Source organism: Dermacentor andersoni, chromosome 6 (assembly GCF_023375885.2).
Source record: "Dermacentor andersoni chromosome 6, qqDerAnde1_hic_scaffold, whole genome shotgun sequence".
Classification (NCBI taxonomy): domain Eukaryota; kingdom Metazoa; phylum Arthropoda; class Arachnida; order Ixodida; family Ixodidae; genus Dermacentor; species Dermacentor andersoni.
Genome location: NC_092819.1, coordinates 77,175,116 through 77,247,204, shown reverse-complemented (window position 1 = coordinate 77,247,204; position 72,089 = coordinate 77,175,116). Strand labels below are relative to the sequence as shown.

General features: G+C 46.5%; 2 protein-coding genes across 4 annotated transcripts; one reads left to right on the top strand and one right to left on the bottom strand.

Annotated features, from left to right (window-relative positions):
* Nucleotides 1-13,318: 13,318 nt before the first annotated feature.
* LOC126522410 (26S proteasome non-ATPase regulatory subunit 6-like) lies at nt 13,319-25,745 on the bottom strand. Its single transcript, XM_050171161.3, has 8 exons — nt 25,170-25,745; nt 22,273-22,478; nt 21,245-21,390; nt 20,577-20,796; nt 18,838-18,946; nt 15,637-15,805; nt 14,379-14,484; nt 13,319-13,518 (listed from the first exon to the last, which is right to left on the bottom strand). Exons 1-8 carry the CDS (start codon nt 25,309-25,311, stop codon nt 13,450-13,452), a joined length of 1,167 nt encoding a protein of 388 aa, XP_050027118.1. The 5' UTR covers nt 25,312-25,745; the 3' UTR covers nt 13,319-13,449.
* Nucleotides 25,746-31,948: 6,203 nt separating this feature from the next.
* On the top strand, nt 31,949-63,827 carry LOC126522416 (uncharacterized). 3 transcript variants are annotated; one of them, XR_008610519.2, is made up of 9 exons: nt 31,949-32,404; nt 38,466-38,554; nt 39,660-39,891; nt 40,941-41,060; nt 42,000-42,088; nt 47,909-48,125; nt 53,687-53,730; nt 54,543-54,597; nt 63,739-63,827. XR_008610519.2 is itself a non-coding variant. In XM_050171168.3 (8 exons), exons 1-7 carry the CDS (start codon nt 32,210-32,212, stop codon nt 53,696-53,698), a joined length of 954 nt encoding a protein of 317 aa, XP_050027125.1. In that variant the 5' UTR covers nt 31,949-32,209; the 3' UTR covers nt 53,699-53,730; nt 63,739-63,827. The 3 variants fall into 3 exon arrangements, 1 of the variants encoding a protein (XP_050027125.1); XR_007597415.3 differs by lacking the exon at nt 54,543-54,597 and having other exon boundaries at nt 53,687-53,755; XM_050171168.3 differs by lacking the exon at nt 54,543-54,597.
* The last annotated feature ends 8,262 nt before the right edge of the window (nt 63,828-72,089 follow it).

Genomic DNA, 72,089 nt, shown 5'->3' with positions numbered 1-72,089 from the left:
GGTGTGAAGAAGTTTGGCGTAAACCGTGGTGAGGGGGGTGTCAGGGGGTAAGGTGGTGGTATGTATTTGTCTGTCAGTTTAAAGTTGCAGCCATTCCGAGATGCGCTCAATCTCGGTAGGTGCCGAGGATTGACGGGCCTCTCGGAACTTCTCCCAGTTAGTAAGGCTCAGCTAGGGGCTTGGGAGCAAAAGTGTGTGGTGGTTTGAATAACGTTGTGTTCACTGTCGAGGTTAATTTCGAGATTAGTCCACGTGACCCCTTTAATGCGATGGGTGAGCGTAAAGTAACGGGATGTGTCTTTGGCTACACTATTGCCTAATCTGGGGGGATATCTACATCGTTGTGTAAGGCGAGGCGGTGGTCCTGAATGTGGGCCCATGAGGCCCTATCCTTGGGTGTGGATACAGATTGGCCTCATATCAGATTTGGTGCAATGAAGTCGCCAATTATTAATATAGGGTGATGTTCTGCAGCGGCAATGGCGCGTGCAGCGAAAGTGTTGAAGCGATAATGTATCTTTCGCGTGGGGTCGGCTATAGATACGTTTAATACATATAAAGCTTACGCTTGAATTTTGGTTGGAAGAACTTCTAAATAGTCATGTTCCATGTCGATGCCGTCGAACGGGGAGTGAGTCGTCGTGAAATGTTTTTGTGTTAGCATTGTAGTGTCTGGTGGATTTGTGGATTTAGTTTGGGGTACATTATACCCTCGGAAGCGCATGGGCCCGTGGGCCTCCTGTAGTGCAATAACCGCAGGGGGATTGAGGCAGAATCCAGATATTGTAGTAGATTTTCTTTCTTTTTTCGGAACCCCCTGCAGTTGCATTGTCAGACCACAAAGTCAGAGCTTAGGTTTTACAGCCATCGTCTGGGGGTCTTGTGTTGTGGAGGGGGTGGGTACGCCTATATTTGGGAGGCTCGCGGTGACGGCTGCCATACAGCCTGTCGTCTGTTGAATATGTGCACTTGAAAAAGATCAAGAAATTTATGAAGTTGCTCATTCATTGCTGTTTGTCCATTCTCCAGAGCAGTGATTCTGCTATATGTGAGCAATCTTGCTCTCCAAGACAGCGAATCTTTTATGTGTTGTATTTTCGAGAGCTTTTATACTGTTTTTAAATGTTAAGACCAAGGCGTCTAGGTATTCTTCCTAGCGCGTTGTGTCAGCGGTTATGCGTTTGCTTAAGGGTGGGAGGGAGGTCTCGACAGATCGGGGCGTAGTGTCTATGGTGGGAGAGGGTGTTGCCGAGGGCGCGGAGTAGGTAGGAGGGGAGTTATTGGAAGTGGAGGTTATGTGTAGGGGCTGCTGGGAAGCTGTGGTAAGTGTAGTTCGGGATTGAAGCTGGAGCTTCAGCCTGTGAATTTCCGCATTGAGATGCCGTTTTCAGCTAGGAGGAATTTCTCTAAGCTGCTCTTTTGAGATGAGGAGCAGTTAGAGGCCTTCGCCAAGCTTTTCTGGGTGGGTCGTGCGGAGTGCTGATGGGAGTGCTGATGCTGATAGTTGCTCAGTGGCTATGGTGTTAGGCTGCTGAGCACGAGGTCGCGGGATCGAATCCCGGCCACGGCGGCCGCATTTCGGTGGGGGCGAAATGCGAAAACACCCGTGTACTTAGATTTAGGTGTACGTTAAGGAACCCCAGGTGGTCGAAATTTCTGGAGTCCTCCACTACGGCGTGCCTCATAATCAGAAAGTGGTTTTGGCACGTAAAACCCCATAATTTAATTTTTTTTATGGGAGGGGGGTTCGTTGGCAGGGCTGGTCTAGCAACTTTTTGGGAGTCGAGTTTGCACTCAGTTTCTTGCTCTTGCTGCGACTACACTACTGGCCAGGGTACTGCTGTCAATGAAGGCTGGGTGTCCGAGATGAGGAAACTTGCGTGGGCTTGGGAAGTGTCCGGGATTCAGGAGAAGTCTTGGTCTTCAAGCGCCGTTGGCACAGCGATAAACCAGTGAGGTGAGCCCCGCCACATAGACGACAGATGAGGGCGACACAGACGGCGCCGCACTCACGGTCCATTGGAGGGTCCTTGAGCCCACACTTTGGCCTGGTAGTATCGGTCATGGACGGAGAGACGTCCTGCCGATGTCCGATTCGGCGGCAGTAGGTGCAGGCCTTCTGGAAAGGAAGGCAGCGAAGCGCACAACCTTCGTACTTGATGTAAAAAGGGACGCTGGAGTCAGCGTGCAGGCTCCATGGTCATGGTTTGATTGCACCTTCGGAGTGTGGGGAGGATTTCATCTTCGGGGTAGTCCAGAGAGAGACTAAAAGCGCCACGGCAGGAGATTGCAGAATCGGCGAGATGGGTGGCGACTTCGTTGGGGATTCCATCGAATGTTAAGGTCCGGAGGTTTTAGTGGGGGTGAGTTCGATCCATGCTTGATGTACTCACGAGGACTGTGTGATTGGTTGGCTTAACCCAGCGCAATTGAGGCCCTTACGAATCCTCAGAATTACCTTGTAGTCAGCATCGGGCAGTGTCGGGGGCCTCGGCAACCACGTAGATGGTTTCTTTAGATTTAGATTATGTGTAGTGATATATAGGAGAAAGTGACGCTTAATACTGCAATCCTCGGCGGACGGTGCAAATTTTTTTAGCGCTGGCGCGCAGTTGTCAGCTGGTGAGACGTGGTGGGTGGAAAGAAGGGCTGCGTGTACTGCACGCCATGAGTACGCGGCGCCGTTGCCAGCTGCGAAGAGGCCGCTGTCGTCGGATGGGTGCCGGGTGAGTTTTCCGATGAGTGCCTGGTCCACTCAAAGGTGGTGTGATGTGCGATACACTTCCCAAGAGCCCGTGGAGGCGGCCATAACATGGAAAGTCTGCTGAGCCTAAGGAATCCATGTCTGCTCAGACGCTCCGTCACCGAGTGTTCCTTTTTATTTTTCCTGCCGCAGAACTTCTATCGAGTGATGTTCGGGTTCGTGATGCGAATATAACGCGTTTGCTAAATTCTACGCTCGAACGCAATTGCTACCGCGTACGGAGCCATATTCGAAGACACGCATTCGGACATGGCATTGCTGTGTTCGACTATGCTCCGGGTGCTCCCTTTTCAATAACTGTGCTAGAAAGTATGGCGTACGACGCCTTTCTCGGCGACAATGACAAATACGTCAGCAGTGGCGAATAAATTATTCATGCATTCGCCCTTTCAATATATACTACACGACGGCAGTTCGCAATAACGAAGAACAAAGCACCCTACGGGCATCCGCTTTTGTACGTCGTTACTTCGCGTTATAATCGTAATGTGTATATTTTTCATTTAATGCGTTAGCATTCTTGTAGTACTTTGCACACTTTTTGGGGACTATCTACGTATCTATCTATCTTTGTATCTGACCGTTTTCCCGTCTACCTGGTTGACTGGGTTGTCAGGGATCGAATGTGTGGCGCATCGGGCTGCCGTGCTGAGGTAGCAGGGTTCGAAACCAACCATCGGGTCAACTTCGGTCACTGAGTACGTGGCAATGTGAACATACGTGTCACTCGTCAACGAACCTCTTTCACCCTGACATGGGTCACTGTAGACGCGGGACTGGGTAGGTGTTGCTGTTCGAAGTAACTCTTTGACGCCAACTTGAAGCACGCGGTATGTGCCACTCGGTCTGTCGTCGTCTCGAATAAACCTCTTTGATGCCAACTTAGGTCAGTGGGTATGTAGCAGTAGGCGTGTGGGGCCGCTCTTCAAGGAAGGTCTTTGACGCCAACTTGAGTAACTAGGTATGAACCACTGGGAATGTGCCGCTCTACACTTACGGAAGAAATCCGTTGAATTTCTTCGATACTGAGCGGAATCGAACTCGCGTCGCAAGGGTTCCTCTAGTACAGCAACCCGACGCGTTACCAGGCTGCGTCATGAATGTACTGGGTATGTGCCGCTTTTCAATGAACTTCTCGCCAACTCGGGTCACTGAGTACGTGCCACTGAGTGTGCGACCAAACGAGTGAACAATTCGCAGCGTTCGCAGGCACCGGCGCAACACGCTTCCCGTCTCGGAGGCCACGCGCGGACTTCTCGGCAGTGCCACTAGATGGCGCAGCGTGTGCAGAAAGGATCGCGAGAGAGGAGTCCGGTTGCAGTATGACGTGTTCCTCAGCGTTCGCACACATTGGCGCGCCACGCATTTCGGAGGCCATGCGCAGGCTTCACGGTGGCAGCTCTAGATGACAGTGAGAAGCAGGAAAGAGGAGTCCCCCTGAAGTACACGCCTCACGCATAATTCGTTACGACGTGGCAACAGTTGGGTCGCAATATGGTACAGTGCTAACGCATTGCCGTCGACACTCACCGTGAGATGGGGTCTGCAGCAGTTTTTTTATGACGAACCAAAATGAGATCTCTACTGGTGTTATATTCGTCGTTCCTTTAATCACGTTCAAACACCGTATATCTTCGCTTATTCATTGCCCCAGTAAACGCCGTACTTTGTAAATAATAATGTCGGAATATTTGCCCCTATTGCATCAATAATAACCATTAACTTCTCCAGCTCATTCATAAGAATTGACATCAGTAATCAGAATGTAACAAGTTCTCGATTGGAAAAGTTTCTCCCAAAAGTTTAAAGTAAGTATGGCATTGAAGGAACTGGTTTTTTTTAAAATTAACCTTCGATGAGGGCGAAATGCGAGAGCACCCGTGTGCTTAGATTTAAGTGCACGATAAAAAACCCTAGGTGGTCGAAACTTCCGGAGAGTCACACTACGGCGTGCCTCATAATTACATCGTGGCTTTGGCACGTAAAACCCGTAATTTTTTTTTAATGAAGATGCGGAATACGTTATCTTATTAGATTAAGTCTAGGGTACTGCTTTCACCATTCATATAAACTCTCAGTTCATACATTTCTTCGTCTGCAGCTGACAGTTTGTCGCCACATTACATAATCACGCATAGTTTCATGAGTTTAGCTTGTACTTACGTTCCTGGTGCATCCTGAATAATCAGCATAGTGATGTTTCGGCTACGCGTTTGTAATGACCATGTTATCTAATTTCTAATACTATTGTGGTTACATAGGGATATGTTTTATGCTACCGCTTATTACAAATACTTCCGTCTTATACTAGCATCGCTTTGCTATCGCTTTTGTTTGTTTGTTTTTACTTACATGCTTACGCTTTACCGTAATATTCCTTTGTGCGCTTGGTATGAGAGGTCTCACCGCAGTGATTTAACTTTGGAAGCTATTCCTGTATACAGTTTGCTTTCACCTAATTAGTTGAATAAATTTCACTTCAAAGCACTACAATCTTCAAAGACCGCAGCAGAGAGACAGTGTGCAATTTCAGCAGAATAACGTTCAACGGCGCACCGAAAGACACGATGGTAAAGTACACTAATGGCATGCATTCGACTGGTTCTTCCGGCGCTCTGACAAGCTTCGTAAAAGTGTGAAGTCACGTAGAGATTGGGGTTGCCAACTATTGAGTAGATGAAGTCGAGACGGGTGGGAGGGGGAGTCTAGTTTCAGGAGGGGTCTGGAAACTACCGACTCTGTCAGTTCCAGGAGCCGCCAGTCTACGCGTGCAACAAAGTTGAAGACATGTTTTTAACCCTACCGTGCGGCGATTTTCAACAAGAAAGATGCAGTCTGGTTGCCTGACTATCACGACTAGCAGTACGGAGAGGACTGTGAACGGTTATAAAGCCTGCAACAGAACTAGAACCACGACAGAAGCGAAAACACCTTTATGTTTATAATAATATAACAGCACACAAAAAATTACTGCGTAAATTAGCTGTCAAGCATAATGTGCTCTATTCACTGTTAGCCAGTAGAAAAAAAAGCAAAAGTCTAGAAATTTGGCTGTTCCGACTTGGTGAAGTCGGGACATACTTGTTGAGGTCGGGACAGCGAACATTTACTCAAAAGTCAGAACTGTCCCGCTAAACTCGGGACGATTGGAAACCCTATAGTAGAGATTGGAGCAAGGGAAAGCCTGCCCAGCCCGATACGTTTAGAAACTGCCAGAGCAATCGCAGGAGCCACTCGATCGATTGCCGAACTCGAAGGAGAGCGCACTCCGAGTTAAAGCACAGCACTCTGCATGGACCGGGCGAATCTGCTCCGAGCGCTCGAAAACGACCTGCCAAATATAAATTTTGGAAACTTACCTGCACCGTAATGGGCGTTCTGCGCGTCCGATCGGGCGCTTGCGATTGCGCGACGCTTATGCACCCCTTCTCAAAATGTTGCGCGTAAGGGGATGCGGGTGCCGATGCTGGCTTGTTCGTATTTTTCTTGCCCGGCGCGAAGACACTCGAGTCCTTCCCGCTGCCAGATTCCCAGTTGGTGCCCGCGGAAAGAGCTGTAGTATAGGCTACGGCCATGCTCCTGGACAAATGACCTGCGCGTCAACCTACTTGTGTCGTGCACAACATACCACCAAGCTAGCGGCGTTTTTTATGGCCCGTCATAAGGTCACCTGCGGGCTTGCCCCCTATTATGGAAATACTTCGTAAAAATCAGAGCAGATTTACCCTTCTGAATCCCCATCGTCATTCAAAAATAATTTTCTTCTCTTTCCATTAAAAAGACAAAATAAATGTAGCATGTTGGAACATAGCACAGCGTGTCTTCCGTAAATTCACCTAAATGTTCTTGGCAAAGTTTGGCATAGTTATTGTCACATTTGAAGAGCAGGTTGTATGAAATATATGAGCATGATTATTTCAAGTCTACTGCTATAGAGCAGGTGCTGTAATTCTTGACCGGTTGACCATGATTACCTGTAAGTTTTTTTAAACCGGAAAAATGAAACCGCGCCTTCGATAGACTACGACGTCAACTTCAACCTACGGTTGAAATGCCAGACGATAGCAATGTACTTATTTGATAACGAATTTCTTAACTTCGTAAATGGTCAGCTTTTTTACTGCCAGATTTGAAAAAGTCTGGCATTACTATATATATTTCACCAAATTTAGTTTGATTTGCGTTTGTTTATGTTGGGATTTTGTCCTTCATACACATTAATACACCACAGTCGTGTTTCTTTTGATTCTATAACCTACCTATCTTCCGTAGTGGTTAATTCTGTTACACTTTTTTCATGCCACTTTTCAAGCGAAAGCGTCAAGTGTCCCATTGTGCGAAAAAGCACGCCTCTGTCATCTGTAGCAGAGAAATGACACCTAAGCTCACATTGCCACTGGCTGCGACGTCACGGCACGAGCGCGCCTCTACGGAGCAGAGCGGCCAAAAGCGAGCATATCCTGCCCTGTTGGTTCGTGGGGTGTTACGTGAGGGGGGAGGGCACAGCCGCGACGCCACGTCATCCTCGCTCTCGGCCCCAGCGCCCTTCGACGGAGCAGAGGCAGAAGAGCAAAACGGAGCTTCCGCTGCAGCTGTATCGCGCAGGTGTTGCGTAAAGGGAGAGCGCATCGCCGCGTCAGTGGCATGTGGCGCTGGCACGGCAGACTGCAGTGCTGCTGCATGCTGGCTCGGGAAGCACGCAACTCGCAGCGCAAAACTCTAAGAACGGCTCAGCGCCATTCTATTGGAAATGAATGCTTTCGAATTCACAATTCATAAAAAAGTGCTTAGGTGTCCTCATATTTTTTTCACATTAACTTCTTTAGGCTTGACGGAATTTGCCCAACGCTTTAGCAGCTCGCTAAACCACTTCATGATTATTGTGAAACTTGCTGGTCGAGACGCTGCTGCACCGCAGCTATGACCTCAAAGTCACTGGGATTTTCTTTCCCTTTCAAATTCTTTTTCATGTTTCGAAGCAGTAATAATTGTCACGTGGAGTAAGATTCGATGAGTAAAGTGGACGGTAGATGTATATAAATCCTAGTGGTCTCAAAAAGAACAGAACAATTGCTGTTGCAGGTTCGTGGGCAGGGGCATTGTCTTGCAAAAAGAGAACACATTTCTGCAATCTCCCTCTTCATTTGCTCTTTAAAATCTTCTTTAATTGGAACAGTAAGTCGTATTAGTACTCTGCATTCACTGTACGAATCTTCTAGACATGTTCGTTCAGTAATAGCATCTCTTCTTTAGCCTTCCAAAAATTGTATCTATAATCTTCCCAGCGGATATCTGGGCCCTGATTTCTTTTGGTCGCAAATAACCCGAATGCCGGCACTGCAGAGACTACTGTGCAATTTCAAAATCACGATGATGCAACTGCGTTTGCTCAGCAGTTGCCAAAACGGTCCAGGAAGTCGTCGCTAGATCGCTGGAAATGCTCCAAAATAAGCTTTGATGCTTCCGAAACCCGATGTGGCATTTCATCGGCGTTCACACATTTGGGCACCCGTTTCGTGGACAGCTCCTTTATTGACAACTCCTAGAGATTTATGGTTGTGACTCATTCCCTGGATATCCTTGGTATTTCAGTATTAAACTGTCTCCGAGCGTCAGGTTGTTGACACGATAAATAATTTCAGGAGCTGAAGCCGTCGAACGCCTCACAGATCTTGCTGCACCTTCGGTGACACATACGCCCCGTTCATGTTGTGCTCAATAATTCTTAACGGTGGAGTACGACAGGTATTTGTCGCCAGGAGTTTCGCTTGCATTTTCATAAATCTCCCTTGGAGTCTGCTTTTGGAAGAAAAATCGGCGGATCTCACGTACTGTGGGCATCGATATGAACGAAGCTTTTTATGGTGTTTGCTCTGATTGACGATAACTAGCGGTGACGTTGCCGGAAAATGTGTAATTTCTTCAGCGTTTAGTCCAATACTAGAGTGGTGAGTTGATGTTACACGTTAACTTGCTTGTGCCACTGCTGCTTGTCTGCATAGTCCACAGAACACACAGGAAGACGTGTTTGCTTGAGGCGTTGTTGTGCGTCATCGTTAATAATGCCTGAGAGGGTTGAGTGTTATCATTGATTCATATGGCACATCATATCGTGACATTTTTCCCTGGATATTTCAATACACTGAGTGAGGACAAATAAGTTATCATCCAGACGCCTACCTATTCTGAAGCCATTCTGAAGTTTTGCCAAAACGCCATTATTCTCTCACTGGGCTTGCAGCTATAATTTAATTGTCTGCATTGCTAACCTGCATATTACCGATGTAATGATCAACGGTCAATATGATTGTTTTTTCCCTATAGCCTTATAAATTAAATTCATTCTACTTTATCGCCAACTGTCTGGCATTCGTCTATCTTTTAAAGTTCCTTCTGCTGCTTTCAACAGAAATTCCTTACTTTTTGGTCCTAGTTCATTAATAAGCCTAACGGGAAACTCGTCAAGTCCTGTGGCTGTGAGCTTAGAAATTTCTCTTTGGCTTTCTTCCACTTGAAATTTGTCTGCACCAGCTCCTTTTCCGTCTGGATCTCTTTGTGCTCTTTTTTTTTCCTCGAATACCTCGTCATTGCCTTGGAAATATTCTGCTGTTGTTTATCGGATCTAATTTAATGCCGCGTCCCTTCCAGTATGTTTCCATTGTCGTCTACGGCATTGTTCCAGACTTCCTGCCTAATAAGTTTGTGGTGGTGGTAACAACTTTATTGACAATCCGGCAAATTCGTGGCCTGGGCCTAGGCCCCCCCCGAGGAGGTCCGGAGATCCTGTCTCCTCGCCGCTGCACGGGCTTGCTGGATGGCCCATAGTTGATTTTGGAGGTTTGAACTGCGCAACGCGGCCCTCCATCGCATGGCAGCTTCATCTGGGGAAACTGAATTTTCTTTGCATATAACCTCACATTCCCAGAGAATCTGTCTAAGAGATGCGTGAGCCCTGCCGCATAGTTTGGAGTTATCGTCTGAGTAGATGTCTGGATATATCCTCCTGAGATGGACGGGGTTGGGGAAGGTCTTGGTTTGTAACGGCCTCCAGTCTACCGCTTGGGACCTGCCGAGTTTGGGGTTAGGGGGTGGATAAACACGCCTGGAGTTTTGATCAAATTTTGTAATATCACAGTACCTGGTCATTCTCTCCCTCTCTGTCCGTGCCTCGGTTGGATTTCCAACCCCAAGAGAGGATCCTTCTACGTGGGCGCGGAATGTGAGACCTCGCGCTACGCGGTGGACCTCCTCGTTGAGGTTTGGTACGGGGGTGTCGGGGGACGTGTGAGCCGGGAACCATACAAAGTGTCTTGGCTAGGGCTATCGCCACCTCTTCGGCTACCTCGGGGTTGTTGCCACATATACTACAAGAACTGACCAATTGTTTGGCGGTATTGAGGACTTCCACTCCGAAAGCACGTCGATCCTCATATTCTGCAGCGTCTACAAACAGCGCTTCCTTGTCCTTACCGAAAGCTTGTAGTAAAGCCTTGGCTCCACTCTCTCTTCGACCTTGTTTGAATTCGGGGTTAATGTTCTTGGCTAGATTAGCCACCTGCAGCTTTTCCCTGATCGCGCTTGGAAGTGATGTCTTGTCGCCGTGCTGCTTGTGATAACTTATCCCGAGTTTGTCCAGGATGTTACTGCCCGTTCGTATTTTTACTAGTCCCTCGAGTTGCGAGATTTGGTGTGCCTCAATGAACTCTTCGAGCGTGTTGTGGACGCCCAGTTGTAGCAGAAGTTCCGTGTTTGTGCTGTCTGGAAGGCCCAGTGCCATCTTGGGTGTTCTTCTAATAAGCGTGTTCAGTTTGGCATGTTCGGCCGCGTACCAGTTGTGGTAGGCGGCCACATAGGTAATGTGGCTAATAACGAAGGAGTGTATAAGTCTGACGACGCTGGCCTCCCTCACACCCTGATGTTTCTTGGTGATTCTTCTGATGAGCCTCATGGTGTACGTGATCTAAGTCTCCAAAATGCTTGACCGTTTCTCCGTTGGTGCCGTTCGATTCTGAGTCCGAGCACCCTAATCTGCTTCACCCTGTGGCTCCAAAATATTCTAAGTGTGGCCTTCCCTTTCTCGCGTATTTTGACAACCAACGTTCACTTTCACCTTTTATTTTTGCTTGAACCAGTATTTGAACCATAGATTTTTTCCCCGGTATATTTCCCATTGTCTGGCTACTTCATCCTGCAGCGACTGCGCTTTCTTTGCCTGCCTGTGCCCTCTAGATGCTTTCTGTCGTTCGGCGATCGCTTCTGGTATCTCTCTGTTCCACCAGCTTTTCGGTTTCTTTTTTCCTTTCCAAGGAACATGTTGCTTCTCTTTCCATATTTCTATCGTTATTACACTTAGAAGCCCACTATGTTCCCACTCTTTGCTTGGTCATTTGCCGTGCTCTTCCTCGACTCTTGCAATTATATTTGTTATTTGTTCAGAGTTCAAATTTGCACCGGCCATGTTACGCTCCTTGCTTTCTTTCCGAACTACATATCCCATTTTCAACATGATGCCTGTAAGGTCACTTCCTATGCTGTTATACACTTCCTAGTCAATGGCCATTTCTCTCAACTTATCATGAATTCTTTCTGTCATCAGACAGTAATAAACGGTCGATTGCCGATTTCCCACTTCCCACGTGGCCTGCCCGTCACACTTTGGCGATCTATTCATGATAAAGAGGTTACCTTGCTCCCAGATATCTAGCCCTGACTTCCCGTTGTTGTCGGTATAGCCATATAGATACTGTATGTGGGCATTCATGTCACCTAATAGGACAATTTCGGCATCATTTTCTAACCCCTTGATATCAGCATTTAGGCATTCGACTAACTCTTAATTCTTCTCTCTGTGATTATTTCCAGTCCGCGAATACGTTACGCTCAACCAAGCTATATTTGGCTTAGTTATACCAAGTTATATATAACCAAAGATACTCTTGACATTTTGAATTTACTCTTTTTCATTTGGCTCCCTGATGGATGAGCATTCCGACTCCAACTCCCTTTTTTCGATTTATTTCTGTTGCACCCTTCCCAAACATAATTCTCAATCACTGGCAGCTCTTCCGAGTCTCTAAGGTGCGTTTCTGTAACCGCATGCACCCCTATCCGTTCTCTATTTAACTACTACTCATTCTCTACCGAATTTTCCTTTTTTCTGTCGCCCTGCATGTTTATGCAGCCTATTGCCTGGCGAGCTCTCTTTCTTGCTTTACTCCTTTTTCTGTTATTGATGGCGATACTATTCTGAGGTGCCCCTAGGGGACGTTCTTCATTTACCTATACTGGCCTCCTGAGCGTTTGTGGACCTCCCCAAAAAAAGCAACCGCGCGACCACAAGACGCCAGCCCACTTCTCGTCCAAGCCTGTGATTGAAGTGGATTCCGTCTCGTTGGAAACCACCACACCTTTTCACTTCCCTGTTTACTCCTACAACCTCGAAACCTTTCTCTTGGCTCATTGTTCATATAGCCTCATTAGTAGCCACAACGGCGCTTTGTACGTTACTGTCACGAACAAGCACCTCCGGCACTGTGCACAAACCGATCTGCACCTGAGGGGGCAGCTCGCGCAAGTCGTCTGCCCCCTTCACCAAGCCCTGGGCTAGTCCTGTCCCTTTTCTGTTTAGCACGTCATTTAGCCCACATGCTACTACGCAAGGTTGTGTACGTGGGCATTTTCCGCGACCTTCGCTTTAGCTCGCTCCATGGCAGCGCCAAATGCCCGCCCTACAAATGTCCCTTCCACCACTCTTGTATTGCATTCCACCCTCTCCACAATTGCTTTGGAGCACCTAGCCAAGTTTGAGCCGCCGGCAATAATCATCCTTTCACTATCTCCTACTGCCGAGGTCTTTCCCTGCTCCTCTTCGTTTCCCTTAGCATGGATGGATGGATAGATGGATGGATGGTCGCTATGAGCGTTCCCTTTGGAACGAGGCGAGCCACCAGGAGGCGAGTGCCCCCTGGTGGTGTCGCAAGAAACTCGGTGGCACGTGCGGCGAGACCATCATAGCAGCAGCGCCCTAGAAGAGGCAAAGAAAGCTTCGGTTTAAAGAAACTTCATAGCAGCTTCCAGTGATTGACCAGATTGCACGCGCACACGTGCGCACGCACGCATGGCGCTTCATCACTTTGGCTTTTGATTCTAGATTGCCGCGTCATCTGATTACATTTGAAATGTACAACACATTCATTTCTCGTTCCCGGTGACGATATGTAAATTTTTATTTCATTCCACAGTGCTGTTACTGACGGCGTTACTAGTGCCACTCCTCCTCATAGTGCCGACATGTGTTGAGAGTATGCAAAATAAAGAAAATGAGAAAGCTACTTTAGGTTGTTCATGCAAGAATGTATGCGAGAGCGTAAATACTGGTGCGATAATCAACAGCAGCTGTATGGCTTCTTTATGCTTCTGCATGCATGCAAAAACACTAAATATGTTTTCTGCTGCTGTAAAGTAAAATGCTTAGTGCAGAGAAGAGTGGAAGTTGTCGTGGAAATGTACTCACGACAAGATCCGCAAATTGTTGTTAAAGAGAATAAGCGGAGGCACGCAAAAAAAAAGAACTTTAATGCTGTAGAAAAAAGAAAAGCCAGGGGGAGGACTGTGTGCGAGTGACCTTACGCTCCACAACATTGCGAAGGTGCCCGCGGCGAGTTCAAGCGACCCGGCGATGATGCTCAGATGTTGATGACACGACTCAGCTTCTGAATCCTGTTGAGGAGGATGTCTCCTTGCTTTATGCAGGCCTGCAGAATAAAGGTGATAATTTGTCACTCGTGTCTTCGTGATGGTTTTGCCGGTGTAGTAGAGGTTCTGTCAACGCTACCTAGACTGCACATGGAAGTGCCGCTTACAAGTCGTCCTATTATGAACGAACGCATGGTTCCTAATGTTTATACGTAAGGCCGGAATATTGCTAGAACTGAGTAACGCACATTTGCTGTTTTGTTTATAGCCACTTTGGTAATTCTTGTGACGAAACTTCTATGCGGACGCTTGGTATGTGGCACAAATTATCCGCAAAGTGGTGCAGCGTCGTTTAGGGGGCACTCAGTCATCAACTGGGAAAGGCAAACTTACATGCACATTTCAGCCCGCTGTGTAGCCTTTCCTAGAGCAGTGTTCTGAGAACGCAAAATAATCAGTCTCCTCTCAACCACGCTGCGGCACATCCGGGCTACTTTGGGCGGCATACATACTTATTCCCTTGAAGCTTGATGACAGGTTACCATTAACTACAGAGAAAACATTGGGAAGGCGGGAGATGGAAGGTCAAGACGATGAGCAACACGAGAACACAGTGAAAGCAGGAGCCAACGTTTCGACGAGAGGACTTGCCTTTTTCAAGGTGACATATGCTTTCCTTGGTCCCCGCCTTAGCGCTTCTCTCCTTTGGAGTAACCATACCTATATATACTATGCCGAGGAAAGCCCATGTCGCCTTGAAAAAACAAGTCTATTTATCGAAACGTTGGCTCCCACTTTCGCCGTGTTCTCGTTTTGCTCATCGTATTAACTGCAGAAGCACATGCTTTGCTACCCTGAGTCTAATTGATGTTGTGTTTGAGAAAAACTCGAGTTGTTCACGTTGAGTAAGCAGTCGCACCTGGTACTGGTAGTTCTTGCTGTCGGGCCGCATAGTCTCGACCACTCCGCCCACTTTGTCGATCTTGCAGTGAAGACGCCCATCCGCGATGAAGCGCGCCAGCTCCCTGCGTAAAGACAAGGTGTCATTGTTAGTGGCTATGAGCCAGCTAGCGCATAGCCGTTTCATCTTATAACCAAGTTTCATTTTATGCCAACCTAGTTTTGAAAGAAGGGCTGTTACTCACACCATCTTACGTTCTTAAGTTCTTGTTGCATGGAATCGTAGCAGTGCACATTTCAATAGCTTCATTCTCAGAAGTAGCCATGACTTGGAGCCACTTTCCCGCTTTCATCGCTGACAAAATTAGTACTTGTCTGTGCTTAGCTAAAAGTACAGAGAAGCGCTTTTGTTTGGGTTCAGTTTCTTGCTTCAACATGCTTCCTGAATTGCACTATAGGTGGTGTATTCTTGGCCTAATGAGCAAGATGAAATTAGATAATGAGATAATGAGTTGCACTGAAATGAAGTAGTGCATTGAAATTCGTGCCGCACATTTGAGCAAGGCGAAAATACCCAATAAAAAGACACAAAAAACACTGTGAAACAAAGGTAATAACGACAGACACAAAGTGGGTGCAAAATGACCCCCTGCGTTTTTTTCTAAAAACAAACATATCGCCTCTTGGAATCTTCTTCCCACATACGTCTACTTTAACATCCACGCATGCGACTAAGATTTGCTTCTTACATTAAACCTTTATTTATTACGAGTGGTTAGAGTATGTGTATGTTTATGTGCATGCTGCTCCACAGCATACACATTGATCGAACGGTAAAGATTTCGTTTTAACCGCGCCATTTTGAAAAATCATGCAGTTGTTCGGCGACAAAACTACAGAAGTCTTCTTTCCTTGAGCACTGCGCTTTCTGCATACCTAATTGTGCAGTACAAGGCATATCGCCAAAATTTTCTTTAATAACTTCCGTCTTACCTGCCAAAGCTATGATGCACTCAATACTAACAAAACTAAGATAGACTGCATATGTATCTCTTTTTTTTTGCTACAGTGTAGTATGAAGTTGCTTTCCTTGCCCGAAAAAAAGAAATTTCAAACCCTGGCACTTCTCAGTAGACGTTGGCGCAATTTTTGATTTTGCACCACCGAGCAAGCTGGTTAGAGGACCCGGTCCAAGTTATAACGAGGATAATCTTAAATCCGTATGCAATGGATAGCTAATGCACGGCGCACTTTAGGACACGGTGAAAGACACTCACTTGTCGATGAAGGATACGGTGACCCCGAAGGTGTCGGCCATGTACTGCAGCGTCAGGCTGCGGTAGGACTCGAGCAGCTGGGTGTAGGCCAGGATGCGCATTTCACGCACGTAGTAGCGCACGTGAGGAGCCCAGATGCGGTCGCGCTGAAGCTGGCGCTCGACGTATGCTGTGACGGACACAGAAGGACATCGACCACACCCGCGCCGTCGGGTTTCACTTAGGCGAAACAGGAAATACCTCAAAACGCTTCGTGAAAGTGCCCGAAAATAACGCAGCGATGACATCGTCGTTCATGTGTTTAGGAGCACGACATTACAGTTGCGGAAGGTTGACATCGGTACTTTTCGACTGCCTCAGCGGATGGAATCGTCAGTATTCACAAAAAACAATTCTGACGCTGAAGTTGTTCGTAAGAGCAGATGTTCGTAAGAGCAGAAGCTGTTCGTTCATGCTGGCGGACATATCGTAACCGAAGGTTGCCGGCCAATGGCAAATGTCACTTACGAACGATAAAGCTTTGTGAATTCGGCCTCAAGTTCACCGTCTTTAAAAGGGTTCACCTTCATGCACCACACACGTCTCGATTCTGTTTCCTTGCAATATTCGACATATTCGAAAGATCTCCCTGGCGCCTTCAAAATGTACGCGTCAGCACGCTTCCTGTCAGAGCTCTTTCTCTGCTTCAACTCGGCGCGGGGGACATGTTGAGATCTAACGAACGAAACAGACTCGTTTGGTTCATTTCACAACGCATAAAGCACTGTTGGCAGCGGAAGTAAATTTGGTTTGAGCTTTGATTCGCGTTACGTTTCCCCTGCATGGTGTCTTGTGATGCAGCGAAGATGCAGCATGGAAGGGTGCTGAAAGGTGGAGCAATCACCAGGGAGTATCAGTCTGCCGCGTCAGGACCCTTGACGCAATGGCACAGGTAACGACTGTTGCGAACGGACGACGAAACGGACACGTTCAGCCCGTCTTCTAGTTTTTAACTGCTGTTCACAGTAAAACGCTACATGCGTTTATGCTTCGAACGTATGCACCTTCGAGCGGCTGGTAAAACTCTATTACAGACCGGATGTTTAGGTACTAAAAATGCTGTTTTAGGTGCCTATGACAGGCGCTAAATCTGTAATTTAAGGCATATTTGGCGCCGAATACTGACCTCAAGGTGGGTAGAGGCACAAACAATAACTTCCGCTGTGCAACTGAAGATGAATTATGATCGTAATACGGCCCGGTAAAATCTTGTTTACTGTTGTTCACTTTATTTTCTCTATAAGACGGAATGAGGCAAGCTGCGTAGGTTGCAAGATTTATCCTATATTTAGAGTATCTAAACAACACGAGATAAGTGAAAGCAGTGAAAAACAAGCAGCCTCTCAAAATTTGCGGGTTTCATGTTGTGTATTTTTTCACTGTGTATTGGTTTGTATGCAGAAAAGGAACTCTCAACATCTACCAAAGTTAGGGGCGCATGCTTGTACTTCGGTAACTTCGGTGATCCAGCGCCCTGTGGAATTTTAGAATGATCACTCTTCAGATTTTTGTCCGAGGGAGATTGCACTTTCCAACTACTTCTATCAGTAACAGGTCCATTGGGGATGGTGCCTAACCTTTTCATGAACGTACAGAATGAGCCCCACATTCCTGGTCAGAGTTCCGCTCGAGCATTTAAATTTATCGATGATGCCGGCTAAAGACGTTAAATGAGCGCACAGGTACACTGAATCACCTTCAAGTGTATATTGTCGCGTATATCGCAGTTCAAGCCCTTGTCGCTGTGATGCTCTCGTCTGCTGCAAAGCTGTCAATAACAGCTTTTACACGAGCAAAATGTTTCTGATAATGATCGGCTGCCTCCAGCCAAGTTTTCCAGAAGCTAATATTATTAGAAACAAGATAAGGCTAGGAGAAAACAAAACATATTTTAGGCTCTAAAAATGCAAAATAAGCACCGACATCGACATAGGTATTTATAGGCAGAATAGAAGTGCCACTAATATGTGTGCAGACCCACAATTAGTGCTTATATGTCAAATAGCCATTATAAGGGCGTAAGGGAAAATAGACATTTTGCCAAATTATATTGCGTCCTTACAACGCGCGTTGCAAGCTTCACAAAAGCTACCGATGTGTCCTGGGTTGATGTTATGGCGAAGCTTATTGTGATGGTGTATGTGACAATTCGACAATAACTCAACAAAATAGTGAAAAGCTTCAATGAATGTATGAATTGAAGCATCAGTAAGCCAGTGAAGGCCTTTACGAAACAACTTCACCAATAGCTAAAAGTGATCATAATAATGGTTGTTCAGCACAAATTATTACACGGACACAAACGAACAAAGTGGGCCAGGATGGGCCCGACCTTATTTATTCTGCTCTTTTGTGTCCGTGTATTAATTTGCACTAAACTATCAGAATGCTCGACTAACTAGCCCAACAATCGGCCATCCTGGAGCTAAACGTGACTGCATGAACACTGAGCAACAAATTTTTTTTTTTCATGCGGCACGGGATGCAAGCAAAGACGCGTTCATAAATGGCATCCAAGTGCAGGCGTGTGAATGCATAGGGAATCTTTTAACATCGCATTTAAGTCTAGCCGGCGAAGGTAGGAAGCCTACTACATTGTCTTGCTCGACTATCTGAACTCTCAAGCTTTCCATTGACGATATTACCAATGAAACCTGGCTGATTATATGTAACCTACGTCAGCTTTGTTGGATCCTCCCATAGTGCGTTGACTTGGACTAGCTGGTACATATAAAACCTCTAAAACAACTTTATTCTTCACATTACGAAGCGCATCTTTCGGAACTCAACCTGCTTGGCATCTTCATCGTCCTACTCCTTTCACGTACACGCGAATTGTTCTTTTTAGCCCAAAACATTACCTATAGTTTTGCCTGAGACTTCTCTAAAAGCTTAAGGCAAAACAGTGACATAACGGAAGCTTAAACAATCCGATATATTATGACATTATCACTGCTTGTATAATTTCGCATTTTCGTATAACACTTGATTGCAAGATAGAGCAATGATATAACGGAAAACTTACAATGCAAACCATTATCATCCATAACCAATGAAATAACACGCCACCTCCTGTTTGTTTCTCTAAAACCCAGCGTCGGGTTCCATCAGAAATGAAGGAAGAGGAGCAGTTAATGCAAGCGAATAGATGAAGGTGCTCACCGAGTTTTCTGAAGAAGATCGCATAGCGGCACTTGTACAGAGAGAAGACGTACTCGCTAATGTCTGGTATGCCGTGCATCACTTCGAGGATCTCAGGTCCTTTGACAACCTTTACGGGAGAAAGCAGAACGACGAAAATGGAGCATCTGCTTAGCGCATCCACATGGAACGGTTGATTACTCATTATTTCAGTTTAAACAGCGCACTAAAATAAGACAGGGTCGTTCACAAAATAAGCACAGGCGCGAACCGCTTCGTATTTGACCTTAATTTTTGTCTTCGTTAACGCTCAAAGTGTTACATGCGCATTTTTACCAAAGACAAGGGACTCATTCAGTCTATAAATTAGAGTACATGACAGAAAGGCCCAACAACAATACTTCTGAAGGCTATAGGGCATCTGCTGTGCTAATGCGTTTTGTCCGACTCAGAAGTGTGCGGCTGGAATTGCTTGAAACTTCGAACACAGTAGTCTTGGCTCAGTACAACAATGATCAGGATGATGATACGATGATCGGTGAAGGCATTCACTGTGAAATAAATTCTAATATACAAGTAGGAGTCTTGGTTGAGCACAGTAATGACGACAATCTGATGATTGCTAATGGCATCTTCCTTAAATGAGGGTGGCTACAAATAGCCTTATCGCCTGCGTTAGCCAACCATGTGTTCGTACTTCTATTGTAATCTAGCATTCCGCATATCCCTACTTTATATTGTAAAGCTAGTTATGACTCTGCCGATATGGTTTTGATTGCTTCCTTGATTTTTTATTCCATCACTGCTCCAATCAAGCTTCTTTTCCTCAACTTCATTGCTGGACGTCTAGATCAACTTTTAACCCCAGTGCTTCTGAAAGGTGTGTGCTCCTTTAGTAGTTGCGTTTGGATTAATATATTTGCATTCCATTACAACGTACTCAGTCGTCTCTGGGAATTTTCTGCAGCAAGCACAGGTCTCGCGCTATTGCAAATATTTGTTCCTATATGTTCGCGGTGCGCTGCGTTAGCGACTAAGTGGTTTGAAATGACAGGAATTTCCGCGTATATGCACTGACATTTCAGTCACTAGAAATGATTATATTCCAAAAGATATTGAACACGATAAAACATACAATAGGAGATCCAACAGCTCAAGGCGACCTCGTAATTGGGAGTGGAAAATTAAAAGTTAACGAAGCAACAGAGATATTACCGTTAGGTTAGTAAACATGTGACAATAAGGTGGTAGAAAATATACTGAGTAACAACGCTAAATTTCTATTAGAAGCGATGCTGTTTTTGTAAAGGCACCAAACAATGCAGAAAGTTCTAAACTAAAAGGTTAGTTATTATGAAATGATATTGCTGTGAAATGGGCTGCACCTCTTCCATAGCGACTATAGGTAAAAGGGAGTTATTATTCAAGGCGAATTTTGTGTTATTGAAGTTTTAAGTAACTGATAGCAACATAATAGTTAGCCAAATAGGTATTTGAAATATGGCGATCTGCGGAGGAGGGCAAGGTGTTTCTCGGTGAGAAATAAAGAGTTCCCCACAAACGTTTTCTGATATGACTGTCCCTTAGGCTCCGCGGGACTCGACAAACGTGAGACAAAGTTCGGTTTACATTTGTTCGCGAGCAGTCAACGCTTTCCTTCCGTCGCGCGTGTGGTACTTTTATGTTCGGAAACGCCGTAAATATACATATTTCTTCAAGAAGTCCGAAGCACGACTGCAGCATCCGGTCGCAGCTCGTACCTTGTCGAGGAGCTCGACGCGCGACAGAGAGATCATGCAAGCGATGACCGTGTAGGTGACGAAGCGCTGGTAGTCCATCAGCTCGTAGCAGGTGAAGGTGGACACCGTGCTCAGGAACAGCTTGGCGGCCTTCTTGAAGTCCCGCACCGCTATGCAGTACAGTCCCTGGTACACTTTGAGCCGGTTCCTCCGGTCCCAGTCGCCGCGCAGTTCGATCAGACTGCAAGAACGCGTAAAAGATAGCACATAATCTTAGAGGAAGGTTTAGCTCTGGAACTGTTGTCCAAATACGTGGATTTCTTGCTTGGCATGCAACCTACCAATTTTCTTAGATTTGTTTTGCACTGTCGTGAGGATATTTGTGAATTGGGCATGCAGTTTTTTTTTTTTTTTTACCGAAGTGCGCCAATAATTTGTGAATTAGACAGAAAAATAAATTGGCACATCGTGCGCTACTCTGAACTGTGAATCTGCCTTCCCCCGCTTCCCCCCCCCCCCAAAAAAAATGATATGGATGTTCTCTGCACTCAACTGAACGCATCAACTGCGCAACTGTATATGGGTCAAGCTAAAATTATCTGGAGAAAAATCGTGCGTAAAAGCGAACACGCGCACTGTTGTCGATGTAGCATACGGGCAGCCGGTGGAGTGCTCATATATGAACTGACCTTTTAGCCCTGTCTATGTTGCGGGTGATGAGGTCGTGGTCCATGTAGAAGAGTCCCAGACGGATCAGGTGGAACAGCAGGTCCAGCCGATGACCGAGGGCCACCGTCTTCTCGTACGTCTTGTTCAGTTGTGCCAGCGCTGCCGCCTATCGGCACAAAGACAACAAATCGCAGCTTCGTCCCAGACTGGGAAAGGAGTATGCGTCACATGACCTTTGCACAAGCCGAACAAGAAGTTAGTGGACCGTAGTATCGTACAAACTGAGAGCGATGGTTGGGTTTACGCGTGCACTATTGTATATTAGCATCTTCTATCCTAGTATACTGTGATAGTTACTAGCATACTAGCATCTGCCTACCAGCCCTAGTAACTTTCCGGCTGCATTTCCGGCGTCATCATAGGTCGTCGCCGTAGCAGCTACCCGTTTTGATAATCATCATGCCGTCTTGACAACGGCTAAAGGAAACGTTTTATGAGAGGTTGCTGAAAGGAAGGCCAGCAGTACCTACGGCCTTCATTGACAAAACATTCCAGTTATTCACCACGAGGCAGTTTTTCGGTGGAAAGGTTAGCCCATGCATGCTCCATTGCCGTCAAGGATACACGTAAATACCTTAGATGCGGACATGAGCACTAGCAGGGTGGCGCCATGTTGTGATACTGAGTTCGACCAGACAACACGAAGCAAAATTGCAACAATCATGTTACACACATTCCTAAGACGTTGTGGTTCAACAAATCGACACCCCATGTGGATGCCAGGGCCGATGCAGGTCGCCGGCGCTCCTGCGTTCCTTAAACTGTGATCACATACAATCTTCGAGAATAATGATACGGAACGTTAAAACTTACAACCTTGTTGAAAAAGCTGACCGAAAGCAAAATTGGCTGTAAGACAAAATCTGTTAGAACAAAAACACAGGTCACTTTCAATGACACTCGTTATCTAAGTGTGTAGCCACCTATTACACTGTTTCTTGTTTTTTTTTTTTTGTCTTCTCAACAAGCTTACCATCCCGTTTCATACCTTGTCACCGATGCGGCTCAAGTATTCCGCCTTGGCCAGGTGGGCCTCGCGAACCTCCGTCTCGCTCAAGTTCTTCTCGGCGTCCTCGATGGCCGCGTCGAGGCGCACCAGCTCGGCCGCGTTGGCCGTCCTCATCTTGCTGGCCAGGCCTTGGTCGAGAGTCCAGCCCAGTTCGGCGCACGTCTCCTCGTAGAAGGGTGCCATGTCTACAGTGAACCGTGCACGAGAGAACACGCAAAAAAAAAATTTTGCAGCGCTATAGGACTCAATTCCAGCACACCGAACTGCTGAATCTAGTTCTGTGAGCGTCTACGACTCATGGCTATAGTCACAGTCATATGAAGCAAACAGACATTGAAGCCAGGGAAACCATAAATGAAGTGTACTGTTATTAAATCGAAGCTTTCTTGGTCTCTTGCATCCGCGTATCACAGCCGGCGCCGCCGCGGCCGCGTTTCACAGTGTGTGCGTATGGCATGTGCTGTGCTTGCTTTCCTACGCGACAAAATTTAGGTGCTGGGCAGTGATAGTGTAAACAGTACAATCGTCTAGAGCCTGAAGGGAGTGTTTGGAGCTGGCGCCTCAACAGCGTGCTGAACACGTATGCGGAACGCGCGCCAGCAAAATAGCTCCAAACATGCGCTCAGCGTCGAGGGACACATGGGCCTGAAAGAAGCGTCACACTGAAGCGGAGCGTCTTCGCTACGCAGCGATACGTGTTGCAGGCCGCGAATGTGTGTATACAATGTATACCTACAATTATAAAAATAATTTAATGATGTGCAGCCCCATAATTCAATTAAAGCTTAGCACTTCTACCACGTCAATCAAAGCAAACAGCATACAAAGCTTCGCTTACACTAGTTCCGACAGTGCGTGGGATCCGCTAATCTTTTGAAAAATTGATATGTAGAAAAGTTCGAGGAAACCTAAGCACTTACGAGTTGTGAATTCGAAAGCAATAATGTCCAAACTGAACGCTGCTGTGCGGCCCTTCGAGTTACGAACTCCTTGCGGAAAGCGAGCGCGTTGAGACGCTTGGCGTGTTTCGATTTGGCGTTACCGGGTCGCAGTTAGAACGCAGGCGAGAGCTCCCGTTCTAACTTGCGAGAGCGAGGGTGACGGGGCGCTTAACACCTGGCATGCTAGCGCCCAGCAGCTGTATCCTTTCGCCCGCTTTGCTCTGTTGAGGCCAGCTCATGACGTGACGGGGCGTGGCAGCCAATGGCAATGAGAGCTTAGGTGCCGTTTCGCTGCTACCGACTGCATACGCGAAGATTTTTCGCTCAGTATGCCATTTGACGCTTTTGCTTCAATAATTAGGAAATGGGAAATGATGGAAGTTAGTGAAAAGATAAATTTACGGCTGTCGGGAAGCGAACCCGCCCTTTACATATTGCGCGTGTGATGTTCAACCTATTAAGCTACAGTGGCGGTTCTCCTCCCTTCAGCTTTCTCGAGGATTTGCGCATGTGTACAAGATCAGCCCTGGGGAACAGTTGGCCAGCGCCATTCATGGCCATGGCGTCGGATGATGTACGGCACGCGAACATATAACAGCAGGCAAATGATCAAAGTACCCTCGAATGCTACCTCCTATAGCACCGAGGCTGCTAAGTCAAGCCACTCGCTATGCAATGAGCGAGGAGATGGGTGAGGAGTCTAAGGGGTACCTACGGGGTCAATTTTTCATTAGTCACAACCTCAACCCACTTGCCACATGCAAGATGTCTTTCCGACCCTTTCTTTTTCATTTCCCTATTGTTTGTAGGTTTCAATTGAAAATACCAGGTAATTTCCCGTATGCTTTCCCTAGTTTCGTTGTTCGCTTCATATTGCCAGCAAACTGCTATAGCGTTCCCTCTGTAGGAACGCTCTCTATATTGTGCGGCAGCAAGCCTTTGCGTATTCTGGGACACAAGTTGGCTATAGTGGTCAGTTGAATCAGAGCATAACAGACATTCGAGGAAGCTGCGTGCTGTTGAGTTGCCTTGGCTGTGTGGAAATAGGAGTGGCCATCTGAGCAGGTTACCTTGTGACCTTCGGAAATAAACCTCGTTTTTATTTTATTGCTATGGCAACGATACGATAATCCCATGGCGATTTTTTCCCCGACGTCGTCCCCGTCGACGTTGGTGTGGTGGTCCGTACGGATGCTTCGGTATGCTAGGTATATACATGCGATATTATTGAGACGCCAAAATTGATGTGACCATATTTTACGGCCTTGACTGATTCATTCATCAGGATTTTGGCTATTTGAGCACACCAAGAACAGTGATAAAACATTACGTTCACACGGAATGCCTTCTGCCTCAATTTATGAAAAATTGCAAAACGCTACTAGGGCTCACAATCTAAAGAGGTACGTGCATTGGTGCCGGCGCCAGTGCTCTTTACGGATACACCATTTAACTGGGCGCCGAGTACCGCCTACACTCCCATCTCGTGCAGCGTTTAGGTGCGACGCCTGCAAAGCCCCCTGGCGGTGCTCGTGACGCAAGCTTTCGCAGACGCGTGGTAGCTGTCAGGACGCTAATCTCTGAGCCCAGCACGAGTTGCTTTGCGTGCTGCTTCGCACTAACATGTCGCACAAAACAGTCCGAGGATTTCAAGCGACACGCTTAGCTTTGCAACTATCGCCGTGAATGCTTCGACTCTTCAGGGGAAACTGCCAATTCAACTGCAATTATACTAAAATCTACTACGCTTAAAATTGTGCTCGCGGTGGAAGGCAACGATATGGTTGTGCGCAATAAAATAAAATGAAATATAAAAAAGCTGAGCCACTCGGCTCCTTCTCGCTCATTTTAGCGGTGCTCTGTAGCATTACGCAGTGTTTTACGCAGACAGAAAGACGACAAGGCCGAACGGGCCCACAACAGTATATCGCTTACTTTGGTCGGTGATGGCTGTCATGAGATCTTGCTTCAGCTTGTCGTTATCAGGCTCGTGGCGGGCCAGCAGAAACTTCATCTGGGCCAACTCGAGGTTGGGATTCTTCTCCAGGCTCTCTTCTGCAAGATTTTCTAGCGGCATGGTGAAGGAAGACTGATTCCTAACGCGACAAAAAGCATAAAGCGCTGCTAACGCTTCCGACTCCTCGTCGTTGTCTTCTTCTTGCCCTGGTAGACCAGGCGCGTGCTCATGGACGTCGAATTGCGGCGCATCGCCGGCACGAGCCGATAATGTCAGGGCTCGCGCAAGCCGAACGTCGGGCACGCGCCTTGGCTAGTGTTATGTTCTGAAAGCCCCGATCCGATAGCAACCTATGATGGCCATGGTGGTTTTGATGCAAAGCTTTCCTTACCGAGCCGACCAGGGCGTCTGGGGGCGAGCAGCCAGGGTGTGTTTTATTGCGATAGCAATTACAGGGACGCTCCAGGCGCATTCGCAGCGACGTCATTGGCCTCACATAGTGTGGCTGTCCTGGCATCGGCGTCGGATGCGCGGCCCCCACATGTGGAGCGTTAAGCGTCCGGAAACGCGCAGTGCGTTTGTCTGCAGACAGCGACGAAGCCAAGTGGATGAACCATCGCGCTACGCTGAGGGAGCCAGGCCAGCTAGAGTCACTGGAAAAAAATTTTTCCAGTGACTCTAAGGCCAGCACTCTGGTGGCTCCCTCTGCCGGCACGAGCGCTGTGCACGTGCAAACGTCAGCGCTCCTCCGCCGGTGCCGCGGTGCAGGCACATCGGCCTCACCAGAACGGGCAGTAAACGTCGAGCTAAATTTACGTAATCCTTCTATTGTTCGTTTTTTTTTGACGCTGTCAGAACGCCGGTAGTTTTCCCTTTCGTCTCATCGCGTGCCGCAACGAGCTGCGTCTCCTGTTCACGCAGCTGGCGGTGCTCTTCATCACGCCACCTTAGTCGGACGTGTGCAGCGCAACGCTAAACTTCGCTATATCGCTTCCAATGCTTCGTCTTCGGGCGAAGTGGCCAATTTTTTCTTCGGCTCTTATAACGATCTCGTGGTTTTCCAAATTGAGATGTCATCAGCTTATATGGCGAAGTGCAGTGGTGGAATGGTATAGAGATGAACACTTGTTGGAAACCGCTGCTGGAGAATTTTTTGCCATGATTCCTGGCTTCATTCAGTACTTCTGTGATTTAGGTTCAAGAATTCTCTTTTCTTTTTTCCAGTCGGACACAAAGACATTGCCAGTTCTTTTACTAGGGCGAATCACAAGGGAACAAACACTAATGAATAACTCAAGGACCACGAGAACACCAGAGTTTGCTGAACGTGCGACATGCAGATATCTTAAGTATATTAATGCACATTTCTTTATTACGATGTCGAAATCAACGGGCACTGCCCTATTAACTGCGTGGAAGTGTGAACGGGAATTGACCGAGTAGCACCCTAAGAAAATGCTTCTTAAATAACCCAGTGACAGGTGTAGCTAGATTATTGTTATTTATACTGCTTGCGCATTATTGCTAAAGAATCAACTTTCCCTACGAAGAATCTATACAAAGTTATTTTCATGTAACGTTTTCCTTTTTTTTCCCCTTGCCATAGTGCGACACGCTCTAAACAATACCGCACCTTACATTATATGCTCTTGTTCTGACACAGAAAGATGTCTCCTCGGCACTTCGATCCCGGTAGTATCACACGCCTTTGGCCCGGAGGTTAACCTCGATATGTTTAATTTATTATTTCGCATTTCTTGAAGACCTGTACTCTGTTTCAAACATAACAGGCGACGCTGCGAAGGCTAGAGCGACTTCTCCAGCTCTTCGCATCCGTGACCAAAAAGTAGTGCGTCACATATTGACGAAGAATATTAGGTACGCACCGTGTGATTCGATGTAAAACCAACCCTCGTACTTTTGCGTCGCAAACCACGATGTACTTAAACGTAAAAATCATCGGGTATTTAATCATATTTAACACCAAAAGTCTCATGTTTCTGCGACCAGCAGCCATGGCGCATCACTTGCGCCACGACCAAAACAGTATGCCACCTACTGCACGCAAAAATATGCACAAGCGTGATTTAACGTAAGGTTGCGTCCACAAGTTGTCATAATGTAGAAAAAATTTTTTTTTGTTTCGCCCTTGAGGAACTTGTGGAAGCGCACCTTATATCTCAATACGAAAGGCTAGCTCAGAGTGCCGCCGGACGAAACATCCTCTAGAATCTCGGCATCAACTACAAGTCGATGCAAAACACTAAAGTAGACATTCATCATGATCAGAGGCGCCATCTCAAAATTAAGCGCCTCCCTAAAAACATGCACCCCGAATTCCACAAGAAAAGAAGGGCCGAACGGTCCAAAGCCCTACATCAGAAATTCCACGCTCTCAAAGACGTAGTCTATGTCGACGCAGCAGAATACATAGAACGCAACTGTATGTCCCTCGCAGTGGTTGACTCCTCAGGTCAAATACGCGCTGGTGGTTCAATCCGCACCAGAAGCACTGAAACAGCGGAAGAGGCGGCTATTGCTCTGACGATAGCCTTCACACATTGTCATTACATTATTAACGATTCCAGAGCAGCAGTACAAAATTTTGCGAAAGGTCGGGGCTCGGCTGCCGTAAAACACATACTAGACGCCAACCAACGCCCACGACCAATCCAGATCATTTGGGCGCCAGCACGCTCTTCCCTACCCGGCAACGATGCCGCTCGCCAACCGCCAACCGAGAACCCGGACGGCTCACGCTAGGATCAGAGAGGGGTCGCATGGTCAGTTACCAGGAAATAACTCAGCACTACAGGTTAGCCAGGGCAGTGTAGCCCCCAGCACACAAATCGCTTAACTAGCGACAAGAAGTAGCTTGGAGACGACTTCAGGCGAACACCTACCCCAACCCCGTAGCCTATATATGTCACTACTACTACCCGGACGAATACCCTAATACATGTAACCATTGTAAGAAAAAAACAGATTTGTTCCATATTATGTGGTCGTGCCCAGCGGAAAATCACACAAATCACGAAAGAAGTAATACTGAGCAGTGGGAGGCCGTGTTGCTCAGCTCCGACCCTGACCTGCAGGCGAAGTCATCAAGAGAGCTGAAGAAGCCGCACGGGCCCATGGGCTCGTGGCTGCCTAACAACAAGGTCACCCGTCAATACCTTGTTTTCAAATAAAGCCTTTACTCACTCACTCACTCACTCACTCACTCACTCACTCACTCACTCACTCACTCACTCACTCACTCACTCACTCACTCGTTCGCTCGCTCACTCACTCACTCACTCACTCACTCACTCACTCACTCACTCACTCACTCACTCACTCACTCACTCACTCACTCACTCACTCACTCACTCACTCACTCACTCACTCACTCACTCACTCACTCACTCACTCACTCACTCACTCACTCACTCACTCACTCACTCACTCACTCACTCACTCACTCACTCACTCACTCACTCACTCACTCACTCACTCACTCACTCACTCACTCACTCACTCACTCACTCACTCACTCACTCACTCACTCACTCACTCTTCTTGTTTCGTAGAAAGCATTGCAGATTAAGAACAACTGTGCTTCAAAGCTTGCGGAAGGAGACCTCTATGGCCGCACTACGTGCGCGGATTCCGCAGCATTGCCTGATATGTATGAAACGCAGTATAACTGGGCATTTAGTAAGATAGCTTATATGAATAGAAGCATGCATTAGAACTAGACTATTGACCTTCTCACCTAAAAGAGTATTTAGGAGGGGACGCTTCATCGTACTAAAAGCACTAAATGCTACAAATAGTGCCAAAAGATATCTAGAATTTAATAAATCCTAGCAGATCGGTATAGAATGCACCACGAAAAATAGAAGTGGAAGCGATACGAAACGAATTATTATTCTTACGCCAGTTGCCACGAAGTGGCACATGTTCAAAGTATTTGCGTATGTTTGCATTTATTACCTTGGCAGAGCGGGTTGTTTCTTATTTCAGTTGCTCATTCATTCATTCATTCATTCATTCATTCATTCATTCATTCATTCATTCATTCATTCATTCATTCATTCATTCATTCATTCATTCATTCAAGCATTCATTCAGTAATTACCTTTTGCAACTTTTACGCGAGCTACTAACAGCGTGTGTAGATTTGTATCGTTTTTTTTTTCTGCGAAGGGAAATAGGCCGTAGGCCATTCGTATGCAGTATATAGTATGTACGGCCCTCGTTTTCATATCGATCTTCAGTGCACCTCTGCATATTACAGAAAAGAACAAAAATAAGAGATCTGGGATTTTACGACCCGAAATCTCGATCTGATATGAAGCGTGGCGTAGTGGGGGAATCCGGATTTACTTTGGCCGCCTGCGCTTCTTTTACGAGCGCGCTATGCACGAAATATGCGAACGTTTCTTGCATTTTGCCCGCCCTCGAAATGCGGCCGGTAACGAACCCACAACTCGTTATTTTTTTTGTCAGCTATAGATTGCCTAACGAGTGCTCTTTACGAAATTGGGATATCTGGGCTGTAATTTTGCGGCGATGCCATTCCTGATGCCATTGCTTGCTTAGATTGTTGTGCGAAATAAAGAACTCCAAATTATGAAAATTAATCCTCCCCCTCCTTCCCCCCCCCCATGCTACGGCGTGCCTCATAGTCAGATCGTGGTTGTGGCTCGTAAAAGTTCACAATGATGACGGATATTCGCAAGAATATTAACTCTCTTCTTGGAGTGATCGGCAGTTTGTTCAGGCCTGTTCAGCGTCCACCACCCGAGAGTGTTTTTTGTCGAACATCCTAATTCGCTGGATAAACGCGTATTACCTTATTACATAAAAAATCACTAATTATATTTCAAGAAATAACATTAAGGGGGCACGCTGCAATTGCAGAGTCGAAGTCGTCCAGTACTCACAGCCTAGCCATTTGCTGGAAACTGCGCTGCGCAGTAGTTTGAGAAACGAGTGCTCTGTTTGCATTGCATTGTTTGCATGCATTGCTGTTCTGGCTAATGTGCTTAGACACTGCGGATAAATGAGTGAAAACTGTTAAGTGGAACCTCAACGCATTTTGCGACACTTTACGACTCTGTATCTAGCTTACCTCGGGCTGGGCACGAGGTTCCTAGCGATAGGTTATGCTTTGGCTATAGTTGCCGACTTCAACTCGGCGACTACAATTCAAGGCCCCTTAATTCATTTATTAGAATAATTTCGTAAAATGTTGTTATTTAATAGTTGTTTTGGTGATTATAGCGCAAATTCGCATGTCGGCTGCGTCTAGCAAGCTGGGTCAGCAAAATGTATTGTTTTAGCTCGTATCCCATAAATTTTGTAATATATGAGGAAATTGTCGCAGAAATATGCAATTGGTCTGCTAAGGTTTAAGGAGCTGGTGCTAGCAGATATAACCCTTTTAAACGCACTTCTGTGTGAAAGCGTTGATTGTCATTTTATATTAGTGTACACACATCGTTAGTATTTAAGTGCTCGTAGCATCATAAATTTGGCACAATGATTTGCTGGTTATTGGCTCGTTTGTAAGGTGTCTGGGTTAGGCGTGGTAACAGAAAGTTTTCTTCCCGTTTAAGCAGTAGCAGGGCAGAATTTATACTGAGTTGTTGAATGCTAATCAACAATTTTTTTTTTACCAGTAGTGGAAAACACTGTACAAAGGTCGCCTGCATAACCTTAGCGCCTACGTACTTTGAAACCGATATAGGTGTAGCTAGCTAAGCGCTATTTCACTATACTTCATTTATTTGGCATTCAACCAAAAAGCTTAATGAAGCATAAGAATGCGTTGGAGCGTCTGAAATGCAAAATATAGCCGTATTTGTTTTTGTTGTATGATGTTTAATTGTTTTTCATAGAATACACTGAAATTTTTATACAGTACCCCACCGCCCTCAAAAAGAAAGAAAGAAAAAGAGGTTTTGTCTTCGGAGACGAAATATCGGCATCTGTGACGTCATTATATGGTGTGTTGCTCATTTTAATTATATGCGCGATACTATACTGCGCATTTAGAAAGCCACTCAGAGTTGAACTCTAGGATAACTGATCCAACGGATATAACGTTACGCATTGTTTCATTGTTATTACTTTATTAAATATACTGCATAATGTGGTAGAAAAATAAATCATTCCGCGGATCAGAGGGAAAAGCAGGCAATGGCCGCAAATCATCGTCTCCTCACTATGCAGTGCGATTGAATACGAAGTGCCGCTTTTTTATTCATAGTTCACGGACGAAAAGCGGTTCCATTGTGCGTGCTCTAATATATCAGGAAAAAGATCGGAGGCGCCGCTGCCCAAAACGCGCCTGAAATATGGACGGCCGGATTGAAGTACAGGAAAGCACTTGTAAATCTGTGAGAATGACAAAGAGGGGCGTATAGTCTGTATTCCTCGAACGTTTTACGCCCTAAAGCTTCGGTCGTTCGTATTGCGTCCTCCGAACAGGGAAATGCAACCGCTCGGGGCGCACCCTCTCGGCAAAGTGGCGAAATTGGGACGCACAGCAAACGCGGAGCCTAACGTTACCGATCCGCACGCATCGCCACTTCCATCACCGTCCCACGATGGCGCTGGAAACGGAAGAACACGGCCTACTGATCGAGGGAAACGTTCGGCTCCACCGTCAGAGCGGGATGCAGTAGGCGCCTGTTCAGTGCCATTGTTTCGATATCCGATCAACCAATCTTTACGGCCCTGGTAATGACGTGATGCCCGTTTAGCTAAGCGCCACAGCAGTCTCTCCGACGCAGCCTTAGGGGACGGTCGTTACTGTCGGCAACGCAGGACCGCCGTTTCAACGCCAGCGCGTTTCCGGCGGTGGCCGGGAGAGTCGGAGGTGGGGACCGGACAGCCAGGGGCAGGGAAAGAGGCCCCTCGTCGTGAACGTCGGGTCGCTCGAAGACAATCACGCCAGCGATCGTCGTGTCGGTTCTTCGCTAACTGTCCGGTTCTGTGAGCCACCACTGCACCAGCGGCAGCCATCATGAGCGATGACCTCGACTTCCCAGCAGATCGTTCGGAGGCGTCGAGTCCGCACGATGACGGCGAAGGGCCGCCGCCCATTGAAGCGATGCCACTCGACGATGACGACCAGGAGGATCAGCACTCTCCTTACACCAAGGGCATCATAGCGGTCGTGGGCTCGCAGGCGAAGCCACACATATGCTACCATTATCCGGTAAGTAAGTTTATTGTATTGGTATTGATCCGTGCTTTTGTTGAGAGTCGTGGCAACAGTGTATGTTAGCACTCATGCGGTCCGGGGCAGAGAGAAAAGCCTAAATTAAAAAAAAAATAAGAAAAGAAAGGGAGCAGGAGGTCCTTCGGTGTGCCTACTACTCTGCATAAGGCCAATGGAGATGGGAAGGAATGAACACGTAGTGAAAGCAATTTAGTACGGACGACTGGACTCTTTGAAAGATAAAGCTGAAGGGACCTTGACAAGCTGTTAGTCGTATGAATGGTTAATCTGGGCAGTAGTTTGCTGTAGAGAGAGAGAGAAAAGAAACGAGCGATGAAAGAATATATGAGACTAATGAAAAGTTCCCAAATATTTGCGTTCAACAGCTCTACAACACATTTCGCTTAAAAGTGGTAGCGTATGTGCTGGCTATTTGTAGTCTGGCAAAGATACGCTGCGCACAAGCAACTCATTGCACCCAGTGTCTTGTAGTCTATGCTAGGGCATGAAAGTCAAGGCTGATTTTTGAGAGTAGGATTGCTTGACTCTGGTTGAATGATGAATTAATGGGTGGGCGGATGAATGCTCAGACGGATAGAGAAATACAAAAAAAGTAATAAGCCACTCGGTCAATGACTTCGGTGAGTGGGTGGATAAACGAATGGTGTAAGACAGACAGGAATAGGCATGCTGGTGAGCCCGCCATTCCTCTGCCTGGCGAACAGTATGAATTAAAGGCAAACAGATCGGCTTCGAGGTTACCTTCTTGATGGAATTGAAGTACATCTGGGAATAGGCAATGCAAAGATTACACGCTGGTTCACGGTAACTGTCCTTGCTGTAGGGGAAATAATTCTGGAAAACTATGATAGTTGAATGATAGTTGAAATGATAGTTTTCAGTCACTGCAATCGTGTCTTCATTATTCGCCGGCCCACTGTAAAGAACTGTTCTGCTGTATGCAATCGCGCGCATCTCACGGGCAGTAAACTTATAAGCAGCAGTATGTGGTGGGGAAGGCGCGTTTAATAAACAAATAAATGGACTGCCCCTTACAGCGAGAAACCCAGACATTCTTTTACAATATGTCTGGTGTTCTAGAGACATGCCTCCTTACGGATTGCATAACTATAGAATCTACACGGGTTGGGCTCTAGTCGTAGAAGGCCAACTCCAACAGGATTTTGTGACCCGTAGAAAGCTCTTCAGTTTCAGATAGTGTAGATGAAGAGTAGCCTCCATGCAAAAAGTTACATTTGAAATTCGGGTGGATGCTCCATGAAAGGCGCGAGAAAGTGGCATTCTTGATACCGAAATTGAGAAACATTTTTCTGAGGCGATATAGGCGGTAAATGCGAGAGAAAGGCGTCAGCATTACGTCGCACCCATTTAAGGTTCCGGATCCATGATTTAAACCACGTTCACCACGTTCCAAAGTGTTGTTCCGGAGCTCACTAGAACCACTGATACATATATATATATAAACAAGGGTTGTCTGTAAAATAAGGTTCCCAAGGAGCTGCCGTCGCGAAGAACGCTGTTACGCGGGATCCGGTGACACTGGCGTGTAGCTGAGCTTCCCCTCTCCCTGTCCCTGAACAGGCGAGCTGTCTGCGACGTTCAGTCTTGGCTTGGCAGCCGTTAGAGATGGAGCTCGCACTCGCTTCTCCCGCCAGGTGCGAATTACGCTGTGTGATTAGTTTTCTTTGTGTGCAAAAAACAGTGCGCTGGTGGACATTCATTCCCAACTGTGTGAAGTCTACGGAGAAAAGTGTATGAGCGTGCAACTTGTGGGCAGGTGGTGCAGAGAAATCAAAGACGGACGTACATACGTCCATGACGAACAGCGTTCTGGACGGCCATCGGTTTCGGACGCAACAATTGCGAAAGGGGAAGGAGCACTGCTGAAAGATCGAAGGGCGATGGTTCGGGATCTCTGCGAGATGATCCCTGATGTCAGCAAGATCGACATTGACAAAAGTTTTGACCGACCATTTAGGATATGCCAAGGTTTGTGCAAGGTGGGTCCCGAGAATGCTTACGGAAGACCAGAAACGGCAACGTGTTGAAGCGGCCCGCGAATATCTTCAGGCCTGCGAAACCGATGGCGACGGATTCTCGGACCCTATTGTCACTAGGGACGAGATCTGGATCCATTACACGACACTGGAAACTAAGCAACAATCCCGTCAGTGGAAACATCCGGAGTCTCCGAGCTACGGAAGTTCAAAGAAACACTGTCTGCCGACAAAGTGATAGCGAGCATCTTTTGGGACAGGAAGGGGTTATTGTTATGCGAATTTATGCCTGCTGGTACAACAGTCAATGCGGACCGGTACTGTGAGACGTTGCAGAACCTTCGCCGCGCGGTTCAAAACAAGAGGAGAGGAATGCTCACGAAGGGAGTCGTTTCCATCGGCAAAAAGGCTCGTCGGCACATTGTCCGTGTAACAAACGATCTCATCAGCAAATTTGGATGGAATACTGTCACGCACCCGACGTACAGCCCAGACATAGCCACAAGTGACTGCCGTAGCTTCCCTGAATTGAAGAAACACCTGGGTGGGACGCATTTCAGAACCAGGGAGGAGCTGAAAGGAGTGGTTTTAAGCTACCTTTACGGCGCGGCGGGAGAGTTCTAGGATTCAGGCATAAAGAAGATGGTACACCGCATTGCAAAAATGCATTGATCTCAACGGCGATTATGTCGAAAAATAGGGGAGTGTCTAAGCTTTCCAGAAATGTAGTATTAAATGCCAATAAACATGTTTTTCATTGCGAACAGTCATTGGTGACCTTATTTTATGGACCTTATTGTGACCTTATTTTATGTTTGTGTATGTTATATATATATATATATATATATATATATATATATATATATATATATATATATATAACATACACAAAGAAACACAACACGATCTTCTATGCTCTCCCATTCCCTCTCTACCTCTACCACGTGACCGACTTACTTCCCACACTACAAGCACGTGCACTTCTTCCCACTTTGACGCTTCTAATGCTAACGCCATTAATGAAAAACATTTGCCGCCATTTACCACTCACCGGAAGTGACGGGTGTCTCAGTGCGTTCCGCTCCAAACTCACCATGACCTCCGAAATTAAGCGCCGCTCATGGCGCGCATAAAAATCTCGGAGGCGACGTGCTGGAGCTTAGGTCGTTTTTGCTAACCACCATGCGTTATCGGCTTAGGCATCATTTGAAAAGGCTGCTGATAAAGCATTTCGGCAACCGCCGGCCCTCTAGGATTGCCAAAACTGTTTAGTGGCATATGCTAGTGATTTATTACAAATTCAGCAAACGTGAAGTTTCGTTGCAGTTGGCCTTTAAAAGGGCCCCTCAGCAGGCCCTGCAGTAAGCTTTACTTGTACTTCAGAGAAGTTGAGCCAACGGCCGTTCTGTGGGCGTTGTACCGCAACAAGTGTAAAAGAGTTACCGAGATAGAAGCAATGAAATGTCGTAAAGCAGTGGCTGGGAGAGGCGAACTATCTTGCCTACGCCAAACTCTCTCCATTTACTCAACCAGTGTCCGCAAGCAAAATCCGTCTCCAGCGTTCCCCCATATCGGAGGCGAAAGCTCATTACCTCCTCCTTTGTCACGGCCACCGCCTCCACGACCACCACATGCCATGCATTTTTTATTCCTTCTTAACTTTCTGCTTGACGCATTTCCAGTGGAGTTCCCGCGCGCTCTGCGTTTCACGGGGATTCTCCGGCTTTTCTGGCTGCTAGTGGCTATTGGTGCCCTGCAGCCGGACGTAGACGACATACAGATAGGTTTACAAGAAAGAGAGTCCTGGTTCTAGATCCTTGTGTAGAACTGTGTGGACAACAAATACCTGTCAGCAAAGAGCATAAGTTTCCAGGCATTATACTTGACTCCAGGCTTACTTTCATTCCACACATTAAATATCTTAAAGAAAAATGTCTAAAAACAAGGAACTTACTGGAACCTCTATCCCACACAATATGGAATAGCGACAGGAAGTGTTTGATGAATCTTTAATAATATATAATAATAAGTATAATAGCCTAATGCGATCACGATTGGACTATGGTGCTGTGGTGTGTAACTCTGCCGCCCCGAGCGCGCTAAAGATGCTTGACCCTGTCCACCATCTAGGTCCGATTGAAAGCTTGTTCGCAGAATCAAATGAGCGGTCACTCCACTTGCGGAGAACATAAATCTCACATATTTTCTCAGAATACAATCTAATCATGAACGTCCATGTTTTAATACCGTTACCGATATGACGTGTGCTAAACTTTCCCGCAATCGTGCCTCCGTAAGACAGCCTTTCTCGCTGCGTATGAAGGAGCTTAGCGATTAAATGCATGTCCCACTCCTCGAGCATCGCTTAATGCATTCAACCAAGCTGTGACCTCCTTGGGAGTGGCAGGTGGTAGAATGTGACATGTCCTTTCTAAAAGTTACAAAGTACGCCCCAGAGGTCGAAATACGAATGCATTACCTAGAACTTCAGTGCAAGCACTCGTGCACAGAGTTCTACATTGACGCTTCCAAGTCACGTGCCGTAGCGTCCTACGCAGCCGTCGGTCCGTCCTTCTCGGAATCCGATGTACTACATCAAGAAACAAGTATCTTTACGGCCGAGGCCTACGCAATATTGTCGCCTGTAAAGCATTTAAAGCAATCAAAACTCCAAAAAGCAGTTCGTGAAGTGTCGTGAAGGCCTTGATGTCACTCTGCAAGCATAAATATCCCGTACTTATTGAGGTCTATTCCGACCTATGTAAAGCTTATCTATCTAACCGGCAAATCATTATATGCTGGGTACCTGGTCATAGGGGAATCGAAGGTAACGTTCTGGCAGACCAGATGGCCACGTCAATTGCATCCCATGCTGTTAATGATACTGCTGTGGTCCCTGTCACAAATCTGAAGCCTTTCTTACGAAAGAAACTGCGAAACCACTGGCAACGCATGTGGGACGCATAAATAAATAACAAACTGCACGTGATAAAGCCGCAGTTAGGTTTTTGGCTCCGCGCAACAAAATCACGGCGAACAGATGTCCTATTCTGTCGTCTCAGAATAGGACACACATTTGGGACCCATAATTTTTTACTTACTGGAAATGAATGTCCAACCTGTGGTAGATGTGGTGAGAGGCTGACCGCCCTCCACGTGTTCCTTGAGTGTCGGGAAGCCGCAGCTCAGAGAAACATTTTCCCTCTTGTAGACCGTTATTACATCCCTCTTCACCCAGCTATGTTTCTTGGTAAGGAACCGCTTGTTAATGCCAAGGCAGTCCTAGATTTCTTGAATGATGTTGTCCTAAATGTCATAAGCCCATTAAATTCATACCGCATCCTCTTCCGAGAAGATGCTGTTGTGATAGTGTTTCGTATAGCACATGCCTACAGGCCCTTGTTTTTCAAGGGCTCTAATGAGGCAGTCGGGCTCTAGCAAATTTTAGTATCAGACATATTTTGTACAACGTATCATTATCTCGCAGTGCATGTTAATGCTCATAGTTACCGTCATCTGTCATTGCCATAATCTTATTACAAACAGATTTTACGCACTTTAGAGCGACTACTTTTAAGGCCTCTTTACAGCCACGTCACATCAACCACAAATATATTATACCTCAACTGCAAGCTCATTAACACTGGCATGGCGATCTTTGGCCATACCTTGCCCTTATATATATATATATATATATATATATATAAAGCATAAGCACGCCAGTACATTGTATGAGAGTGTGGGACAATACGTGAACTTAGCTGTACTTTTCAAAAACTTCCTTCTACAATGATTTTTTCATTCTGACAGTATCATCATTATCATCACCTTTACATTGGACTATCAATGCATCTGCTAGATAGATTCCCGATGCCACATGAGAACAGCGAAAACATATGCAAAACATGCTCGTTTATTTAGATATTGCCGAACGCATTACTATATCTCATGCGACCGTTTGCACGTGTGGTTGTAGAAAATATACGGGCAAGGCGAACATACGCTAATATCATTTTTTCTTCATTTCCTTTTGCATTCAGCTCACTCCGGTTTACATCAAGCTCCACAAGTCCATCCGGGAAATCGGAGATATCTACATGCAGATGGTGATGCCCGTCGACTTTAAGAGGTGAGCTGGGCTGTATGAGGTATCCAGGCATGTATGAGGGAATCAGTCCGGAAGCAAAAAAGAAAGAAGAAGAAAAAAGAAAGAAAGGAAAAGGATGAGGTCAAAGGAAAAGAAACTCACAGGTCGTCATTGTTCACTGAAGGACTGCAATGCGGTAGCGTTATGAGGTGCTATTATTGCGCGTTTATTTATCCACATCTGCGGGACTTCTCCCACCTAATGGTAATCAGCGAGTTGTTATCGCAGTACAATCTATTGCTGCTGTTTACTTGTTGCTGCCTCCAAGTCTACAACGTCACCTAAAGTCAACGAAAACACAACAGCAAAATAACGGCTGTCGCTATATAACATAACGCGCAGCTATCGCTGTAGAAATCGCTACACATTCGTCCTATCTATCGATATATACCCACCCACACATGCGTGTAGCTATGCAAACCACAACTATCACTTTATTTCAACCATCCACCCTACATCGTATTGCGGTGAAAAACATTGCACAAGCGGTAACATCTCCCCTTCACGTGCCCCTTTACGTCGTGCCCAATCCGCTTCTGCTCATCCTTACCCTCTGCGTCGCTCTCACCTCGCCAGTTGCTCTTCCGAGGACATACCCCCTTACGACGACGAAAGCAAAGCTTTATCCCTATAGTGATATTGCGTTAAAGCCCTTGCGAGGACCCATATATACTCGTAGCGCACTGACGTCAGGACCGGCCGACTCATGCTTTCTACACAGACTCCGGGAACCGGCCGCGATACAAACGCGGTGCACTGTCGACAGCCCCTTGTTGATGGTTGTATGATCTATCGTGATGGAGCAGTGGGACCAAAATAAACAGGCGCGGCCTTAAACTCAGCGGTGTGGATTAGAGCAAACTAAGGTAGCTGATCTTCGAATTCAGATTGAGAGGAAGAAAGGACACTGACCGTGTAATACGTAGTCGCCCAGCAGGGTAGATGATTCGTAGTGCGGTTAAGCCAGGACGCGTCCACAATGGCAGAAAGTGTTAGCAAACGAAGGAGTTGGCATCTTTTTTACGAGCTTTTGTTTTTCCAAGATTGTACGGTTGAAGCGGGACTAAGCGAGGCGTGTTTGTTGCAGGGTGAACTGGGAGTTCACGCATTCGGCGGATACGCGCCACGTGTGGAACTCCACCGAGATCGTGAGCACGGGCCACCACAAGGTGCGCGTAAACTTTCAGGACCTGGTGGATGGCAAGGAGGACAAGTACGAATGGCACAACTCGGACGTCGGCTCGGTGGCCCCCGTCTTCAAGCCGCACAGCGAGCACTTCATGCAGCTGCACTACGACGACAAGGAGAAGCAGCTCGTGGTGAGTGATCACGCTTGCTACGTTTAGACGACTGTGGTAACATTTCTGGGAGGGGGGGGGGAGAGAGTGTAGGCAATTCGGAGTGCCGCCAGTAATAGTTAAAATGATTACACGATGATTTCGACCCCGAAAACAAAAGAAGGCCGTTATATTCTTTGGCAACGTTGCGCACACTAAGTGTGCACTGAGGACTTCGCGTGGTAACCTTTACAAACTTTTAATCGCATTTGCTTTTCTTCTGACTGTTTACCTTTAATGGCCTGCACACGTAGAAAAATGTCGCTATAACTGTTACAGCGAAGCAGTTTATGCGGATCAGTTTGTCGGAGTTCACTAAAACTATCACCATCAGCGATGGCTCGAGCGTCGTCATCTTCTTCCCTAGCTGGCTCCACTGCCGCTCGTCATTTCAGCGCAGAGAGAGTAAAACACCTGTATTATTAATATTTGAACGGAAGGAGGAGCGTGGAAGGAACCCTCAGTCCAGGAACCCGAAGATGACTCCGGCGATATTTCGAGCCCTTTGTATTATAGCTCGGAGGACCTCGAGAGGTCCCTCGCGAAGTTCATCGTCCCACAGCTCTTCGTTGCGTAGGGGGTAAAAGAAAATTGGCAAGGGAGGAAAGAGATTTGCAGTGCACTCAGTCGTGACGTGGAAGATTGTGGGCGAGCTGCCACAGCCCTGACAACGGTCTGCATAACAGTGTGGGTAGAATTTATTGAGAGAGACAAGATTTAGAAAAGTTGTGGTTTGTAACTGGCATGATGCCGCTGCTTCCTCTCGCGAGAAGGACGGTGGGGGTGCACCGTTGGTGCGACGAATGTACGCATGAGGATGTCTTTGCAACGGAGCAAGGAGCAAGTTCGTGTTCGGAGCGAGTTCGTGCCTGTGATGCGTGACCATGGCACGCTCATTACTGTTCAACTAGGGACCCTCAAGCGCATCACGTTATTCTTTCATTTTTCGGGGACAGGGCGAAAGGGGGGCAGGCCTTTGCGACAAGTACATTTGTTCAAGAGGGGGCGTTTCCCACTTTTTCCTCCGACAGACGTACGTCAACGGCCGCGAGTACAACAGGCACGACATGGACGAAGGCGGCATCGCCAACGAGTTCACACTGTACGGCACCGTCTTCATCCCCGAACTGATCATTCCATGCGAGTTCAAGGTGAGAGCTCTCGCATTCCAGTAAGCAATTATTGTATATATTTTCAAATACTTTCAGCGCCCATGGGGGTATTCCTTGAATAAGTGGTGAAACACCCTTGTCAGGGCAGGAACCATCAAGTGTAATTAAGCAGAAGGAGGTGCTACATTTAGACATTGGGGCAGCGTTAAAGAGAGATGTTGATTGACATTAATAAGAAATGTTTGCTGATCGCACCGCAACCCCCCATAGAGTCCCGCTGACACATGAACATCAATCAGCAATGTGGCGAAGGAGGAGAAGGGGTGGAAAGATGACAGAGATATTAAGGAAGGGACCACCCTGAGCTGATAGCTCTGCTGGTGTAAGATGCTCTGCGAACGCTAGACGCTCTTTTTGAAAATGAGGAAAGGAACAAATCGCGTTGTACATTGGAGTGCTCGAGAAAGCAATGAGACAATAAAGAAGTGAAAACAATTTACACTGTTTAAAGACCATACTCAATTCTCAAAGTACCGTATTGAGCCTTTTGGCAACGAATCATCTATGCGAATAAGTGAATTGTAGGGCGTGTAATGGAAGAAAAGGAAGTGGGGGTGGTCTTATTACCGCAATTGTTGCGGCGTAATCAACGCGTTCATGCCACGAGCGATATGTATGTGGTCGAGGTTAAAGGTAGGCGTGACGTACAGCCGATCGAAAAAAGTGGCAGCGCATTCCGTAGAAGGCTAATCGATGCATATTTCGGAGCTGGTGCTAGTCACGGGAGGCCTAACATAATATTGCATAGAGCCACTCTATAGGCCGTGCTCTCGGAAAGGCTGACCTCTTGGACCTAAAGTGAAATATTTTCTCTACACATCTTTGTGATATATGATATGTGATTCGACGCGAAAAGTTGAGGGCAAGTATGCTCAATTGCTTAACAATACATTTCCGGTCATCTTTTTTCTCACCTAGACAATGCCACTCACGGTTAACCTGAACGGGGCAGTGGCGTACAACGACACCTACACCATCCGATTCCACGTGAAATCGCCTGGCAAGAAGTGAGTTTCGCGCGGAGGTGTATATTGTGAAAGTACCCGTGCGGTTGAAAAATTCCTGCCTGCCAATGGTATATCTAACGGCTGCGCGTTGAAACTTGCGTAGTAAAATGTTCGTGAGCTCAGATTAATGTTCACGGGGAGCTCGCAAAGCTGTGCGTTTAATAAGCAACGTAAAATTATTATTTTCGGAGCTGCAGATTATTCAAAAAGATCCGGCGATAAACACAGGATCAATACTATTGCATCCATACGATCCGCCTGATCTGATATGAATTTCCAATGTCTCCTGGCTTAGCGGCACATACCAACGATTGGAAATGAGCAGTTTACAATTAAACGCAGTATCGGTACCCATTTCACTCAGTACACTTTGGCCGTTGGTTCTATCTTCACAGGCTCAGCAATTCGAACACTCGCTGGAGGCTGCGACCACTTCATCGCATAGTACAGTGTCGCGAGTGCTCGGGGGGCTGAGAACGTGAGCAGGCAAACTGTGACAGCACAACAGCCTATAAGACATGTGATCTGCGAAAATGAGCGGTTCAGGAGTTGTGTGATTGGTTGAAGGAAACTTAGGCATCAGATATTTTCCCATAGCTAATATAAACAGCTAATTTTTGATGCCCCTACAAGCGCTTAAAGCTTTCCTGCCTTTCTTGTTTTTTTTTTTTATTACCCTCCTCCAGTACAGTTCAGACAGTGTGACATTCTCTCTCTCTCTCTCTTTCTATATATATATAAAGTGAAAGTATGTCAGGATACGGTAGTTGAACAGGCACATGTAGGGTGAGGAAGCACGTACGGAAAGAAACTATGCTTTATTTCCTACGTCTCGGACGGGGTCCGGCCTTCGTCAGAGAATCACGTTACTGCAACCTTTACCGTGTGCTGTACGCCCTCTTTACCGGGTTGGCATCGATCTCTATGGGTCTCTTCTATGTAATGTGGCCTGAAATCGCTGGATAATTGCTGCAATAGGCCACTTGACAAGATGCATCGAAACTTCTTTCGGCTGCTGCTCGAGAAGTCGCCGCATTCATCTTACGGCGTTTTATTATTAATGAGGTACTCGCAGCGTGCCGCACTATTCACCGGCCATCTACGAAGTATTATTCACAGACTACGGTCTAACGGAATGGTTCAAGCGCACTCTTTGTGACACGCTCACAATGTTACGTTGAATCTGCCATTCTAATTGGGACGACGTGCTTCTTTTTATCACGTACGCATATAATAACGCCACTCAGGCTACCAAAGGTTTCTCACCATTTTCTCTTCTCTATGCACGTGAACCATCCTAAGTCCTCGACTCCGTACTTCCGTATCATCCGGACACCTCTGAATTTCAGAAGTTCCCCAACATGTTGAAGAACACCGTCAGCAGGCTCGCTCATTGACGTCCGATACCGCCAAGGCGTCCAAAAAGATTGCCGCGGCCACGGTCAGCCTGCACCATCCTTCACCGTTGATTCTGATGATACCACGTTGAAGCATGTCCTAAACTTGCTCGGTGATGACACGCGGTACGGACGCTGGCGTAATGGTGCATGATGTCCCGTATCGATTTGTTGAGATACGATACTTGTGTGACCTAATGACGCGTCATCAAGTCAAAAGAGACATGAAAGTCATTTAAAAGGACAAGGAGCGACTCAGATTGTGTCAGATCAAGGACATAGGCAACAGAGCGACGAAACACATCCGGTGATATCAGGTCAGATTGCACATTGGGAAGAGGGGGGGGGGGGGGACAGGGCTGTTGCGATGGCATTAGCAAGGCCTTAGGAAATAGAGAAATAACCTATGTGCACTTTGCTGAGCTAAACTGCGATAGGCGAAAGCCTATCTATGACTGCCTCTGTTGCTGTTGTCTGAACTGTTCTGCGAACGGACGCCGCCGTGGTTCACGTGATTGATCAGCGCTTTCCTACGTCCACCACGGACTGTGCACGGACACTCATGAGCCACTAAAGGCTTACGCCTTAATGCACAGTAACGTCAGCGTCCACAGTCTGGATAGTGCCAATATACTCGCCACAGAGCAAAGCCAAAACGCACATATGAATGTGAGTTAGAAACAAGTATTCCTGCAGCACTATGAAGAAGCCCGAGGAGAGCGAACGACAACAATATAGGTTGGCGGCGACTGAAGACGGCAGTGGGTGTAAACAAGGCCATCACGTTGGCAAGCGATGCGCATTACAAAAGACAGCACGGTGGGGAGGAAGGCCAGTATCTGAAATGACGAAGATCCTGCTAGCATCATGAGCTTGTAAGTCGTGAGATGGCAAGTCGCAGAGAACGGAGAACTGAACCTCCACATGTGCACAGTCAATGATGATATGATGGCGCTACAGAAAATTGCTGCCGAGAATGGCACCATGGGAGCAAGAATTCAGCACAAAGAATTCAATTTACTACAATATGCATTGAATCAGCACTTTGGCAGTGCACATGGCGACTGGCTGAATCGGTTGTGCACTTGCAGTTCGAAGCGATAATACCGAAGGCGTCATGACCACTTTACGTAATGAGCGACAAAGCTTTTCACTAATCACGGATACGCCAGAACCTGTGTCGACGAGCGCAAGAATTATGATACCATCAACGAACACGTCAACAGCGTTAGCGGGGGAAAAGCGAGGACTTGGATGTTCCGACGACGACGCAGTTTGTGCCTCAAGAACTGCGGAAATCAGTTTTCCGCTTCAGTAGTACTGACACTGGGCCTACGACACATCGGTGAGAGAGTGAGCGGGGACGAGGGGAAGGCGGGTGACGAGCACCAAAGGGCTGTGAATCCGGAGCTGGTTGGTCATCAGCAGCGTAAATTTGCGGTGGCGACTGTTGTGTTAAACGAAATGCTCGGCAGCCATAGCTAGGGGCTTGCGCGGTGTTCATGAATGCAGCGAAGTGCCAGAGGCAAAAGCGCGCTACATGTCCCGGGGTGCCCTCAGGGGTTACTTATTGGGCGGTTGTCAGTATTTGACCAAAGACTTGCAACCTGTTGCTGTGCGCCAAAAAAGGAAGCCGATGACTGTCGAGGCAAGGGCGGAGGAGAGAACCCTGGCAGACGAGGCGCCTGTTCAGCGGCTTCAACATACATCCGAGGTGCTGCCACGGGGGCCGGCTGACATGAAGATGGAAAAGCTTCGGTTGACTTGCTCTTGAAATATTTGGCGGATCGTTGGAGCCAAATAATAGGAAGGCTTCTCTGTCATCGGCAAAACGGAGAGCTGTCGCACGGCATCCTCACCCACGAATTCTTGTATCTGCGCCAGTAGAGTTGTCTAGTTGTCGCCAATAGCCAATGCTGCTATCGAATCTTCCATGGGTGTTGGGTACTGAGCTAAGACGCGTTGTTTCTGTAGCTCGTCATAACGTGGGCACAAATTGATGTTTTGAGCAACGGTTCGCGGATCCTGCGCTAGCAATGTTTAAGATGCGTCCTGATCAATGCCTTTCATAATGTTTTGATCTTGTCTTGCTCTGCCATTGATGGAATCACGTGCTTACACAAGTCAATGACATCTTCAGTCTAAGTTGTGAAAGTTTCGCCGTGATGCTGTGCTCGTCCCCATAAGCGTTGTTCAGCGCAAAGCTTGTGCATAGCGGGGCACGGAAACACTTTTGCGAGTCCTGCCTTGAGCGCACTCAATGTTAGCAGGTCCTGCTCATGATTTGGGAACCAGAATTTCTCGATGCTGTTTAAATAATGTACAGCCCGTCGTGCAACATGATGATGTCGTCCTACTTTTTGTGTTAGCTCACCCGTTCGTAAGATGACAATAAATCCTCTACGTCATGATCATCGGTGTCGCTAAAAATGGCAGCATCACGCTGGCACAACCCACGAGAAGTGACGACCGCTGGTGTCTGGGGTACATCTCGCTGGGTGGTTTTGTCAGGCAGGGTCGCAGCAGGGGGCATCGCGCGGCTTTAGAGTTCCAGTTTTCAAAATTACGCCGCATCTACACCAAATGAAAGCGGGATTTATTTAAACTCGTCCAAGGGATCGAAAGAGGCTATATACGAAGACTCATAGTTCTTGTTGTGATTTTCTGTCAAGCATGTCGCTCCTACAGACTATGGGGAATTGGCCAAGAAATGAATGGATTTCTCCACTTTATAGTGAAGAATACATATCAGAATACCTATGGGTTTAGCACTGTTGAACGTAAAATTGTGTTATAAAATTAAAGTGTCAGAGAAGATCGAATTATTTATCAATAATGTAATTATACACAAAAGAAGCAGAAAAGATAGAATTTTAACAGGGCATTCAGCTGGAATCCATAAAAAAATTTGGACAGCGAAGCAAATATCCTTGTGGCTGAATCCCAAAGTGGAAAGCTCAAACGAAAGAATGACAGGTTAAGCCCAAGCCAAGTCTTCGAAGCGGAAGTTCCAATATTATTTTTGTTGCCGCAGTAAAGCGTTGACAAGATAGAAGGAAGTGATGAATTGTTTCTTCCTCCTTACAAAACGAGCCAAGAGGGTTGGGCACCAAAAGTGGATTTTGTAAGTAGATGTTCCGGGAGGGAATGCGGCAACATAATTTTGTGAGGCAGACCTCAATCATCCTTCTGCTGCAGCAATTGCTATGCCATGGAAATACCAGTTGCTTATAATCTGACGAAGCAGTCAGGACTGAGTCTGATAAGGCTCTCATAATTGAATGCATCCGAGATCTCGCCGCCGTGATGCGGGCTGCCACTGGTACAATACGAAGGACAGAGTCGATAAGTGAGGTCCTTGCCAGTGAATCAGCAGTTTCATTTAAAAGCAAACGTTTCTGACCGGGTACCCAAATGAAATGAACACGTTGCAGATGGGCAGGAATTAGCAAGTGAACTAATTACAGCATGGGTTTATCACATGACGCGGTAAGGGAAAAGCACACGATGGTGAACCAATAAGAATAGCAGCTTGTTGCGGTTTAGTGTGGTGTTCGGGCAAGGAATCCACCAAGCCCATCGACCAATACAGGTAGTAGGAATGAAGGAAAAAGGGTATATTGGCTTAGTTACTCTGCTCCAGTTGCGGATGTCCACTCTATGCAGGAGCAAGTTAAACGTCCGAGTTCACATCAGGACCCTCTGTGCTCGCTCTCGAAAAGTATCCGCTTTTAATACCGTCGTCTTCCCTAGGCGAGTCGACTAGGAAATATGAAGAGTGTCAAGCAGCAAATCACAATAATCGAATCCGTTGCGATACCACGCAAAAAAATTGAATCCGTCATTTCTGAATCCCCTCTACAACGCAACGAAATGCACCTGACCCTAAAGTGAATATTAAATATTTTGTATATTTCATCTTAATTAATTAATTAATTAATTAATTAAGCGGAATACAAACATACTCTAAGGAGCGTCACATGATGGCCAACCATATATAGATTGTTTCATTCAGCTGCGGCTAACCATATCTTTAAAATCCTTGGGTGAAAGAGAGAGAGAGAGAAATGCATAGAAAGGCAAGGAGGTTAACCAGAGGTAGTTCTGGTTGGCTACCCGGCACGGGGAGAAGTGTTAAGAGGGATAAGAAGAGAAAGAAAGTGGAAGGGCAGATAAGTTACGTGAAACACCTGCTTGTATTTTTTTTCTTACGTCCGTGCTCAACCTACAAGTGTCAACTACCCCATTCCAGCAGACTCTCAATATATATATATATATATATATATATATATATATATATATATATATATATATATATATATATAATCTAGCTGGCTTGCTGAAACTGCGGCCGTGCTTGCTGTGACGTCGGACAAGAGAAAGTGGGGGGAAAGCTCTTATCGGTCGCGGGGCTTCTTCGCAGGCTGATGCTGAATTTTGGCGAGATCACGTTCAACATCGACCTGGAGGAGCACAAGGACGAGCTGCACCGTTCCACGCACGAGGAGCTGCAGGTGTCCTCGCACTCGAGCTGCGCCTTCCTCAGCCTGAACCGCAAGATGATTGCCAACTCCATGCGCCGGCTGGTCACGCCCGTCATGATCGTCGATGGCGACATCCAGATCATCAACCTGCAGATCGTGAGTACCGAGGTCGTAAAGGGGGTTCCAGGCCGACGGTTGAGTTGCACGGGGACCGCCTATAACGAAACGCGGCGAATTCACTGTTAAAGAATTCTCAAGTGTTCGGCTTCAAACACAGCGTGCGGTTTGGCTACATTTTCTCACACGTGGAACATTATAAACTGACACTGACAAGACGAGACAAACAGTCACCGTCGTGGCGGACCGCTTCATAACAGCGTCCGCGACGCGACGAGTCTTTGACGACCTCGCACATCACACCCATCGTGCCGTGCTGTCGCTAGAATAATTGTGCGCCGTTCTGCTCGCGTTCTTACGCCCCGCACCCTGTTGGAGTTCCGCCCCCGCGCACCTCGTTATGATCTATGTCTAGGATACACCTATTTCACCACTATTCAAAGCGCATGCTTTGAACGCCGTGGCCCTGAATGGCCCAGCTGGCGCCATGACGGATGTAGTTCTGGGATCTAGAAGCAGCACAAGAACGTCGAGAGACGGAAGAAAGGAACGCGCGTGACGTGAATTCCCTTCTGTCTGCCGCCGTTTTTCTCCGGTGATACGATCTGGATCGAGCGTGGTGGGGTGTTTACTGTGGTAATCAGCAGAAGATGACGAAGGCGGGCATCGTGGTGATGACAACGAGAAAAAGGTATACTTGCACCATTTGTTCAAGTTGGTGACTTGATCAGACTACCGAGTGGTTCTCGTTAACGCGGGAGCCAGAGGGCTTTAAATAATCTCTTGCGTATATCCGAGACAATCGGCAGTGAGGTCCATTGTCAAGGGAAGCGGAGGGGCCTCCACAGGAAAGGTCGTTTTGGAGTCATCTCAGGAAGAAGCTGTTGGTGCAGTCATGGATGTGCTAATGTCGAAGTGTTCGCTGCAGTCTTGTCGGTGACGACGATGGCTTCCTCCCCTTCGTGGCTTGCTTTCTCACCCGGGTCAGCTCAGGACGTGGAAGGAGGCATAGGGGTGACGTTTTCTCGTAGAGGAGGGCAATTGGCTCGACAAGAGAAGCAAGCTGGAATGCTGCTCAAACTTGCGACGTTGAATCCTAAGCTGATCATAACAGCCCGCCCACCGCCAGGGGAGGTCTCGAAGGAGTTGCAGCATTCACACACATCGAAGAGACCGGTAGACTCCATGCCCCTGCCTTGTTTTGCCGTTTGGTCCAAGGCTGGCTAGGTGGAATCTTCTGGCGATAAACCAGGCAAAGCCTACGGCACAACAAACAAAGAGCACTCAACTAACCATGAGAACCGCCAGTTCTAGATGTTCTTGAAATAATATCTTCTAAGAAAGATACCTGCAGTCCTCTTTCGGTATTCCCAATATTAACAAACGAAAGAACCAGACTTCAATGCGTATTCTAACGAACCTAGAGCCTAAAGTTTTGTTTCTCGTTTTAGAAAAGTCACTGCCCTTCAGCAAATAAGAGTGCAGTTGGCGAGTTGAAACAAAAGGTTAGAGTCATGAACGAAACGCGAATAAATACATCTAAAGCGAACCTAAATAAAACAGCATTATAAGCAACACAAGGAAACTACGACTGAGGCTATTCGCTCGATATAACTTGATAATGTCCTTTCCTGTACCTCACAATGAAGGCCTGTTTTTTTTTCTTTTCCCAGATGCTTATCAACTGTACCAAACAACGCGTCAAGCAAATAACTCGTAGCGCTAGAAAAAATTCAAAATGCCTGTTTCCTCTAACAACATGTGATGGAGACTTTCAGCACCAAACTTTAGCGTTTAGCCAACAAACATCGCTTTTGCACTGCAAGCCTTTCCTATAAATGCTTATCTAACGATGCACCAACGACAAGTATAACCCCTTCTGCTAAACCTTAAGCATTTGCAAATTAAACAATGGTCTCGCGCCACAATCTTGTTTTGAGAAGGTCATTTACATAACTCATCGCGAATCCAAGCCATTATCGTAAAACTGACACACATTCTATGCGGCTGATACACTTAGAGCATCCTACTGAGCCCAACTAGAACTCATGAAAAAGTCACTCGCAAAGTCTTAAATCATAAGAAATAAAAATAAACGGTCCATCTTTGGTTAGTGCATCTTAAGTCAGCGCTATTCCCTGTCATTTCTCTTAATTTGGTCGCGCTGCTAACCAGAGATGTAGCAGCACCAAAATGCCTATTCAGGCACCCTTGCGAAATAAAATCGCTTATCGGGTTCTACATTCACGTATGCGAACTGACCCAAACTGACTGCACCTTTTCTAATTACGGGTTCTCTTGAATCGCGCCCGATGGGGTCGCATTCCGGTGTGCTTTCGAGCTCGCCAGGGCCAACAGGAGCATCATATCTACTGTTACATTCCACGCCGACCCTGTCCACTTTCCTTTAGCTCTGTGAAAGGTAAGCCAGAAACTTGGCTGTAATAATGACCCCTCTCACTTTGTCCACCATCTCGCGCAGCGTTCTACTACTGTGGCTTTGGGACAACTATGGTTCGTACATGCTTGTCCGCGCGAAGTGCAAAATTTTTGTAGGGCCCTTCTTCGCGGTGATGCGCAGTGCCCTGCCAATGCAAACCTTCGTTTACGTTTCCGCTGTCGCGGTTTCGGCAAGGGCCTCCCTGTCTTTTCGCGTGACGGCTCGATTCATGTCCTCTGGCATTCATTAGCCCTACTTGCTCCTTCGGCTCTTCCCTTTGTTCGGATGCCACATTATCTGTCTGGCCATCCACAAATGCCTTTGAGTCGTTCACTTACCGAGATACGAGAATGATCTTCAGCTCTTCATTAACCTCACCATGACTTTTGGGACCAATCTCGTCTCCTCAATGAACGGTCTCTGGAATGCCCATTGACTTAGTCTCGGCGGACGTCTGATCCTCCTCCTCGTGAAAACACGATTCGGTGCTCAAACTATTTGCGATATGTTTTTTGCTTGTGTTGAAGGCACGCGTTACCCTTGCTGTTGCTATCCAAGCCCTCACCTAAAATACTACCCCTACTCACATCGAGGTGCTCCGAGTTTTCTTCGGTCGCCGCGATTTCCGGATCACCTTCCCGTGATTACAGAAAGTCGTTCCAACACACACGTAGGAGAGAGGTTTCCAGCTTTTACCTGAGCTCATTTGGCTTGCTAGAACTAGTCTCGTCCACGCCAGGAACGCCCTCTGGAGTACCCTTTGGCACCGTGTCAGCGGATGCCAACAAGCCCAGACCTTCAAAACTCTCTCCGACCTTTTTCCCCATTTCTTCTCTATACGGTCTTGAAAACTTACTTGCGATGTTTCTGGCGAAGCCTTTACCGACAGTATTCCTCAAATTCTCAAGTGCTGGGTGTTGTACTGAAGCCTCAGTGTCAGGGTTTCCTTCCCGGAAGTCGCTCAAGCGCTGGGGCACGAAGAATGTCTCCTACTCCTCACAAACCTCCCTAGCGCTGTTGGAACAAATCTCGACCACACAATAAGTGCTTTCTGGAATTCGACTCTTTCTGTCTGAGCGCTACCGAGACCTTTGACTGCGTCACCCTCAATCATGCCAAGTGAAACAGCTCAAGGTTTTCGAGAGCCAATCACTATGTGCCCCGGCTTTCAGCAACAAAAACAGATGGCCAATTTTTCGCCTTTAGACCTTCGGTCATTCGCTTAATCTTTTGCGCTGCTTACCGCAGCTTCGCCCCGCGCTGACGTTCGGTCCAGCGCCTTTGCTACACTTACTGCTTCTTCGCTTACTGACGCGACTTCAGCTCAGTGGCATCACGAAAGTTAACTTTATCTCTTATCAATCCACTCTTTCAAATTAGCCTTAGTAGCTCTCTCAAAACACCGCAATAAGGCTTTCTTAGATGCATTGTATCTGAGTAAGGGATCAAGACCACTTACTTAGTGCCGGAGCTCTCTTTCGGGAACATACAGTGCACGTACATAGCAACCCAAGTTGTCTACTAGGCCAGCAGCAGGTTCTCCATTCGGGCACATTCCCAGTGGCCCCTATTGACTGCTCGGAAAGACAGTAGCCGGCACGAACCTTGCGGCTCAAGGCGTAGTAGACAACTTAGGTGACTGGACATGTGCCACTGTTCATTGTGCAAGATCGTCTGACCATCGTATGTGGCCGGAGTAGCTAAAGGAAGAAACTTCGCTTAATGAGCAGTTGAAGAGCTTTCTGCAGCGCAGTAATCGTTCTAAAAAATGCAGGACAGCTTTCTCCCGCTGTGCATGAACGCTGTGTTTAATGCGGATTCATTGTATGCCCCGTGAAGCGGAAAGTCCGGCCTCTGTTGTTGTCATCCGATGGTACCAAAACCCATGTGACTAAGTGATGATCTCACGTTCTCGGAGCTGGACCTACTATGGCTCGCGCTGCGAAGTGCCACGGTGAACAGCCATGGCGTCGGACGGACGCCGCGCCTCACACCCAAAAGAACAACCTGGCCAACTCCCAAAATTGGATTAAGGTGGATTAAGATGAATTAAAGTTAATTAAGGGGGATTGAGGTTGGTACAAATTAGAGCAAGGTGGATTAGGCTGGATTAAGGTGAAGCTTTAATAATAATATATGGGGTTTTACGTGCCAAAACCACTTTCTGATTATGAGGCACGCCGTAGTGGGGGACTCAGGAAATTTTGACCACCTGGGGTTCTTTAACGTGCACCTAAATCTAAGTACACGGGTGTTTTCGCATTTCGCCCCCATCGAAATGCGGCCGCCGTGGCCGGGATTCGATGCCGCGACCTCGTGCTCAGCAGTCCAACACCATAGCCACTGAGCAACCACGGCGGGTAAGGTGAAGCTTTAACTGAAGGTGATAACTTAGACATTTCCACATTAATTCAAATGACGTAAGGATACTTAAGTGATTGTCAGCTTTGGTGCCAATCACTTACCTACAGGTTTGTCTTCGTCAATTTCCATCGAATCTCGAGCTGCTCTAGCTTTTTTCTTTTTTCCAGGTTAATCGCAATCGTTTCGGCGATACTCGCCATCAGTTTTACTTTCCCTTTAAATTGTATTGATATTTAAACAAGAAAAAAGTACCTAAAACGCTTGCGCTTCTATGCAAATACTGTGACAGGGTGTACCCTCATCATGCATATATTTCGCAGATTTAGATTTACGAACATTAGTAATTATTAGACTTGTAGCAAGAGAGAAAAGTAAAAGCTTTGGCATGAATTTTTTCTTGCCGTTTTTGTTGCGTTATCAGCAAGCTAGCACTTGAGCAGCCTGAAGATCGTGTACAGAACAGCGTGCTTAACATAAGCGTCGAACAATTAGGAAACCGTAGTTGAAATGCTGCAATGTCACCGACAAAAACTTTAGAGAGTAGTTTTCATATCTGAGAGATGTCATTTGTCACACGTATCGTTTTCCTTTACGGCGTTCTACGTGAAAGGATAGTCAGCGACGAGTGTTCTTTTAATCTTACAAACTACCGCTTGTCGCAGAGAAGTGAAAACGCATTTAGGCGAAGATAGTTAATATTTAAACTGAAGCATGGAATGTATCGCTATGATTGCTTCTTTTTGCTGTTGTGCCTCTCAATTTCAAGTGACGCACATTCTCTGCATTCTCGTTTCAGGGAAAGGGCTAAGCACTGGGCTGCAACAACGTCCCCTTCTTGCCGTAAGAGCCACATCTATCTTTACAAGTTTGTTTGATTTCTATTTATGCTCAATGTTATCTTCATATTTATAGTCACAGTCGTGTATATTTTTACGTTAAGCGGTATTGTTATTCGCTCACGGACACTTACGCACTTTGGTCTCGAAGGATATACAAACCAGTCTTTTGGGGGAAATGACAATTCAGACATATATCTTTCGAAAAGTTTAGAAAGGAAAAGAATGAGCCCCAGTATCTTTTTGCATCCAGGTACATGTTAATTTGGTTCGACAGTGCTTGAGCGAGAGCAGTATGGTACTCCCGGTGGCTACCATTGAGCTTTGCACGACGACGAAAAGCCTCCGATGAGACACTGTATGACATTTGTGCATGTACTGAGTGATCCATGCTGAATACGTAAATGCTTGCTATAAAGGAACTGTGGGTTCCTGCCGCCCGCTATATAATTTAGTCTTCGGCGTTTTCGATTAGAAGAAAAAAGAAACTGGGAAAGATAAGCTGTCTTTCCCCCCAGATTCCAGTTTGTAACTCAAGAAAGATAAGCGAAAGCAAATTTACCCGAGTAGTAAGACAACGATCTGCGCAAGTTGGTTATAGTCTACATCAGGCATTTTTAGCGCAGTCAAGGAAACTAAGGGATAGAGAAGGATGGGAAGAAGACAGTGAACTGGGCGAGCGCTAACTCAAACTTTTCTTTTCCTCACCATGAAAACAATACCTTAAAGGCACCTATTCTATAATATAACCCTAATATTTATCCTAGCTGTTATTATTCATTTAATGTCTTCTTAATTTATGAAATTCCCTTAAAGGTTCCTCCACTATCTTCACCTACTCGACCGCCCGATCCATGGCCGATTCCCCGTTGTGAGTTGAGCCAATTGTACCATTACGCACCAAACCAATCCAAACCAAACCAAAGAAAGGAATTTGAAACTACAGTACTAGAAATGCACTTCAAAAGTACAAGTACTTCGTCGGTGTGTCGATCAAGACTCGTCGCATTCTTTCTCCAGAAAGGATGTGTGCCTGCCAAGGCTGGTGCTGTTGTTCTTGGTGCTCCTTTTACTTTCCTTTTTGGTTAACTCGCGACCTGTCTGTCTTCTCTTCCTTCTCGATCTGTGGAATGCCACGAACCTACGGAGTCTGGCGAGGTCAAGGTCAGGCGTCAGCCGGTCGCCAAACTAATCTTTACTTTCCTTCTGATTTGCGTCCGTTGTACCTGCTGCTGTGGCGAACAGGAACAGTGAGGGGAGAGAGAGAGATGTATGCAGAGGGGGAGAGGGAGCCATGGTTCAGATGATTGCAGTCCTTGCGCTGCGGCCAATTAACTGGGCAAGTTCGCTGCGGTAACACAATGACGTAGGCTGTATCAAACTAGCCTTCCTTTCTCCTCATTGTTGGTTGGAGCTGCTACACGGCTGTACTTCATTTGTGATGGAGCTGTAGGTGGCGGTCGCGTTGTTTCTATGCGTGAGGTGTTAGCGTGTCACTTGACTGACTGCCTGAAAACTGCTGTTCTTAACACAACTCTAGCTACCACTCGTCGATGAGTTCGAAGCTGCCCAAGAACGCGAGAAATCATGACAACCACATTTAGCACTGTGCGCAGTCCTCTCAGGAGCCCTATTAGTATAAATATCATCTTCCCTCCTGAGGATCAAAGGATCTTTTCTCATTCCTATAATGAACCACAGACAGTACCAAACGTAACCCTCCGCGACGCCCAATTTATTGCTCTTTGTGCAGAGAATTTGCACGCCCTGTCTTGAACGTCCACGCTAGAGCCTATCCTCTCCGAATTTCAAACAAAAGCGTGGTTTTGTTGCCGCTGAGGCCTTTAATCATACCTCTTTCGTGCGTCGGGATACAGGGGGTGTACAGAGATCTTTCTTTGGGATTTCTCAGCAACAGTCTGCTTGCTGTATTGCCGAGCGCGTGCAGGATTAATCTCCATAGTAAACAAAATCTACAACAGCAGGCACTTCAGGGAGGCCTTGGGGCTTCCGCAGTGTGCGTCGACGGTGCCGGAAAATGAGCCACCCCGGTGAAGTACACAAAACTATGACAATTCTTCTGACTACTAACTGCGTGAAAGTTAACCGACACTCCTGAAAAATCTCAAGAGCCACGACTGGTTGGTCGCCTCAGTATTACCGATCCACCACAAGCGCAAGGCCTGAGTTGCGAACAAACGCACATTTGCATTCCTGGTGTGCAGGTGCATTGCCAATAAGCGTTAAGCTGACACGAATGTTCAGTGGTTATCGCTTAAACAGCACAAGCACCGTGCTCTCGGTCTAAATTACACCATCATTAGAACTTCCGCAACTTCGTGGCACAGCCGATGGCAGCATCCTTCGCGAGGTGTTCGAACGAGAGGTTTCCTTGAAGCGGGAGAATGCGGCACTGGCAACAGCCGTCTGTGGGTTCGCTGGCAGCTCAGCGACGCGCATCCGCCCAACGGAACCCACTTGCAACACCATACGTCTCGCGTCGCGTGGGAAATGTTGGAAATGAAAACCGGTCGACGCTGACCACCGGGAGCAGGGATGCAGCTCGTCGCCGTCGACACTTCCCGGCCGACGGGCCTTGACATTGACTCGGGAGGATAAGGGGCGCCAGCTAACTTGGAGGCGCGCATGCGAAAGTGGCGCAGGCGGTTGTGGCGCAGCCGAGTTTCTCGGCGAAGCAGTGTGTGTCGATTGCCACTTGTGCAGTGCCATAAAGGATGTTCCACATCCATCGCCTTGTTCTTGAGCGATGGTGGCCAACATTCTCCGATTCGTTAATCGCAATATGAGCTCTAAATGGATTAGCTTCAATTTAATTACTGAGTCCTTGTCAATAATGCAACCATGTACTTATTATTTTCGCACGAACGTTGTCTGTATCTTCAAATAATAGAGGCTGAAAGGAGTGTAACTACGTTACCTGCCACAATCCATACTTATAATTCTTGTTTAGAATAAAACATCCTATATATATCTCACGTTGAAGAATTCCCATCATAAAGCTTTATTCATTTAGCGCGGGAATGTAAAACACTGCCGGTTCGGCGTACAAATATTACGTATATTTATTATCTCTGAATCCAACAATGAGAACCACTGTACCGATGCTACAACGCAGTAAGAATAAATTGTGCTCTTTTACGACGGGCGACACCATGCAACGCACACGCGATCATGCCAGAAATGCGTTCTGTGCGCTCGCCATTTAACGGGGTGATTGCTTACCCTTTATCGACTCTACACTCTTAAAAAAGTTGGACCCTTTGGAGTGTATATTCGTCCCACAACGATAATCGTCATTTGCCTTGCTTGCGTTTCCTTTCTTGAAAACTCAGAGCTCGGTACTTTCCTGTCGAGAATGCTGTGTCACGCTTATAACGCGCAAGGCGTTCGTGACTTGGTTCGCAGCTTTAAAGAAAAGAAATATGAGCAAGACAGATGACGATGATCGTTGTGGGACAAGACAAACCCCAAAGGGAGTAAGCTTTTTTCAATAGCATATAGCAATAACAAAACGCTGCCTTTATTTGCGTTAATATAGTTCCACTTCTAACGGTGACCCGACGTACTTCAATGTGGCAATCAGTACCGCACTCTCACCCACATACTGCGTCACACCCACTGTGAACGGCCTCAGAACGCCGTGACCTCTGGGGTATTCGTCTCGCCAAACTCGTTACGCATGAATACAATCAGGAGGAGTTGAGCGAGAGGGGTGGGGAAGGGGGGGGGGTGCGCAGACGCAGTGGTTACGCACCATAGCTCTGTATTTTTTTTTTTTTCGTTTTGTGGCCCTTATCGGTCGCATCCTGCGCCGATGCGACGAGTCGGCATGTGCTTTCCAGAAGCAGGCAGCTGGCTCGGTGAGTCCAAATTGTCTGTCTGTTTGCCTTTCTTTTAATACGAAGCCCCTTCTGCGAGCTTCCTCGGAATAATTGCCAAGCTGCTGCCGTGTTCCGACTAAGATAGATGGACATGATAAGAGCGCATTTTCGATTGGTGTCTGGGGAAAGAATCATGACGAGTTCAGTGTGGACAGGTTTTCGGGGCTGCTGTGGCGAGTGTAAGGGTTTCTCCCAAGCGATTTCTGTTTTCGCCTCGCGTCGCTGAAACTTGTTTACTAGGCCCCTCTGTCTCTAGCTCATCTTAATCGGCCGGCAAAAAAAAAAGAAGAAAAAGAAAAGGAAAACGTGGAAATGGGGCCGCGACACATGAGGTGATTACCTTGGTTTACCACAACGTCAAATAGGGTCACGGGGCAGTGCTGTTACATATTGTGTCACTTTTGTGTGCTCTACTTACCAATATACTTTAATGCATTTGGCTTCAATCCAGGCACTGTAAAGTTATTTTTTAATATTTTCCGTAACTGAGGGCTCACAAGAAAAAAACAATTTTTGGTGGTCTTTAATGGTGTGTGGCAACATGAGAGGGTGAGGCCCTTTAATCTGTGTGCACGTTTTATGTGAGATCTTCGATTTCGAGCTTAGTGGTATGGCGATTTCTTCTAGTACACTGCGTAGCGTTGGTATTTAGTACGGCATTATTGTTTCTATGACACGTCAGGTATGTGGCCCTTCCTGTGACACGGCGCGTTGTGTCATGTGATGAAGTACGGCTACTTAGCGTATAACTGATACAATGAAAGGGAAAAGTGTAGTCCACCTGAACGTACCGCGAAGCTGCAAAGGAAACCCACCCGAACTTGGACTAATTTTTCCTCAACCGCGAAGCTTCATTTCTGAGAAACCAGTATTGGGTTTCCTTTGCGGCTCCGTGCTACATTCAGACGGGTCACAGTTTTTACTTTCATGTAACTTCCTCCACTTCGCGAGCTTTCGCAGAACTGATTTGCCATAACAGATGAGAGCTCAAAGGTGAACCACTAGTGCGACAGTGATTTTTTTAAAAGAAGACCAAAAACATTCGGGGGTTGCGGAGGGGTAGGTGAAATGATGAGTTTGGGAGCTGCGCACTGATACATTCTCAAGTACCGCATTCCGCTAACTCCCCACGTCTGCTTCGACGGGTCTCACTTCGTCCGTACTTCGTCTCATCTGTATTTAATTTCGTCACTCTCCATTCTGAGCGAAGTCCGACCGCTTCAAGCGTGCGCCTGCCCAGCTCCACGGTCCACGGAGATGTGCGTGACCGCTGCAGGCTTTTGGTCCTTAGACAAGAAGGAAACACTTCCTAATGCGCCAGCGTCCCACTTAAGCACAGAGTTGAGGTTTACGAAAAAACCCATTAAGGCCGACGATGCGTGCACACAGTACGGCTTTGTACACTGCCGCCAGCCGCGGAATCGCTACGGGAGACGAGGGTTCGGAACATCGACAAATCACCGAAGGAAGCAGCAGTGAGAGCGTCGCAGAAACACGAACAATGGAAAACAATGGAAGTCAGCATAACGGCGTTTACGTAACTATCCGCATGTCGTAGATGCAACGGCCTTTTTATTACGCGGAGGCATCGACGCGAACCCCGGTGGTTTTGTTGTGACGCCGGATGATCGCGAGGCCGAGCGCGAGATCTTGACGTCAGAATGTCGATGACGTTCGGGTCCGTCAGGAAGCAGATATCTTGCCTCTTTGATTGCAGTCTAACGACCTCATATGCTTGTCTGTTTCCAACCAATAATAATAACGAAAAGACGTGCGTATTTCTGACCGCTACCGACGCGACGAAGCTGTAGCCATGCGAGCGAAATGGACATGCGCAGTAAATGAGTGGTGATTTACCCGCTGTGTTTCGCAAGGCTATGGTGAAGGCTAGATGAAAACTTATGTTGATAGGAACCTAGTGCTGGCACCCATATTCAGGGCCACACGCATGAGCGCAGTCGTATTTTTCATTGCTCATTTTGATTTGACTTTATAAGAGGTAGTACATAATAGTCTTCTAAAGGGAAGGTAAACACTTTAGAGCGGCTTCTGTTACGCTTTGTTGCTTTGCTAGTTGACTACAGCAGTGAGAACGCTTGATACCTGTTCAAGACGGAATAGTTGTGCTCACTGAAATTTCGTGCACTTCTTAGTCCTCATTGTGTGTTTTCTTTTACTTTTCCTTGCGTAGTTATGATTACGATTACTTTCGTTTTCTCTCTTCACACACATATATGAGGCGAAGTTCATTTCTTCTTTAATTTTCATCGATACAAGTTATTCGTATCGTGCTCTAAGCAACGATTTTCGCGATCGAAGAGGGCGGCAGGACGGAAGACGGTGCAGCACCTGACGATACGAAGAAAACTTTAGCGTTTTGCCTCTTCTTGGTCTTGTATGAATGTCTACAGCACTCGCAAATTCCTCTATTTTTCTTTTCCCCCTTCCGTAACGAGCAACTAGCACGATTATAAGTGGCGCTCAAATATGTCATAAGGGTTCGTGAGCTAGCTTCAGGGAGTGTTCTTGTTGCGGATTAAGGAAAGGTCGGGTAACGTGCCGCACAGGAACTATTTCTCAATAGAGTGCAACTCAACCGCGTGGGAAAGGGGAATAATACGAGGTCGGACGATGCACGTGTCACGGGATGTGCGCAGGATGCTCACGCGATAGGCGCTCGTGAGGTAGCTTCTCGAACGCAGTTTTTGAAAGCATGACTGCCCACCAAGCTGGCTGCTCGCTCGCAGCCGCCTTCTTTCGACTGCACCTTAGCGATGCCAAACTGTCGATAGTGCTATTGATACATAAATAGTTGAGTCGCGATCGAAATACCGATGCTACCGATGGCAAAATGATATATTGTCGCGGTACAACGCGGACAGAAGAGAGAGACACGTCTTCTTCGTCCTCGCCCGATCTCACTGACCCACTAGGCGGTGTCTGCCTCATCATCGGTGTCATCTGCATAGAATAGACGCGTCGTTATATATATATATATATATATATATATATATATATATATATATATATATATATATATATATATATATATATATATATATGTATATCTATATATAATGTGTGTGTTGTTGATAGTTGAGTCGTTATTGAACTATGGTTGGTAGAAAGAAGAAACAACCATATTCACAGCGCTGTTGATAGTACGTACACAACCAAGGCGACATACCGCACGTAGTTAATCCCTGCAACATAAACTTGGCGATGGTTTCTTGCCGAACAACGCGCTGTGCGGGCTGCCATAGCGATCAAAGCGCTCCGCGTTCTTGTACACCACGCGTCGCTGAGCGCTGCAGCCCTGCTGTGTGCCTTTCCGCATCGTAACAGCAGGGCGCTTATACTAACTTGCCGCGCCGATAGTATAAGCTCCCTCTACGTGGTTGACCAGTACCTGCAGTGTTGCAACGACTGGCGAGGGACAGCGGCCGCTTAAAATTCCGGAGGTGAAGACAAAGCTCGACAATGCCGCTCTCTGAAATGACTCTGCAGTATACTTCAGCGTTTTTGCAACGCCAGTAGCAGTAGAACGTATGCTTTTTTAAAATTTTATGTCTGGGGTTTTACGTGCCAACACCACGACCTGATTATGAGGCGCGCCGTAGTGAGGGACTGCGAGTTAACTTTAACCACCTGGGGTTCTTTTACGTGCACCTAAATCTAAGTACACGGGTGTCTTTGCATTTCGTCCCCGTTGAAACGCGGCCGCCGTGGCCGGGATATGATCCCGCGGTCTCGTGCTTAGCAGCGCAACACCAAGGCACACTGAGCAACCACGGCGGGTTATGCATGTTTTCAGTCGCCGAGTATATATACGTAATTTCGGACATGAGGAGTAGACCGAAGGGAAATGGGGTGAGGTGCTCCAACATAATGCCTGGGTGATGCATAATTCGTGGAATTGTTCAGTTAGAGCGAAAAAATAAAGAAGCCTTTATAAAGGTGTGCAACTTCAGAGTAACGAATTTCAGTTGCACTTTGGATTTGAATGTGATGAAAACAAGTAATTTTGTTGGTCTGGTCTAACACTGGTTAGATTTAAGCATGAATAAGTGATAGCCATATCTGGAATTTTGACTACAGAGACAAATGCTATGTTATTTCATTTGCTAAAAGAAAATAGACTTTCAAAAATTCGTGATCTTGTTTTTACTGACAGTGAGTTATACATCTTTTGGTAATATCGCTGGAACTGCAAGCCTGTCGATAACACTATCACCGAACTAGCGTATATTACTATCCATGTCACGATGAATACTATGGACAGTTAAATATATTGACACTAATGATAGTAAACTTATTGATAGTTTTGCGCGACTATTGTTTCTGCGTTGAGGAGCGTGCATACAGCTTTGTGCAATCTTTGTGAAGTGAGCACAATCCGCCGAATGATACGCGATCTTACGGCCAGCTACAGAGGTTACATCATTGAACCAGTAATCTAGTGCGGCTGTTAACGTTTCTCTCACGGTGTCTAACCGCTCATGAATATATTGCCGACTTTCATCGCTTAAGCAGAGAAAGAGAAATATAGAGAAAGAGAGCGAGAGAGTCGTTGAACTTCTGAATAGAAGCCCATAATGGTAAAAAAATGTTGGTCTCTGTTGCCGAATACATTAGCTTGTAGTATGGTGCCCGAAGCAAGACGCCACAGTGGTAGCTGTGCCATCGCATCTCACAGGTATTTCGCTTCCTTCAAGGTGTTGATGACGTCAAGCCGACGTCGTTATTCCCTTTGCGAATAAGTGATTCCCTCCTTATCTATGTATGCATCCCTCGGCTCTACCCCTCGCTTTCACCGTATCAACTGAGCCGTCATTACCTGTGTCTGCCTTGCGGCCGAAGCCAACCCACTTCTCGCTATGGGCATAACTTTACAGCGTTCATCGAACTCGATCTTTGAATCAACTGCGCGGTCATCAACTTTCTCCCGGTACTACTCACTGAAAGACACGCCGACGCTTTCCAGCCACGAAATGGCTATTTGTTCCTCGTTTAGCTTCTACGGGGAAAGCGCAAGCGGGTACTGAGATCCTATACAGATTCATAATGGTCGACAGGATAGAAGGATCACTACGAAAATAATCAGGTAAATAAGTAATTAAATCAAGAAAAGCGAAGGAAAACCAGAAATCGACTGCTATGTCTTGTGCAAATAATTCCACATTCCTATAAGAGGACTCTCACGCATATGATAGAGCTGAAAGTGGGATTTGATTTGACAAGCCAGGTTTTCGCCTTGGAAATCTGCCACCCTCCAAAGAAATTAAGCACACTTGCGAGGTATATTTCGTTGTATTGATTTATATTCATTTCAGCCGTCCTTCGGAATGTTAAAAATACACCTTTGCAGGCTCTCTCTCTCACTACATATATATATATATATATATATATATATATATATATATATATATATATATATATATATATATATATATAGAGAGAGAGAGAGAGAGAGAGAACGGGCCCGTGAAGGACCACGAGAGAGAGAGAGATATATATATATATATATATAGCGATATATATATATAGAGAGAGAGAGAGAGAGAGAGAGAGAGAACGGGCCCGTGAAGGACCACGAGAGTAGTCCTGCGTCTTTTACACGTTCATTCTTGGCCCAGATTACTTGCTCGATGCCCTGCCTATGCTTGCCGAACGAACCCAACTAGATGAACGATTGTCGCGCGCCACTCTGAAATAAGGAACGCGTGCACGAAGAAAGGGCGAAGACACTGGACAAGCGCCTTGTCCAGTGTCGGCCTCGTCCTTCCTTCATGTCCGAGCGTCTTATTTCACTGCAGCGCGCGGCAGTCATTCACCATGTACTACAACCAACTAGCCCCCAACCTTAGCTGTTGAACCAACTAGCCCAAACCAATGTTTCTATTTTACTCCATGCAAAGGAGTCACATGACTTTCTCTCGGCCGTAATATTTCGATCTGTAATCGCTTACGTAGGACGGTTCTGCACCAGATTCAGAAAATGAGCTGCATTGCTTCTATTGATAAGAGTTATTCAAGCATAATTGTCATGACATTTTTCCATATGTTAATACTAATCTAACTAATCTACACCTTTTCCTGATTTTTTTCAGTTTCTCCTCGGTCCTGTTTTTTTTCTCACTCACTTGGTTCTCCGTCCACGGTGGTGGGTTAATAAAACCTTTCTATTTCTACCGCATAATTGCTACGCGTTTGCTACGTCTGCCATTTTTATAATGCCTGTATCTGAAAGTTGCTCTCACTATTGAATAAACATTCGCCCTAGGAGCAATTACAAAAGAAGGAGCACATAATGCGAGCACCCGAGAACATGGTTTATTATCGTTTTTTGTTTCAATTCTTAACACAGTAAGTTAAATAGAGTGTACGAAAGACTGCTGCTGACGACCTCCCCAGTTTGACCCCACTGAACATAATTACGCAAGACAATTGTGTTCGCGTTATGATTACAAAATTCTAGTAATAATACACAACCGAGGAGTTAAAATTGCGATGACTCTGCTTTTTTACTTGCTTCTTTGTCGCGTTTACATTGCTTTGAAGGTATTGGTAATGGTTGTTGCATGTACTCGCCAATTACCCCTGATTTCATGCATATATTCATTCAGCAATCATCCCCTTTGCACAACTCTTTGAGCGGCTTCTTTGCTATGACAAGATCAATCATAACAATTACTGTGCAACCACACCCACGTCGTCCTCGCATTACAGACTGGTAATGTTCTGAAACAAACAATATATAAATATCACACCCATTTAAAAACAACTACAAAGAAGCGGTGTAATGGATTGGCTGTAGTAAGTGCTGGTTATTATCTTATTGCAAACAAGGTGATCAATCATACCCTTCTGCAGAAAGAGCACCTCTTTCTCTAAGTCAGCAGCAAAAAAAGACATCTCTGAGCTGCAGCCAGGATGGTGCGGTATCTTCTCGGAGGACACTTACGTTGTAAATTTAAGACGCTTAATGTGAAACAGACCGAATGATTCAGCAAAATAATTTAAAAAAATTAAGACTATGTGATTTATTGCATCTCAAAACAAGCTAAGTGCAGCAGCGATCTCTTGACAAAACTTTCCAGCGCTGCCTCGAAGTGAATCAATATATCATACCTGACTATAATTGCGCTACTGTTCAGATATGCCACATCAAAGTAATGATTTCAAGTCGCTATGTTTGTAAATTTTTTTAGGACATCCGTACAGCCATTACGTGCTTCAGCGTTATGCAGTAGGGGGCGCTCGAGATAGTACATTGGTTACCAGTCAGTACTGCACCGGGTGTTTTTATTGTGAACAACTTGACAACTTGACAATAAGACATTGCGTTTACAACTGCACTGTTCTCGCTCAGAATTCGCAGCAACTTTACATTTTCTTTTATACGCACCGCTCAATAACCCACTTGCCATAGTTGCTTGCCTTGTTTTTAAATAGGCAAAATTAGCCGACTTTAGCGATCCTCTGCTTCAGTGAGAACACTTACTGCGACAATGGTTACTCAACTCGACTCCCCCCCCCCCCCCCCCCCCCGCACTGAATTTTGTCAAAAAATTCAGTGCGACACGACGATAACGCCGACGACCACACCGTTATGATGACCACCCTATGAATAAGACAAGATGGCGATGACGACGGCATGATGAAACCAAGGTCACAACGACGATTGTGTCACTACGGCTGGTATCGACAGATATTGTGCTCGGTGGGATGAGCAAACTGAATGGATGGAAAAATCTAAGAGGGCGCTTCAAAGAAAACTTGTAGCGTCACCCGAGACGGCAGTAACCGACCGGGCGACAACGATCACGACGACGGCTTACACATGGCTGACCTGGGATCAAAGTCAGAGCGGGAACAAGTGCAGCTTTTCTTTCTGCCGATTTCTGCAATGGAAATATAATTATGATAAACATGGAGATGCTATTAGCAACAAGCATCGCGAAAAGCGAATGAAGTAGCAGTTAACACTTGCCAGCAATTGATCCAAATAAATAAATAAATAAATAAATAAATAAATAAATAAATAAATAAATAAATAAATAAAAAGAGTCATTCCTATAACAAAAGCTTCCGCTGGACTCCAGTCGTGCACAAATAATGCAAGTGACTTAACAGTGAAACTTAATCCGGAAAACTTCACTATGATGATCTGTTGTAACGCTTGTGTTATTGAAAACACCACCACTATTGCTATCGTTATATTATTAATCTGTCTCTATAGCGAATAGCTGTCGCCATAACATGAAAATCTATGGTGGACTCCAGCAGTGGGTTGCTACACAGAAATGACCCCCAAGCTTCATAAATATTATGACAATGTGAACTGCACCGTTGTTATGTGCATCAACGCATATAGGGCACGCAGTATTGTTTCCTCGGTGACACCCACGTACATATGTAGTCGGAAGCTGAACGTGGCCTCTGAAAATAACAAGGCAAGTCGACGTCTAACACGAGAGGGATTCAGGCACTGCTACCCTGCTATCGCCCACCAGGGCTATGAGTTTTCCCGCAGTTGTGCGTCCACGCTGCATTTGATGCCGACTACGTTGTTGCTTGAGGAAGTTTCAAGCTATTAGGCTGGGAAAGATTGGGAGTGAGTATGAAAGGCTAATATCTCAGCAACGTGTGGTTTGCTGATAACGTTGTCCTGTTCACCAACGTTGGAGACGACTTGCGACAATTGATTGAAGGTCATATAGCCGACAAATTGCAGCACTATTGTTTAGAAGGTTAGTACGCAGAACACTTAGCTGATCGTAAGTTAATGGTAAGTAACCAGCAAGAGAACGAGAGTTTGCGAGTGGAGGCCAGCCTCTAGAATCGGTGGAAGAGCGCATATATTTAGGCCAATTAGTTACAGGTTATGCGGATCATGAGTAGGAAATTTACAGAGGAATAAAAATGTGCCGGAGCTCGTACGATAGGCATTACCACATGATGACAGGCCTATTACCAAAATCCTTGAAGCGAAAAAAAATGCAATAATTGCATGCTCTCGGTGCTAAATGTGGGGCAGCAACTTGGAGGCAATCAAAGAAGCTTGAGAATGAATTAAGTACCGCGCAACGAGTGGTGGAAGGAAATAATTTAGGTTAACGTAACGAAACAAGAAAGAGAGCTGCATGAATCAGAGAGCAAATGAAGATAGCCGATCTTTTAGTGGACATTAAGGGAAAGAAATTAAGCTGGGCAGGCCATGTAATGCGTAGGGTAGATAACCGGCTGACCATTAGAGTTACGGAATGGTTACCAAGGGAAGGGAATTTCAGCCGAGAATGGCAGAAAATTAGGTGGGGGGACGAAATTAGAAATTTTGCTGGCATAAGATGGGGTCAGCTGGCGCGAGACATAGGTAATCAGAGATCGCCTTCGTCCTGCAGTGGAGATAAAGGTAGGTTGGTGCTGCTGCTGCTGCTAATGCTGCTGATGACGACGACAACTACGACGACAACATTGTTGTATTTCCCCTCTTTATCAAGGCTTCAAGCCAGCCACGTTTCCAGACGAGTGCTCGAGTGATCAGTCATCTAGATGGAATACTAACGAGTGATGCTCCCTTGATTTCTTGAGTCTAGTTCGAAGCAAACACCGTATTGCCAGCGCCGGGGGCAAACGCTATTACAAGTGGTCTCCCCCTCATCGGATTCCCAGAAGCTTCCCATTACAACGGCTCTGTCGTACTTTTAAACCGCACTTACGCGGGCCCCTTCAGTGACCTTAAATGGCCCGTTGCAATACACGCGGCCACCAATCCTCTCTCTGAAGGTCCCAATATAGCGCACCTGTCCGCTGACCACGGCAGGTGGCCCAACACGTGTCGGTTCGGGTCTCTCTCTCCTCGCACCGGCGATTTCGACGTTTGCGAGTTTCATGCGTAGCGGTTTCCAGCGTGGCCCAAGTGGAAGCATCCAGTCCGCGCGCAAAGCTCGAAAACACGCTTGCCCTGCCACGCGGCAAGAGGCAGGGTTGTGGTTCGCGATTTCGAGCTGATTACGGTGCTTCGTCGTTATTGACCATGTTTTACGCGTGACTCAAGCCTTCCTGTGCGGCACGCCGTTTCACAACTGTGCAGCATGTGGGAAAACCCCGCGACAACGTGGCGATTTACTCCATCCATACTCTTGGAGAGTGTCTAGGCAAGTGCACCCATAATATAAGTGCTTCTTGCGGGCCGTTTCCTTGTCGCTGGCATGACGAGAACGCGAGAAGGCGTTTTTTGCGCGCAATGCGGGAGTTTCCCTTATTTTTCGACGTTGGGCGATTTGCTACATCTAGAAGAAATGCGTAATTTTCCGATTGCTCGAGCCTATAATCAAGCTGGAAACTTATGTGGTTACCTACGCGGCTGCGATCATGGGCCTGTGCTTTATTTGCCTCTCTCTAGTTTCCTTCGTATCTTTTTACATGTCTCTCCCGTGTCTTGCAGTATAGGACGGCAAACCAGATTTTCTGTTCGGATTAACCTCCCTGCCTTTCTCCTTTATTCATTCTCCCTCTCTCCGTGGCGTCACTGAAATCGAATAGTAGGTGAAAAATTAAGGTTGATAAAAATATATCTTGAAATTGCCAAACGAATTGAGGAAAAAGCCCAAAGCAGAAAAATAAAATGAAACGCGGCGTAGGTAGTTGCGGATTGTTCTTCATGACGGTCATTAAGCGTGTGAGTTCCATGCAGTAAACGGATAGATTAGGGCCGCTCCATGATGCTTTGTTCTGCTCGATACAGGAGCTTCTTGTCTTGTTTCTTGTCTTTTCGCGGTATTTGACGCTCATCATGATCCAAAACGTACAAGTTATTACATACTTACGAGGTATAAAATATATAGAAAAAGCGTTATCTTATATATAGGATAACTACAATAATATTATTATAATACTTATGAAGCTTACCGAATTTCAAAAAAATTGCGTTATTCTTGTCCTTGGGCCAGCTTATTCGCAGTGGCGGACATTATTAGCAGGAGAAATCAAAACACTTGTGCAACGAATTAACGAAAATTTACTAATTACCTTCTTAGTTAGTTACTTTACAGGACATATTGCAATTTGCGAATTTTACTTGGCGAGTTTGCAAGGCGTAAGCACTTGGAATAATTTTGGTGGCACCAGTTTCTAATAATTTCTGAAAGTGTGGGACGAAATACATGGGCGTTCCAGTTACTTTCGTGCTTCAATGCATCATTCGCGTTTTTTTAGAAAACTATCGCGGAACAACAGTGTATTTTTACGGCGAGTTTGATGATGCATACCTGGAAACTGGTGGCATTCTGGAAATTTGTTACATGTGGATACGCCTTGCAAGGACACCTGCTACAATTCTTGAATGTCCTTATGTGCCGTGAAATAATTAAGGGGCGAATTAGTGATTTGTGTTAATTTCTTGAATACGTGTTTCGATTTCTTGTGCAAGTAATGTCCGCGTCTTCGAATAATCCAGTACAAGGACTAAAATTACGTCATTTGCAACAGGCGATCTCAAAAAATTCTGTAAAACCTAAAAGCGATCACCCCGTATAAAAAGTAGGGCTCAGAACTAGATTTAAATACGTCCACAGCATGTGACTGTACAATAGTCGATGTACACGTGTACATGTACAAGCTGAGGCTTCAGTACAAGATTTATCCACAAAACAACGTTGCGCCAACCGTGGTGGCGTAGTGCCCTTGGAGATGCGTTGCTAAGGCCGATGGCGCGGGATCCGATTCCAGCCCTGGCGGCCGCATTTCAATGGGAGCGAAATGCAAGAAAGTCACAGGCCTGCGCTGCACACGCATCACAGTCGCAGCGCAAGCTGGAGAAGCGGCTCCATAGGAGCTACATATTCGCACCCAGCACGACAAGGTCTTCGCGGCGAAGCCTCTTCGTATCGTTTTCACGAGAACGATCGGAACAGTCGACCTGGCGTCGACGGCGAGCTGCGGCTTGCGCTGCGGCTTGTACAGTGGATCTGCACAATGGTCTGCTGAGCCCGATGTTGCCTGCTTGCGGCCGCGCACATAGCTCTACGATTCGCCTCTTCAGTTGCGGTACGTATCTCGCGAGGAGGCGCCATTGTAGCGGTGTAAACGCAGGTAAACTGGCTACGTGGCTGACATGTCACATCCCTTGACTCATGACACGGTACGCTGCTGTTGTTGACGATGATAATGATAGCTTATTGACATCCCGTTGGAAATGGGGTGGTGACAAATCGGCGCACGTGTGGACGCTACATGGCCCGAATCTCACATTGCAAGACAAGTGGCACAATACGATACTAATTATGATGATGATGATTTATTGGCATCCCTTTTGAAGCGTGGCGGTGACAGTCACCTAATTAGCTTGATTTAATTAGGTATTAATACATGTTTCTTTCATTCTATTATTTTTGTATGCATCTCTTTAATATTATTTTTCTTCCTCAACCCTCATCGATCTAGCTTGTACCGCTACCTATGCAACTGCTACATGGCGCGCCACCTTGTGCAATAATATGCAATTTCAATGCAAAGTTGCAAAGTTCAATGCAATGCTACGCGGCGCGCATGTCACATCGCGTGTCTCCTCGTGCGCTAGGATGCGTTTGAAGGGCATGTTCCCAGCCCGTGCGTGATCCCTGCGGGAACCGCAACTTTTTTCCCGTATTCTCGGCGATACCTGCGATAGACACTGACGGCGGCGGCGGGCACCGTCGCCAATCGAAACGGCTCCTGGAATGAGCCCATAACAGCTTATGCTGTAAAACACTTGTGTGCCGTACATTGGGTGCACGTTAAAGAAACCCAGATGGTGAAAATTAATCCAAATTTCATCACTAGTGCGTGCCTCATAATGATATCGCGCCTTTGGCACGTAATACCACAGAATTTATTTAGGAACCGCGTTGTATTTGCCCTCTGCGTCTCTGCGCTCCGAAGCATTTATACCGGTGTATGTCCACAATAGCTCAGCAGGAACGCTAGTAGTAGTTTGCGCTAGAGGAACGAGATGGCACTTGCGGCGGCACACCGCGCGTTGCTGCGGAGAAAGCGCACGAATACGAAACCATTACCGCTTCTGAGATACTACTGTGCCAGGAGTTGTTGAAAATGCGACTGGGTGACCGCTAGCGCACAGTGCTCCATTCACGATGCGAATGTGGGACGGTAGAGGTAAGACGTGGGCTGTAGTTGGCTGTAAAAATTTCTGAAAGAGTTACGGTGTTTTACGTGCCAAAACAACGATCTTATATCAAGCACGCCGTTGTAGGGGACTCCGGATTGATTTTGACCACCTTGGATTCCTTGACGTTAACCGAAATCTAAGTAGACGGGTGTTTTGCATTTCGCTCCCATCGAAATGCGCCTGCCGTAGCCGGGATTCGATCCCGCCACCTCCTGCTCAGCAGCGCCACAACAAAGCTACTAAGCAACCACGGCGGTTTGTGCAAAAAATGGTAGCCGGTATATTAAGGAATTGAATGAACCGGTGCGTTCAGGTTGACAGACCGCTGCTACATCTGTACATAAGCACTGCCTGTGCTGCTGGCCCTACGCGATGCGTGGCTTTCCTCGAGCATAAAATAATTCACCATACCGCCAGCGTTGTATCGCTAACCTCCAAAAATGGCTTCGACCCTCGAACGTCGGCAACGCTCGTTACACAGTGACAGAAGGGGCAGCGCCGCTTCTAGGCATGGTAAGTTTCTCGAACGTTATCAGTACACATCCACCTCAACTCACTCGGAAACGTACGCCCACTTCACCGCCAACCTATCAAAAACAAGTGAATTTCCACATCCTTGAGTCAATGCGCCGAAACATGGGTGACGGTGACTGCACCGACAACACACGATTAATCCTATAGCTGAACGTTTCTTGACGGTCCACCCAGTAAGCTAGTGACTAACGATAATACGTCTTTGCTACAAGTTATTACAAAGCACAGAACATCTATATTGCGAACCTTATGCACAGCGAGAGCACGTCCATCACAACAGAGCACACCTTCGAGTGATTAGGCATAAACAACGAGATAATGACCGCAGCGAGGGGACTTTACTGAGTTTTAAATATGACAAGCCGCTGCTTCAAAGTAGCAGCCAAATAATGAACGAAGAGCAGAACACACTGATCCTGAATTAATTCATTAGCGGAAAATTTGGGCAGCTTGAAATCTATAGGCCAGATTTAAGTACAAGCACCGTATACGCTGCTCGCGCCGTTTGGACATGGCGTATCGAGTTCTGAAAGCGCTTACATGTTCTTCGAAGCTATGGCCAAAGCTTCATGTCGTCCGCGCAGTCACCGTCTATGACATCCGCCAAAACAGAGGTTTGCTGAGCCACACTGGGTGTCATGCACAACCAGTGTAAACAAGGAGTCAGCTGAGGCAAGCAATCGACGCGTGACCACGTGATCAAACATTACGGCGCCCACGGAATCGCTGTGGAAAGGGTCTATAGTGTACGTTCAT

Bases quoted from the DNA above. Each gene is read 5' to 3' on its own strand.
- LOC126522410 (XM_050171161.3), bottom strand. From the start codon at position 25,311: ATGCCGCTAGAAAATCTTGCAGAAGAGAGCCTGGAGAAGAATCCCAAC. The intron at 18,947-20,576 runs GTACGAGCTGCG...TCTCCCGTAAAG, and splicing joins GCGTCGAGCTCCTCGACAAG to GTTGTCAAAGGACCTGAGAT. The intron at 15,806-18,837 runs GTGAGCACCTTC...TGTCCGTCACAG, and splicing joins GATCTTCTTCAGAAAACTCG to CATACGTCGAGCGCCAGCTT.
- LOC126522416 (XM_050171168.3), top strand. From the start codon at position 32,210: ATGAGCGATGACCTCGACTTCCCAGCAGATCGTTCGGAGGCGTCGAGT. The intron at 32,405-38,465 runs GTAAGTAAGTTT...TTTTGCATTCAG, and splicing joins ACATATGCTACCATTATCCG to CTCACTCCGGTTTACATCAA. The intron at 38,555-39,659 runs GTGAGCTGGGCT...TGTTTGTTGCAG, and splicing joins ATGCCCGTCGACTTTAAGAG to GGTGAACTGGGAGTTCACGC.